The sequence below is a fragment of the Acomys minous genome, assembly GCF_964271855.1.
Source record: "Acomys minous genome assembly, chromosome: 5".
NCBI lineage: Eukaryota > Metazoa > Chordata > Mammalia > Rodentia > Muridae > Acomys > Acomys minous.
The window spans coordinates 44,721,561-44,793,649 of record NC_140494.1 but is presented as its reverse complement, the minus strand read 5'-3'; the positions used below and the strand labels follow the sequence as shown (position 1 = coordinate 44,793,649).

General features: G+C 39.3%; 1 long non-coding RNA gene across 1 annotated transcript; it reads left to right on the top strand.

Annotated features, from left to right (window-relative positions):
- Positions 1 to 33,577: 33,577 nt before the first annotated feature.
- On the top strand, positions 33,578 to 54,858 carry LOC311598554. Its single transcript, XR_014779568.1, has 3 exons — positions 33,578 to 33,756; positions 47,237 to 47,308; positions 54,657 to 54,858. It is a non-coding gene; the product is annotated as an uncharacterized lncRNA (long non-coding RNA).
- The last annotated feature ends 17,231 nt before the right edge of the window (positions 54,859 to 72,089 follow it).

Genomic DNA, 72,089 nt, shown 5'->3' with positions numbered 1-72,089 from the left:
CTGGCACAAAAGTGAATTTTGAATAATATGTTCTTTTAGACACGGGGGGTGTGTGTAGGAAAGTTCCATAACTACACTTGAAAACCATTCAATTTCTTCACCTCTCCTGTTCAGTCTTGAGTTCTGTCCACTTCCATGCTTACTAGCACTTCTTGTTGAACAAAGAACCTCTCAAGTCCAGAGCAGCAGAGAACACCGGTCACCATGCCATCAATGGTCTTGATACTGTACTCTGAGAATGCTCACATGAGGGTATGCTTCCATTACCCAAACATCATGCATGACACCTACTAGCTTTTATTTCTGTGAATTTATTTCCCTCTGGGTGCAATTGTCTGATGAACGCTATCTCAAAATACAGCTAATTGTTTGTTTCATTTACCTTGTTTATACACAAAGGCCACATTCAGAAATGGATCAGCAGTGTCTTCCTATGTTGCTCACCTAGGATGCCCTTTATTTCCGTTCACTGGGTATTTCCACAAGGCATACACGTGACATGAGTCTATGTGTGCCCAGGTAATGCACACAGGCTGTTAGCCTACATTTTCAGGCTACTGATAGAGAGGAATGAGGCAGGGTGATAGAATGTTTCACCACTGTTCAAAAACATCTTTTCACTACATAGCCCATTTGCCTGGCACAGAGAACCTGTACTTGACAGAAATATGTGAGATACTCTAACTCAAAGTCTTACATAATTTTTCATGTTATGAAATAAAAAGACTTTAATTCTCTAAGTTTTAAATTCTCAATATTTTCTTTTGAACTTTATCTCTGTCTGTCTTTCTGTCCTTCCTCCTTCCTTCACCCCCTCTCTCTCCATCCTTCCCTTGCTCTGTCCCGTCATGCCTTTCTCTCCTTTGTTTGTGTGTGTGTGTGTGTGTGTGTGTGTGTGTGTGTGTGTGTGTGTGTGTACACAGTGTGCATGTACATCTGCACATATGTTCGCCCATGGGTGCTCACATGAATACCAGGTGGTGATATTGAATGTCTTCTCCTGTTACTTCCTGCTTTTTTTTTTTTCAAGAAAAGGTCTCTTATTGATAGCTCATCATTTTGGCTACAGTGACAGGCCAGTGGTCTGGGATCCACTTGTCTCTGCTCTGGCCTGCAGTGCTGGGTTTCCAGGCTATTTTTAGGTGGGTTCTAGTGATCTACACCAGGGTCTCATGTTTCCACAACTATTTTAGCCACTGAGACATCTCCAGCTCAGGAACCTGGACTTTATACACATGTTGCCTTTGTACATCTCCTCCTATTATTAAGTTTTGAAGATCTCACTGCATAGATTATAGTTTCGTGTCCTTATTACTTCTTCCTTGGCTGCTGCCATATCTGACTGCTGTTCCTATTTGAAAGACATCATTTTTCTTGCAGACACTTATTTTTTCTGTATTTGTCTGTGCTCTCTTTCCTTTCTCAAAAGTCTTATGCAACCTAATGGATCTAAACTGAGAGCAGAAATAATTACCTCCACTCCTCGGTAGACAGTGGAGCACTTTCAGGACGCTAGCCACCAATGAAAAAAATAGATGTCCTTCTATCAGCAATCCAATAATGATCGACATGTAGTGGCAGACTCACAAAAATTTTCAATTAAGAGAAATTATGGGGCAGTAGTTTACACACAGAAGGTAAAATAGCACCAGAGTTTGGGGGACAAGGAGACATGATTACCTTCCAGTTGATCCATATGGAGAATGTCTTAACAGGCCGCTATACTTTAAAAACCCCAAACCAAATGTGTATCTTTCCCTGTTTATCAGGAAAGCACTGCCTAGTGCACCTGAGCCAGGGCCAATTGGTGTGAAACCCTGGCGGACTCCCAGGCCTCGATTTGCCTCTCTTGCCCAGGTGAGAGACGTGCCACTAATTTAATTTAACTTCTTCAAATGCCTACTTCTACAAAGAGATAGTTTATGAATGTTCCAGAAACTGACCTTTCTGGTCACTATTTTGTTTGTACTTAAAATTCTCTTGATAAGAGTGAAATTGTCTTGATAAGAGTGTTTGTGGGAAAGTGACTCAAAAGCAAGCAACATAGTCCATGTCAGGGACGGCTCCTGCTCCACTTGCTTGGAAGAGGATGAGCTTAGTCCTGGTGTGACTTGATGTGACAGTGTGGGTTGCTGCGGAGTGCCTCTTTTCTGAGGAGCAGAGGAAGGGGAAAGGGAGAAGAAGGTGGGAGGGTAGAAGTGGAAGCAGAGGAGGGAGGGGGCTTCAATAGGGATGTAAAATGAATAAATAAATAAAATTTTAAAAAGAGTATGTGTGGGAGGTGTATCTAGAAAGGCAGAGATAAAAGGAGAAGAAACATTTTTAGATACTTTTAGGTATATTAAATTCACCCAACTGACAATAAATTTTAGTGACATAAGACTGTGTCCAGCTAGGTATTGCATAAGATCCTCTCTAATCAGGTACCATGTCTATGGTACAGCTCTGAATTCAAAGAGTAAGCTGGTATTCTTTTACATTTCTTCTTTTTTTAAAAAAAGCATTGTTTAAAATTTTAAGACAACTGTGAGCCTTCTAACCAAATAACAAGACATTTAAATGAAAGAATTAGAAAAAGCACTTGCTCACACCGCCCCCTTCACAAATGTGCAGGTATCTCATCTTACACACACACACACACACACACACACACACACACACACATGCTCACATGTTTATGTATCACTGACTGGACACCAGCAAAGCAGAGTCATGTTGCCAGGAGTGTCTGGAAGGAACTGGGGGAGGGAAGAGGAAGAGAATGTGGTCAAAATGTGTTGTAAATTTTTTGTTTAAAGATACACATAATAACACACACACACACACACACACACATATATACACATGTATACATACATATAAAGCATGCTTCCATGTGAGCAATTTTGTGTATTTTAAAACATCTTCCAGGGACCTCCACAGTACAGAATAACTTATGTGAAGAAATATGGAGAGGAATCATGCATGGAAGTCAACATTGCACTGGACTAAATTTTTTTATCACAAAATTCCTCAGGACTTTTCATCTTCGAGGTGAAATGAGGAGAACAGTCTCCTGAGCTGGGAAGACGCCCCATGTGTTTTGAGCCGCCAGGAAAGAAGCCGGTATGATGGCCATCAGTTGGTGGATCAGGCCTGTCCTCGCTTTGTGGAAGATGGGCTTACGTCCGCCTGTGCCTCCAGGATTCACTCAGAAACCTTTCTCTGTGGTAGGGAGGGAAGCACTAAGGATGTTAATGCGTACAGACTGCTCTCTCTCTACCGGGTGTCTTGACATAGCTTATTCCATTTTAACTCACGTCAAAAAACTAGGCTGTAGAGATTTGCAACTTCATTCCATAGTCAAGGAAACTGAGGATAAAGAAAGTTTAAACAAACTTGTCTAAGATGATGTAACGAGTAAGTGATGGAAGTGACATTTCAATTGAGCTTGTCTGTCTCCAGATTCCATGTTATGTCTAGTAACCATTAATGCTATCTCTGCTGAATAAGAAGTTGCCTCCTTTGGTAATATTCTCATCAGTAATTGAACAAGGCTGAGCCAGCCTTGGCATGAATGTCTGTGTGGGTCATCCGAGGTAATCAATGAACAGGAGATGGTTTTTCCCTTCACCCCTCTCCCTTTTCTGCTTCTCTTTGGTTTCCCTGCATTGAAGGCTATTGGTGACATTCATAGTTGACATCAAGCTTAGGGCACAAAAATGTAAAACTCAGAGAAGGCTTAGATTCTCCCTTTGATCTTCACTGTACCACACCTGGTTACTATGTGACTTACGGTGTCCCCTGATGACGGGCTAGACAAATCGTGTCCAGGGCTGAGTGAGAGTCAATGAATAACTTCCTGCTCTGAGTCTCATCTTGTAATTTTCACTTGTAGAGTTTAAAAATTATAAATTTTAAAAAGGATAAAGAGGGAAGGAAGGGAGGTAGGGAGAGATGAAGGAAGAAAGGAAAGAAGTAGGGAGGGAGGCTGGGAGGGAGGGATGAAGGTTGGAAGGAAGGAAGGAAAGAAGGAAGGAAGGGCAAGACTTACCCTCTTTAGTGTTTTACTTTACTTCTTGATATGTGTGGAGAGAACCAGATTCTGTGTCCTGTGTGCTAGCTTAGTGGCTGAGGAAGACAACAGTCGACGATGCCAACAAAGCACCGAGGAAGCTGCAGTTCATACCAACTTACTGATTTATTTGTCTCCTAATCTCCTTTCCTCAGGAAGGACGGGCCACACAGGAGCAGGCCGCCCAGGGGCACCAGCTAAGTAAGCTGAGAGCCTCAGCGCTGTATGGGACAGTAGTAGCTGTGTCATTCCTTGTATCTAAAACAAGCCTTGGAGCCGTGAGTAGCAGTGTGTGAGAGAAGCAGCCTAGCTTCTCCTACAGGAGTTGAATTGCCACCCAGTCTCCCTACAGATGTTCCCTCAGACAGCGATAGAAGCCTTCATTGTTGCTCAGCTGCTGCCAAGCTTATCTTGTGTTTCCACAGCATCAGGTGTTCTCTCAGCATTGGCATCCTGGGCTTTGCCTCAATAAAACCAACGCTTTCAATTTTCATAGCATCCCCACTGAGAAATCCCGCCTGTTCAGTCCATCACGTGAGCTTGTTTTGTTCCTCTTAAACAAGCTTCAAGCTATTTTCCTTTGGGAATAGTTGCTCAACTTTTACTGAAACCATTGTAGGTTTTTCTTTTCTGATAAAGAAAAACAACATAGTAACCATGATTTTCTCAGGGGTTGCATTGTGGCTAATTGAAGCAACACTGTACAGGCTAGAAAATTTAAGGAGATTCTTGATGTGTGTGTGTGTGTGTATGTGTGTGTGTGTGTGTGTGTGTGTGTGTGTGTGTGTGTGTGTGTGTGTGTTTGTACTTGTCAAAGTGTTTTGCAAACGCATACTGCTGTTTCTGTGGGTATCATTATGGTGATTCACCACTCTTTCCATACATGGAGGAGGCTGCAATTGGCGAAATGTGAAGAGATTGTAACTCTTACAGGTCAGTTTTAGCTGACTAACCCTGAAGGAAAATAAGTATTCTTTCTATGTTCAAAGAGGTGGGAGTTATACTCCTTAAAATGACAGATACCTGCACAGACTGAACAGCTTACGAGAGGTGCTCTCAGAACCTAAAGGAGGGGATAATTAACAGTTAGAATGCCTGGTTAGCTACAGGTTAGCATTAGCAATAAACTTGTTTAGGGAAGGTTTCATACATACATACATACATACATACATACATACATACATACATGGGAACATATGAGAGTAAGGGAAGAATAGATATGCTGTTGTAAAATCCTACTTTCCCCAACGGTGGCTGACTCTATTTCTTTGAATTGCAGAAACAAGCAGAATTGAGATAAAAATTTTGGCCTGAAGGGATGTTAGCAATACTTATTTTCTGTAGATGGAGTCCTTTATTTCTCTGGGAAAGCTATTGTGATCATTTACATAATTACATAATGATTTTAAATTTTTTAATTAATTCACATTACATCCTGATTTTTATCCCCTCACTTGTACCTTCCTATTCCCACCCTCTCTCCCTCTCTTTCCACCCTGTTCCTTTCTCCTAGACCTCTGACAGTGGGGTCCTCCTCTCCTACCATATGACCACAGCCTATCAGATTTGATCCGATAGCCTGCTTCCTCTTCCTCTGTGTGCTACTTGGCCTCCCCACCAAGGGGAAACGGTCAAATTGGGGGCACCAGAGTTCATGTCAGAGGCAGTCCTCACTCTCCCCACGACTGTGGAGAATGAGCTGTCCATTGGCTAGATCTGAACTTGGGGGGACATCTATGTTTACTGCAGGCATTGTCCTTGGCTGGTGCAACAGTTTGTACAGGCACCCCTGGGTTCAGATCCACTGGCGTTGATGGTCTCCTTATGGGACTCCTGAACCCTTTGGATCCTTCCATCCCTTTAATGATCTCAGGAAAAGAAAAGTATGACCCAGTAAGAATTCATCTTCCACTTGCAAAGGAAAAAGACTGGACAGGAAATATACTAAAGGTATTTCCTACTTCAAAAGAAAATTGCCCAGAAAAGCATTTCCTCAGGGTCAGCATACAGTAAGTAACGCAGCTGTGATCCAAGGAAGTTGAACTCCATTTTGAGCTGAACTTAGTAGTATAGTACATATGGTCCTGGTTTTCTAAGCATGAAAGGTACAAGCTTAAGGAAGTCATAAAGTCTTGTATGTATTCTAGAGAGCCACTGAGGACAAGCATGTGTGGTAGGGTCAGAATTCCTGCGATGGGGCCTTGAGAGATCATTTTGTAAAGTTCTGGAGGTGGAGTACACTTCAGTGGGGACTTCAGACAGTGGCCATGCTTTCAAGATTGTGGTCTCTTATCCTCAGGGCACATTTATTAATGTTTTACCTGTATGCTCCTTTCCCACAGTTTTAAACTTGATCACATGCCTTTCTTCATATTTGCCAAACTTCATATTTTTCACAATCTTTCCCATTGCTCACTGTAGTTCTGCCTAAGATAAGGAGTAGTTTTACTGCAGCCTGAATGCTACCCTGTATTGAAATTACTCCATCAAACAAGCTAATCTTTTATTTTTTTATTCAGCCTCATTCAAGTTCCCAGGATATGAGTAGCACAGAGCCAGATTTTTAACCAGATAGGTTCCTTGTTTCTCTCTCAAACCTCATGGGCTGGACCTCCACTATCTACACTTTCCTCTGCAATGTGGTTTTTCAAATCCCCACCACTATGACTCTCTCAGATATGCTTATAGCACAGAATTCTAAGTCCATATCTCCCTCACAGCATTGGGACCTCGTTTTTTGTAGGGTCTGTGAATACTACCACAGTCTCTTTGAGTTCATATGTTTATCACCCCTGTTGTGTCTGAAAAACACACCATTCCTTGGTGTCACCTATTTCCTCTGACTCTTACAATATTTCTGCTCCTCTTCCTCATAGTTTCCTGAGTCCTGAGCAGAGGACTTGGGGACGACATCCCCTTCAAGACTGAGCGTTCTGAGATCTCTCTCTCTCTGCAAATTATCTAGTTGTAGGTCTCCTTATTAGTTTTCATTCACTGCAGAAGGAAGCATCACTAATGATGGCTGAACAAGAAACTGACTGATCTATGGATATAACAGAATCTTGGTAGAATAATTTCTTGTTGTATTTCTTCAGTAGAACAATAGTATCTTGTTTTCCCCTAAGGCCATAGCCTATCTAGTCTCAACTTCTTGATCACATAAGTAGTGTAAGACCTACACTATCATCTCATGGAATGGTCCAGAAACACAACCAGATAGCAGTTGGTTACTCCCACATCTTTGTGCCACTGTTGTACCAAGATATCATACAGACAGGTCACCAATGTAGACTGAGGGACTTGTAGTTGAGATGGTGATTACCTTTTCCTGTACTATGACAGTAGTCAGTAGGAGTGAAGTCTCTAGTTAGGCACCAGATCAACTTCTCTGTGTTCACTGAGATATATAAGTATTGTCTTCAGCAATAGGGACTTAACCATCAGTTTGTTTAGACCAATCTGTAGCCTTGGCTAGGACGAGTTGTCTGGAGCTTTTCCCATGGCTTCCTTGGCCAACAACTCAATTAGATGCACTATAGATGCAATCTACATTTCTATAAGTGGAAGTTTCACTCATTGGCAAAATGTGTATAGTGTAGCTTTGCCTCCTCCATTATTTGGTGATTTCATTCAGTTGTCTTTTATAAATTTATATATTTTAAGAAGCATCTACAGTCCTGGGTTTCCATATGACTCCCTTAAATTGTCCTTAGTAATAGTTGTACCCCCTATCACTTCCTTTACTACCCTCTTCCCTCACTCTCTCCATTTAATTCTCCATTACAGTCTTCCCCTGCCTCTCCATAATTATATATTCTATTTCTCCTTCCTTGAGGGACCTATAGCTAACTTTTGTGGTTATAGAGATTATAGTATACATATCAAAGGTTTAAAAGATAGCATCCACACATAAGAGAATACACATCATATTTGTCTTTTGGGGTCTGGGTTACCTCACTTAGGAAGATCTATTCACCTTGGAGTTTACTGATACTTTTAAACAGCTAGATAATATTTCATTGTATAACCACCACGTTTTCATTACCTATCCATGTGCTGATGGACATCTTAGGATACTTCCAACTTTAAGCTATTATGAATAAAGAAGCAGTGAACATGGGTAAATAAGTATCTCTGTCATAGGAGGAATATCCTTTGGTATATGACCAAGATTGGTAGAGCTGGATCTTGAGGTAGATCTATTCCTAGCTTCCTGAGTATCTTAGTTTGGGTTTCTATTACTATGAAGAGACACCATGTCCATGACAACTCTTATAAAGGAAAACATTTCATTGGAGCTGGCTTACAGTTCAGAGGTTTAGTCCATTGTCATCATGGTGGCACAAAGAAAGACACAGTGCAGGGTTCAGGAGGAGATGAGAGTTCTACATTTTGATCCACAGGCAGCAGAAGTGACTGAAGCACACTTCCTGCAACAAGGCTACACCTTTTCCAATGAGGCCACACTTCCTAATAGGGACACACCTCATGGGCCACCTATGATACTATTCTTTTATTTATTTATTTATTTATTTATTTATTTATTTAATCACTTTCCAGCATGATCCCAGCCCCCTCTCTCCTCTCCTCCCAGCCTTACCCTCAGGTACCCTTCTCCCATTTCCCCATCTCCTTCTAGAGACGGAGAGGCACGAGGGGCATTTTTTCATTCAAGGCACCATAATAAGGAACCATCACATTGATATTCACAGTGGCCCTAGCTGTTTGAAGTTCCACCAGCATTTAATGCTCATAGTTCTAAGCTCTTCCCTACACCTCCCACAAAACCTTACTCAGAACTGTAAGGTTGGATTTATTACAGCAATGGTTACATTTCTCAGTATCAATTCTCTGTAGTAGTCATTTTTTGTTGTTGTTGCAAAAACAGTACCTATAAAGGCAATGCAAGGAAGAAAGTTTATTTTGGGTCTCAGTGTAAGGGCCATAATAGCAAGAAAGTCATGGAGAAAGGAGCAGTTCATATGTCATCAGTAGTTATGAAGGAGAAAGCAATGCATTCATGTGATCAGCTAGATTTATACTTTTTATTCAGTTTAGAACCCCATCCCTTAGAATGGTGCCATCCATATTTAAAGTGGATCACCCTACCTCAACATACCCTCTCTAGAAAATTCCTTTTATATATGCCCAAAGGATTGTCTCTTGGGTAGTTCTAGATTCTTTCAAGATGATAATCAGTAGTAACCACCTCAATCCCCTGCTTTTTTACATCACCAACTCAGAAATTGGACATGTTCATTTTTCTGACCAGTGTTTGGTGACATGCCCACACATGTTCTTTAAGAGAGGGTAAGATACACAGTGGAATTTGGGTATATGTAGAGTTGGATAGAAGAGAGAAATAAAGAGACAGAGAAATGTGTAGAAACAGAGAGAGAAACAAAGAGCAAGAAAGACAGACAGACAGAGATATAGATAGACAGACACAGAGAGAGTAAGAGCAACACAGAGGGACAGACACATTGCAAAAGAAGGAAAATAAACAATATTTTCTTACCTGCAAAACAAACAGGTTGGATTAAATGATCATGGGATTGTTTTGACTTTTCAGAATGTTGAGATTTGCCAGCAGCAATACCTAGAGGTCTATGAATAGTTATAAATCTTTTCTTGTCGTTTGGAAAAGATGGGAGGAATCAACACATCTACCATCTGCTTTCCGAGCTCCGTGTATCTGGCAAGTTGCTTTAAGCTGGCTGTCTTGATGGCAAATGGGTCTCATCATGCATACTAACTCTATTGTTTGGTTTCATTTCCCAAAATGGTTATGCAAAATCGTAACTCAAACAACAACCCTTACTTATCAGGAAAAGAGTTAGCAATTCTTTTTGAAAGTTTGATAAAAAGTGAGGGATCAGACCAAGGTAGACCTGTTCATAGAATATGTTTTGCTTATCCATAGTGAGCCCTCAATTAACATTTCCACACAGGGACAAGAGTGATGTGAACTGCACTGTGTGGCTGGTTGCTATGGTTTGAGAAAATGTCTCCTAAGTACCTTGGATTGAAGACTTGCTCCTTAGCTTGTGACGCTGTTGACATATAATGGAATTGGGCCCAGTGGAAGGAAGTTAAGCTCTACCCTTCATTCAATCCTGCCTAGATTGTTCACTTTGCCTGAGGCTCCAAATGAGAAATCCAGGTGACCAGATCTTAGACATTCAAAATTGTGAGGCTAAATAATCCTTTCCTCTTTTAATGTTCATTATCCTATATTTTGCTACAGGAACAGAAACCTGACTAACACATCTATCTACAAATTCTAGACTAAATTAGAAGTATTGGTAGCCAAAGCCTCTTATGAGGGCGTTCTTCACCAAGAGAGTTACAATAAGAGTAGGGGTGTAGGTTGAAAGCAGCTGGAAAAATCCCAGTGGAGACTTTGGGCCAAATGATGACCAAGACATATACGTAACTGATGGGCAGTTTGGTATTCATGTGGGTCCCCTAGCACGTGGAGTGGAGGCTGTCTCTGGCATGGACTCAGGTGCCTGCTTTTGGATCACTTGTCCCTCGCCGGGCTGCCTTGTCTGGCCTCTGTGGAAGAAGATGTGCTCAGTCCTGATTTGACTGGATGTGTTTGGGTGGATTGGTAAGGGAGGAGGGCTCCCCTTTTCTGAGTAGAAAATGAGGGGGAAAGACAGAAAAGAATGGACCTGGAGGAGATAAGGGAGTGGGTGTATTCAGGGTGTAAAGCAAAGAAATAAATACGTAAAAAAAAGAGTGGGTGTTCTGGCATAATTCAGCAAGGTTAGAGACCAAAGACTTTTTATGGCACCAGTCACCATTGTGGAGACTAAGGAGTACAGCAGTCCCGTGGCCGTAAGTGGCTTTACAAGTCTAGAGAACCGTGGCATAACATTTAAAGATAACTTTGCATGAGTCTAGAACATTGTTTATACAGAGCATAGGCTGAGTCCACATATTCTCCAAATTCATAGAGGAATAGTGAAGGACAGAGGCATGGAAATGGTGAAATTTTGGGTTCATAAAAACCTGAAGGCTGACTACAACAACCCTTTGCTATTGGCGAATTCTGTGTCCCCTGCCAATCTGTGTGCCCAACTCAGGTCTATGTTGACCTTTCTGGCTAGCAAACTTTGTTCACTGGCATTATTGGCATACAGAATTGAATAGTATAATCATTTTCTTACTTTAAATGCACAGATTCCACATTGGGATTTATCCAAATACCCAGTAGGTGTGTGAACTTTGTTATATTTTTCTCGGAAATGTGCTGTTTCTTACAAAGAAAGCAGAGATTGTAATCACTTGCACTCCTTATTTGGCATGCCTCCTATTAATCAACAGTGAGGCATAAAATAACCTATATATTAAGGTAGATTTTTAAAATTAACATTAAGTAGACTACCTGTGACAAAATCATGAAGAATATAGAGATATGAAATTGTGAAAGTCTAAAAATAGTTGAGAAGAGGTAATTCTACAGGAAGCTAGATTCCTAATCCTGTTTTTTAAATAAAAGATATATTTCAAAGATACTTTTTACTATTAATTGTTTCGCACTCAGAGAAAGGACTGAAACAAAGATAATGCTATGTAGGAAATAAAAAACTAGTTACAATGCAGTCACAGTTAAGACTGTACAGTAGACATGAAGAAATTTTATTTTTTAAAATAATTTTAATAAAATTTCTAATAAATTTTATAATTATTTTATAATTTTACTTTTATAAATTCATATTATCTAGAACCTATGAATTCCAAGCCCAGTGCAAATGTATGAGGCAAATGCAATCATTTTTTTGCTATTTAGTTTACTTTTCCTTTCTGTCTTCAATACAGAGCTGTGTGTATACCACCTTCAGTGAAGGGCTTCTAAGTGACACAGTACTATAGAGAGTTTGCCAATGGGAGTGTCATTGGATTGGGGCATGGGGGCAAGTGTTTAGGATGGGAACTTTGAAGAAAAAACTGTGATCTGATTGCACCAAAATTGAATTGGAGGAAATGTTAATTACATAATTTTACAGTTAGGCCTCTTCTCACATCTTCATGGGAGGATTTTCTAGCATTTTCCATGGTAAGATTTGGAATTCTTGTTGCATGAACACTAGTCTTTATGTCAACCTTACATGCCTATCTCTGTCATTCTGCTTTACATATTTTTCCCATAATTAGGATACTAGCTACTTCCTGAACTTCAACTATGAAGTGTTCATGAGGCGGGCATCATATTTTATAAGATAGGCACTAACATCCCTTCTGTTTCTCTCCATTTGTATGCAGTTGGAGTGAGCATATATCCATGGGATTATTGCCGATTGATAGCAACTGGTTTACTGAGCTCAGAGGCTTCCCACAATATCATAGATTTGGGCATGAGAAGAGCTGAGATTCCTACCCACTGAGATTCTGAGACCCTTAATTACTGCTGTCAGATCATCACAAGATATTTTAGCTTCTCAGAAACAAGAGCTTACTTATTTCCCTGCACATAGCAATTAACAGAACTCTCAGAGATACAGAGAAGGAATCTAGAATAACTCACTATGCCTGAACTCCTCCAGGTCTTTGAAGCCTTAAAGATATGAGAATATCAGCCTAGTGCTGCTCACAGGATATACATCCCATGTCCACCATGACTTTTCATCTTCACATGCTTTACTAGCTTCATTTCCTTGGGAGTAGATAGTTTGGGCTCCTTTGCATTGGTTGCTAGGTGACTTGGCTCCATCAGTTGGAATTACAGATGTATGGCAGACTATAAGAAGAATGTTTAAAAATAGTTTTCCACTTAAAAGTCATACATGACCCATCTTTCCCACATCCATCAGCCCCTACCATAATAATATATGACACCGTCAACCAAAAGAACATAGAAATTCATATTTAACTATAAAGTCACAAACATGTGCTCTGTATAAGCCCTTGGTTTTATTTCCTACAAGAGTTACAGTCTCCTCCATTAAATGCAACTATAATATACATTTCCAAATTGCTGAGAGAAAAAACTCTTTTTTTAAAAATTTTTTTCCTTTATTAATTTATTCTTGTTACATCTCAATGGTTATCCCATCCCTTGTATCCTCCCATTCTTCCCTCCCTCCCATTTTCCCCTTATTCCCCTCCCCTATGACTGTTCCTGAGGGGGATTACCTCCCCCTGTATATGCTCACAGGATATCAAGTCTCTTCTTGGTAACCTGCTGTCCTTCCTCTGAGTGCCACCAAGTCTCCCCCTCCAGGGAACATGGTCAAAGGTGAGGCACCAGAGTATGTGAGAAAGTAATATCCCACTCTCCACTCTACTGTAGAGAATGTTCTGTCCATTGTCTAGATCTGGGTAGGGGTTTAAGGTTTACCACCTGTATTGTCCTTGGCTGGTGCCTTAGTTTGAGCGGGACCCCTGGGCCCAAATCTGCCTATCATAATGTTCTACTTGTAGGTTTCTAGGACCCTCTGGATCCTTCTACTTTGCCATTCTCCCATGCTGAGCTTACTTATTTCCCTGCACAAAAAACTCTTAAACTGCAAACTAGACAGTGGTCTACAGCCGAGTGAACCTCAAATTAACAGCAAATTTATAATACTAAATGTACTCCCTTCCACCACCTTAGAATTCCTATTTCTCTCTCTCTCTCTCTCTCTCTCTCTCTCTCTCTCTCTCTCTCTCTCTCTCTCTCTCTTTTTTTTTTTGTTAGAAACTTGGGAAAATTTACAGTCTTAATCCCATAATCCCACCCCGCACCTTAGTTTCAGATTTAAACTGTGTTTTCAAGGAATCACTTGGAGAGACTTTGCAGACCTGAAATCTCACTTAAGCCTTGCCGGTGGCTATTTGTCTCAGAAAAGGTTTTCTATCAATCTTCACAACTCCAATCATTCTAATTAGATTTCTGCTATGACAATGGATGCTTTTCTATTTTGTTCAAGTGGAGAAGTTTAGAATACTACAACAATTTTTTCACTGCTCTGTAGTGAAGAGATTGGCCATGACCAAACAATAGGCAGAGGGACCTCCTCCCTCTCTGGACTTGGCTGTGTCTTAACATGTAACAAATTGCTGCAAAGCTATTGGTTTGAAAGAAATTTTAACTAATATCTCACAATTTCAAAGGACATATGCTAGATCCTCTGTTTTAAGACCTACAAGGCCTAAATTTGTGCAGCTTAATTTGTATGTAGATTCTAAGAATAAATCCATGTCTGTCCTTACTTAGAGTGTTGGTTGGATTCAGCTTATTTCTAACTTTAAGATGGGGACCTCTATCCCTCTAGCTTTTCACTGTGGGGCTAGCTTTGCATATATGGGCTATATTTCATCCTTGCTTTTCATTCAGTCTCTTACAGGAATAGGCCATTTGCAAGTGTGTGTGTGTGTAAATTCCATTAATATTTTACATGTGAATCCTCTTGTGCTTTCTCTCTATATGAAAGTGGCATAAACATTCTGTGTTTTTTTCATGCATGAGATTAGATAGTTCCACTTAGATGTCACTGTATAATCTATTTACTCTAAGTTTCATGATATTAATTATATTACAAGAAGTCCAAATATATGGCACTACAATTAAAAATCAGCAATAGAATGGATTCATTGATAAAGTAAATACCAAGTTACACAAAAGGAACATTGTGCTAAAATTAAGCAATCAAAAAAATAAGTCAGATGTATTATGGCAAGGATAACATTTTATTAATTTTATAGCAATTTATAAGCTAAGATCACCCTCCTTTTCCTCTTCCCCTTCTTGCTCCGCCTTCTCCTTCTCCTGTTCCCATAGAGTATGAGCTGCTTTTACATAGCTCCTCTCTTCTTTTCTCCTAACTTGTCAACCCATCCATTGAGTTATTATAAAAAGTAACCTCTCTTGCATCCTACTTTCACATTACCTTTAGTATTTTTTTAAACCTTTTAGGTCTGACTTGAAGAAAGACAGCTAGCTGAATTTGTCTCCATCAAAGTGTATGAGGAATACCTTCTCTGAAATGTTCAGCTGTGTGGGGGAGGAAGCATTTGACCTCAGGAAGACCTAAATTCACTAAGTGCTTCAGGTAAGTAGAGGAGCTTTATAGTTGAAAGTGATTATCTATTTTAAAATCTATTTAAAATTGTATTACTTATTTTCCTCAATAATAAAAGTGCACATTGATGTACCAAATCTCACCAACATACATGCGTTACATGTGACTTCAAATAAAACATTATAATGGTAGTGATCTGACTATATTTGTTGCCATATTCATTAAAAAATCTAACTATGCAAATTTCCATCAGAATGACAGCATTGCTAAATGTTTGTGGTCCTCAATAGCTGTCTTAATCGAGACATGGCCATTAGTGACAGAAGAGCCTACTGCACAGTGATGCCCTTCATGCTCACTGAGGCCTGCAGGTTGCTTTCTTGCCTCTTTTTCTCTTGCTTTTGCTTCGTTTCATTCTTCTGGACCAGAAAACATTTTATTTTTCTTTCCCTTTTGTTGTTGTTGTTGTTGTTGTTTTATTTTTGTTATATTGCTCCATAAAGTAAAAGCAAATGCTAGATGTGCTGACTTTGACCTGTTTGGGAACAATTCACTGGGATGCCAGTGGACAGACTATATCAAAACTTGCCTCAAGGACACATCAAGCCTGTCTAAGAACTGCCAGGAGGGTTTCTGAGCTGTGATAAAATTCCTCCCTCTAAATCCAACATAGACAATGCACATGGAAGCCTGTTTGTACAGCCTGGAAAAGGGTTACTAATCTAAGGGCCAGAACTCACTCAGGAGCCACACACACATAGTCACACACACACATATTCAGGTTGTCTCAACGTATCTCTCACCTTGAAGAGATTCCATATAGAATGAACAATCCAAAGGTAACAGATACTACTGTAATGCATGCAGGGACACATCCAAAATTGTTGGATTTACAGCCATAGTTTGCTAATGGACAAGTCACTTTATGACCATAGAAGATCCCATTGGGAAATATGCTGTGGTCTTGTTTTTTCACTTGTCATTTGGCAGAATATAATATGCAACGTTTGGTCCAAAAGTCTAGAAAAGATATGAATATTCTAGAAATAGAAGGTGATGTCTTCTGGCTAAGAGGCACTCTAGGGAAGCATAACAATGGAAATTATTTCTTAACACTGTGGCACAGGACACATGGTAGCAAGGACACAAAGAGGAAGAGTCAGCATATAGAGGACTAGGTAAAGAAACAAAACATTCAAAAGAGAAGGGCTCAGAGAAAGCATGAAAAATAAATAAGTATTTATAATGGGTATTTAGAGAAATCCTAGATTCTTATTGTCTCATTTTTTCCCTGAAGCTCAATGGCCAGTTTTCTTAGTAGGTCAAGAATTAAGGTCCTTAGCTGGCCTCCTATAGCCCTGCTCCATACTGCAGTTCTGTTACTTTTGTTGTTGTTGGTTTGATGGTTATTTGTTTGCTTCTTTGGAAACAGGGTCTCACTTTGTAGATAAGGCTGACTTAGAACTCACTATATAGTCCACATTGGGCTCAAACTCTTGGTAATCTTCTTGCCTCAGCCTTCCAAATGGTGAGATTATTGGTATGCAAAACCATGCCCACTTTACATCCTATTTCTGAAGGTCAGAAAAATAAATTTCTTCATCTTCCCAAGGACATAAAATGTCCAACAATTAGCTTGGGTGTCAATGTGTATAATATTAAAGTTCAAAGATTCCTAATTCCCTCTTGGATTGTGATTTTTTGCTTTTATGTTTATTTTTCTTAACTACTCAAGACTTCATGTTAAAGTGATGCTGGAATCAGATAAGCCAAACCAGATAATCAAAAGTGCCAACAGTAGTCTGGGCCTCCTCTTCCTCCTCCCCTCCTCCTTCTCCTCCTCCTTCTTCTTCTCCTTCTTTGTCATCATCATCATCATCATCATCACCACCAGGGTTTGCCTGTGTACCCTTGGCTGTCCTGGAATTACTTTGTGGACCAGGATGGCCTTGAACTTAGACAGATCCATCTGCCTCTGCCTCCCTGAGTGATGGTATTACAGGTGTATGCCACCACACCTGGGACCCATCTCTTCTTTTTTTAAAGTAAATATTTTTTATTTTTTACATATATATATTTAACATATATGTAATACATAGTCCATTAAATATAATTACACACACACACACACACACACACACACACACACACACACACACACTAAATTTCCTATAGCAAAAAGAACCATGATACAATCAGGAATTATATAAATGTTACATTCTTAGTGTTTTATCTATTTGTATTTGACAGCCTTGAAGAAAACATCTTTCCTATCTTGATGAGTCTAAAGTGTGAATGTAAATAAATCTGCATCACATCTTGTCATTATCAACTTAAAACATCCATCTAGACCTAAAAACATCTTAACCCCTAAACAATTAAGCTTCATTGTAAGACTAAGCTGCCTGGTCTTCAACTCCATCAGAGACCTGAGAAGGAATAAACTTGATTACCTGGGCATGACAGGAGTGCAGGTTAGTAGCTTTTCAAATGAGAAGATGACAGAGACATTTTACTCCCTGAATAGTGACCCCAACCTCTTTATAATGCTGGAGTATCATCTTGAGCCTTCTAGCCCAATGTATCTGAGAGACATATTTGTAAGGCAGGAACTATTGAGGCATTGATTAGTCTGACTTGGCAGAATTTGGCAATCGACTCTGCCTGCATCCAAGCTTGTCCTTTTTAAGGCAGAATTCTGTCTGTGGTAGAAATGGAAACATTTTTCCCAGTGACTTGTTTGCCACATTTGAAACCATCTCCATAAGGAGGTTCTTTGATGCTCACCATCTTCTTTGAGGTAGGCTGGGTGTTTCCAGGAGTTAACTTGTCTCATTGTCAGTGAATCTTTAAAATAATAAAAAAATAAAAAATTTTAAATGCCATATTCTATATCTCTCTGAGGGTTTTGAGGATGTTATATAATTATGTTACCTTATCTTTCTATAGAATCATATCTATCTGTTGCATCTAAGATGTATTTTCTTGTGATAAAAATAGACTAGAATTGATAGGATCATGATTTGATCAATAACAATTAACTTGTATAAAGTATTAATCCTAAATAGCCTGCAATAGCACTTTCAAACTATTGGAAGTAAACCTTGTACTACAATTGAGTTATGTGGGGGAGAGTTGATGTGTGATTTAAGCTTTAGTAATGTTTCTTTTACGAATGTGGGTACTCTTGTATTTGCAGCATAGCTATTCAGAATTGAGATATCATCTTGGTGTATTTTTCCTTTGGTGAGGATGAAGTGACTTTCCCCATCTCTTTTGATTAGTTTTGGTTGAAAGTCTATTTTATCAGATAATCAACTGACTACTCCAGCTTGCTTCTTGGGTCCATTTGCTTGGAATACAGTTTTCCGACCCTTTACTCTGAGGTAATGTTTATCATTATTGTTGAGGAGTGTGTTTCTTGTATGCAGAAGAATGATGGATACTGTTTTGGAATCATTCTGTCAGCCTGTGTCTTTTTACTAGGGAGTTAAAGCCATTGATGATTAGAGATATTAATGACCAGTGGTTGTTAGTGTGTGTGTTTCTGTGTTTTGGATTTGTGGATGTGGAGTTATTTATTTGCCTTCTTGAATTGGAGTTTTCCTTCTGGTACCTTCTGTAGGGCTAGATTTGTGGTTAGATATTGATTAAACTTGTTTTTGTCATGGAATGTCTTGTTTTCTCCATCTACGGTGATTGAAAGTTTTGCTGGGTATAGTAGTCTGGGTTGGCATCTGTGGTCTCAATGTTTGCACAACTTCCATCCAGGCCCTTCTAGCTTTCATAGCCTCTGTTGAGAAGTCAGGTGTAATTCTTTTGGTTTCGCCCTTATTTGTGACTTGGCCTTTTTCTCTTGCAGCTTTTAATATTATTTCTCTGTTCTGTGTATTTAATGTTTTGATTATTATGTGGCAGGAGGATTTTCTTTTCTGGTTCAATCTATTTGGAATTCTGTAGGCTTTTTGCATGTTATGAGCATTTCTTTCTGTAGGTTGGGGAAGTTTTCTTCTATGATTTTGTTGAAAATGTTTTCTGAGCCTTGGAGTTTAGAGTCTTCTCCTTCTTCTATTCCTATTATTCTTAGATTTGCCATTTTTATAGTGTCCCAGGTTTATTTGGTGTTTTGTGTCAGGAACTTTTTAGTTTTAACATTTTCTTTGATTGATGTATCGATAACTTCAGTCGTTTCTTCCACACTTGAGATTCTGTCTTCCATCTCTTGTATTCGCTTGGTGTGGCTTGTGTCCATGGTTTCTGTTCTCTCCTCTGTGTTTTACAACTCTAAGATTGCCTCAGCTTATGTTTTCTTTGTTGCTTCTAATTCCCTCTTTAGGTCTTGAATAGTCTTATTCATTCCTTTCTCCTGTTTGATAGAATTTTCTTGTAACTCTTTGTAGGATTTATTCAATTCCTTCATCTCTTTGGATGCATTTTCTTGTAATTCTTTATAGGATTTATTCAATTCTTTCATCTGTCTGAATGTATTTTCTTGTGTTTCTTTGAGTGATTCATTTTCTGCTTTAAAAGCTTCTATCATTTCCATCAGTTTAGATATAAAGTCTTCTCTCTGCTCTTCATGGGCATCCATATCTCCAGGGATTGATGTGTTAGGATCATTGGTTTCTGGTGTTATATGGCTCTGAGTTTTTTTGTTAGTCTTCTAGGCATCTGGTTGTCTCTGGTGTTAGCAGGCCTAGAGGTTCTCCAATGAGGTGTCTGTCTGTGTCCTATGTTGGCCAGGCAGGCTGGAAACAAGTAAAGAGAGCTCCAAAACAAAGGTTGTTTGGTATGGTTCCCCAGATGCCTCCTCAGTGTGTTAGACAGTGGGTGTTAGAGCCTGCATCAAGCTCAGCTAAGCTGGGTTCCCTGACTGTATCCCAGTTGGGTCAGGCAGGAGAGGAGTTGGCTGATAGATTTCCAAGCCCAAAATTGCTCAGGTACCCTACAGTCATTTTTTAGATGGCAGGGTTCTGTCTATCTGCTCTGTGTTCCAGATGGGCTAGGCAAGTAAGCAGGTGGGGGGCTATGAGAGATTCAAGCTTGGATCTGTTGGGGTGCCCCACAGACCTTTTTGAAATGGCAGGAAATGTGAGTCTCGGTCTGTGCCAGACTCAGCTCTGTTTATCTGCTCTGTATCCCAGATGGGCCAGGCTGGTAAGCAGCTGAGGGGTGTTGGGGACCAGAGCCCAAAGTTGCTTGGGTGGTCCATAGGCCTTGAGATGACAGGACTCTGCTTATCTGTTCTGTGCTCCACTTGGGCTAGGCTGGTAAGTCGCTGGCCAGCCGGTGGAGAGATATTAGAGCTCAAATAGCAGCTAATGTGGGGCATGAGCTGCACAGGTCTCTGCTCTAGTTGTCTGCTTTGTGACCTAGATGGATCAGACCAATAAGCTGCAGGTGGGTAGGGTGAGATCAGAGACAGAACCTGCTAGCAGGATGGCAGCTAATGTGGAGCACAGGTCTCTGCTCAGCCTGTTTGCTTTGTGTCTTAGCTATGTAAGAGCAGTATACTTCGGTTGGGTGGGGAGAGGGGGGGGGAGAGGGAGAGGGAGAGAGAGAGAGAGAGAGACAGGCCCAAAGCTGCTCACAGGATGGCAGCAGATTGTGGATGGCTCCTGGACTCAGCTCTGCCTGTATACACTGCATCACAGATGGGCCCTGCTGGCAAGCGCCTGAGGGGCTGTGAGAAATCAGAGCTCCAAGCCACTCGGAAGCTCCACAGGCCTTCTTCAGATGACAGGGCTCTGCCCCTCCACTCAGTGACCCCGCTAGGTTAGGCTGGCAAGAAGCCGGGGCACTGAGAGAGATCAGAGCCCAAAGGTACTTAGGAGGCAGAAAATTTGGATTATGTCCAGTGCTAGGACTCAGCTCTGCCCGTCTGTTCCATGTCCTGGATCCAGCAAGCAGTGAGAGCCCGAAGCTGCACAGATATGCCACAGTCCTTCTCAAGATGGCGGCTAATGTGGGCTGTCCCCTGGAATTTTTCTGTGGATTAGCTGGGTGTTCAGGGGTCAGAACCACCTGTGTTTCACACAGTGTGGATCCCTCTCACCTGGGAATCAGCAGCACTGGTGTTTTGTAGATATCAGTTTGGTCTTTAGGTCTCTGTGCAGTCCTGGTTGTCCTGCTAATCAGGCACAGTGTGCTATCAGCACAGCCATCTTGGATCTCCCAACCCATCTCTTCTTAATGAGCATCTTGCCAGTCCTGGATGGATATCACTTCATTCTGTCTTTGTCTTCTACTGAACATATTAGGTCAGTGGTTCTTAACTTTCCTAATGCTACAACCCTTTAATATAGTTCCTCATGTTGTGGTGACCCCTAACCATAAAATTATTTGGTTGCTACTTCATAACTGTAATTTTGATACTGTAAATACCTGATATGTGAACGATATGTGGGTTTGGGATTAGATACTTAAGAAATGTTTGTGGCATGCTTTAAAATCCTTTGTTCATTCACTATATTCAAAGTCTCCTTAGCACTGAAGTTTTTAGACCAGATATATAAGGCATGACAAGCTTCATGGCCTGCTATCCAGCCTTAGCCTTATTAGGAGGAAATATAGATATAATGTTAAAAATGTACATGTGTTTGTATATAGCAAGTAAAAAATTGGGCAGGAAGGGAGAAAATATTTCTTGGTTGTGCCAGGTGTATGTTCTGAAAAACAATCACTAGAAAATTACACAGGTGACACTGGTTAATAGCAAGAAACATCACACAACTGTCTCAGGGGCTGCCTAAGTGCAGAAGGGAGAGTGGACATGAGGAAATGCCTTGACATGGATTGATCTGCACTTAGGATGCCTAATGGCTCAGAGCCTCCCAAGGCAGGGAGGGTATAGCATAAGCCAAGCTAGGGCTTTTAAGTTTCATGACCAAGGGACTTATGTTCATAGACCTGCCATCTCTAATTGCAACATAACCTAGGAGTCAGGTGTCACAGAGCACATTTATGGCCCACACATGTAAATTAGAAGGAGGGGCCTGTATTGGCAGATACAGCCCAGTCCAGGGGCACACAAGCTGTCATTTGGGAAATAGCTGTGCTTTTAGTCCCTATGAACCTCTCTGGCAGCCACACTTGCAGCATAGCTCAACTTTAACACTTGAATGGGATGGTCTTAAAGTGGGGCTGAAGTTCCCTGAGAACCTAAGAGGATGGAGAACACTGAGGATAACTTCCTGTTTTCTGGATCTCTTAGTTTTGCTATTTTCCTGAGTACAGGAGACAATTTGGAGCCAGACTTCTTTATAACTTCTATGAGTCTCAGAAAATGTAGGAAGCACCATGAACACGTGAAAACAGAGACTGTTCTCTAAAATGACACCTTATACTTTACCAAAGTCTCCAAGGATATTTAACCTCAAGAGTTTAAAGTTATGGCTTAAGTGTCCATTGTCGCTCGAAGATCAAATCAATATAAACATAATGGGGAAGGAAAAAGAGCCTGACAAGGACTCACTCTTTATTTCACTTTAGGTTTCCTAGTCCAGTGGGCACAGAATAAATATGAACACCTTTGTGAACAGCTGCCCATTCTAAGAACCTGCTATTTCCTGGTTCATGTAGCTTGGACCACATCTGCTGTATACTCTAGTAAACAGGTTATTAAACCAGATCTGAAAGTCTTCCAGACAAATTTTGAAAATGCTCCTTCATGGGAGAATGGGGAAATAGAAGGATCCAGAGGGTCCTAGAAACCTAAAAGAAGAACATTATGATGAGCGGATCTGGGCCCTGGGGGTCCTGCTCAAACTTGGCACCAGCCAAGGACAATACATGCAGTAAACTTTGAACCCCTACCCAGATCTAGCCAATGGACAGGACATTCTTCACAGTTGAGTGGAGAGTGGGATCTGACTTTCACATGAACTCTAGTCCCCCATATTTGACCACGTCTCCTTGATGGGGAGGCCTGGTTGCACTCAGAGGAAGGATAGCAGGCTACCAAGAAGACTTGATACCCTATGAGCATATACAGGGGGAAGAAGTCCCCCTCAGTCACAGTCATAGGGGAAGGGAGTAAGGGGAAAATGGGAGGGAGGGAGGAATGGGAGGATACAAGGGATGGGATATGAATAAGTTAGTAAAATATATTTAAATATATTTAAAAAAATAAAAAATAAAATGCTCCTTCAACGAAAGACCCTTGAAAGTTTCACTAACAACCCTGTATCCTGGTTCCTGTTTGGAATCAGGTTTAATTCTTGCTTACACTGTTAAATAACTTGAGGTTGCAAGACTTGGACAACATAGGAAAATTTTCATATGCAAAATGTAATTAAGAAAAAAACGTGCCTACCAGTCAGGTTTGTTTTACAAATGTAGTGGTATATGATAAGTCCTCCCTACAGTTCTTAAAAGACAGGACAGAGTCTATTCATATTAACTCTTTTTTGTTTTTATTTTTATTATTGGAATAATTGACCTATCAGAACCAGATGGTATGAGGACTGAACACTTTTGGTGACATTTTCCCTTTCCTTTTGCTCTTTCCCCAGGAAGTTTTGTTTTTTGGGTTTGTTGTTGTTTGTTGCTTGGTTTTCTTTTAATGCCCATATTCTTAAGGTGCAAGATATATTTTCCCTTTTTACAGCTTTGAGATCTGTCAAAGTAAATACAATATTAGGAAATCTAGCAGCATTAACAGTGCACAATGAAAGGGATTTGAAAGAGTGGACTGGCATAAAATGTGGCTTAATAGTATATGGGTGAGTCAACAGAAGTGCATTCTGAGTGGGGAGGTTAGAAGCAATTTCATTTCTTTTGAATTTGTGTTTTGCTTAATCTCAAACCCTTTCAGCTCTGGGGACTCCTTTAATTTAGTAACTTAGGCTCCCTGTTTAGATCTAGCTAAGGGGCAGCTCATTCTCCATGGTTGTGGGGGAGAGTGGGGACTGCCTCTGACCTGAACTCTGGTGCCTTCAATTTGATCACTTCTCCTTGGTGGTGGTGGTGGCGGGGGCTTGGAGGCACATAGAGGAAGGGGAAGCAGGCTATCTGGATGAGACCTGATAGGTTGTGGTCATATGATAAGGGAAGAGGACCCTTTCTGTCAGAGTTCCAGGGAAGGAGAATAGGGTGCAAGAGGGAGGAAAGGTGGGAATGGGAAGATACAATCGAAGGAATAACAATTGGGATGTAATCTGAATGAATTATAATAATAATAATAAAACAGAGAAAAGAAATGAAAGGCCAATACATTGAGGACTAAACGTTTGAAGAGCACCAAGGCCTGCTTAATCCTTACACTCCCTTCAGTCATCTGCAGATTCCCTTGGTAGATAGCTCATTTTCAGTAGGCAAGGGGACTCTTAAATCTGTTTTTTATAACCTTTTTCTCACTTATAGTAAGTAAGTGACTGAGCCCTGCAAATATTTGACATGATTTTTGGTTATAAGTTAGCTAAACTGGAAGGGGCAGGTCAGAATTTAAAATAACAAACAACCAAAGGAGACCAGACAGTAACAACAGTATTCTTCATTGAGGCTACTCATCACAACCAGTGGCACATATTCATTGCTGTTCAAACAGACACTCATAGGCTGGACCCACGGCAAGTCTGTGAAGTAAGTCAAGGGTGGAGGCCAAAACATTTCCAAAAGAAAGAGAAAAAAATATTATTGTACTAGGATAATATGTTAAAAATAAACCTTTCTACCTTTTGAAGAAAACCCAATAAACATGAATTTACACAGCTGGATGTAACAAACTTCAAGTCTTTAAGGAAACAGGGATGGGATCAGCTCTACTCTGCATAGGAAGGACTCAAGACTGGAGTATGGAGATGAAAGGGACACTGAAGAAGAGAAACAGGAATACAAGAGAAACAGAAGGACTTGGCCTCTATAGCTATTCAGTGCTGTTTCTACACCGTTACCTCACATATTTTCGGGAATTTTTTCCTTGACTTAATGTATGAACTAAATGGGAAATAACTGTCATATCTCACTGCTCAGAGATAATGGTGGTTTGTTTCTCCAGTGACGTTCACTTGCAGAAAACTAAATTTTAATTGGCAAGTGGTTACCATTTGTTAGGATATAGCTTCTGTGTAAGTGGAGCTTCCCACCCCAGAACTGAGCCATGTCAGGCCACAGTGACTTATTCAGAGCTGTGTGGTCCAGTACGTATCCAGCACTAAGGATAGCAGATAGGTGGGACTTGTACTGGACCAGTGCCAAAGACCAGTGAGAGTTAGTTTTAGGATTTTCTGCAAACAAGAGATAAAAAAGCACATTCATTTCTTCATAGATATCAAGGATAGAGAGAAGAGCTTGACAATTTTGTTTCTTGGGAAGTAGATACAGACTTGGCATAAGTCACCAGAGTTTTGGAAAAGCTTCCAGGGGGACACCATTATTACTGTTCAGGAAGTTGTCTCCTGTGCCTATGTGTTCCAGGCTCTTCCCCCACTTTTTCCTCTAACTGAATTAATGTCTCTGGTTTTAAGTTGAGGTCTTTAATCGACTTGGACTGGAGTTCTGTGCATGGTGACAAATAGGGGTCTAATTGCATTTTTCTACATGTAGACATCCAGTTAGACCAGCACCATTTGTTGAAGATGCTATCATTTTTCCATTGAATAGATTTGGCTTCTTTGTCAAAAATCAAGTGAGCAAATGTGTTTTGGAAAAGCTTCCAGGGAGACACCGTTAACAAAGGGAAGGGAAGAGTGCTGGACCAAGTACGCATTGGGCAGCTTGGGGCGCGGAGTGACAGCTGCTCTTCATGCTTCAGTTACTCAAGCTCTGAGCTGTGCTGAGATTCTGCAGTGCATTCTGTGATGGAAAGGTTTTGGAACTAAAAGACATGTCTTCTTCAACATCTACCCATCTCATTGAACATGATGAGGCTGAGCTGGTGCTTTCCTAGAGCTTTCATCCCTCTAGACTAATGTTCATGGTACTGGGAGCTGTTCTGTGTACTACCAAAAGAGAAAGGTCAATGCCAACACAGCTACAAACCCTTCAATCTACAATCGAGAGCAGCCTGCAAGATACACTAGTGCAATGATGGCACAAAACTGGTAGGAGAACCAACCAATATTAGATTGGCTCTGAAAGCCCCCTCCATGGTATGGAGCCCCTACCTGACACTGCTTTGGTAGACAAGAACCTGAGAGTAGATAGTGCAGGGATCTAGGGCAAAATTGAATGCTACTTATCTGATAAAGAAACATAGAAATAAAAGGACTCGTAATGACATTCTGCTATACTCATAGATTAGCGCTTTGGTCAGCCATTATCAGAGAAGCATCCTCCTGCAGCAGATAGGAACAAACACAAAGACCCACACCTAGACAATGTGTGAAGGGTGATAGATCTTGGGACATGAAATCCTAACTGGAAAGTTTCTATCAAGTCTGTCCCTTAAAAGTTCAGGGAACCCCATGGAAGAATGATTGGAAAGACTTTAAGGCCAAGAGATGAGGGAGGACATCAAAGAAATACAGCTTTCTAAACACACTATGGCCAAAACACATATGAACTCACAGAGACTTTTGGCAGCTAGCATGGGACCTGCATGGGTCTGCACCAAATGGGGTCTAAGAGTTGAGAAAGAAAAAGTAGACACACATCCCCATCCCTTACACGGAAGCTAGTCTAACCAATAATAATCACCTGAAAATGAAAATTTAGTTTTCTACAAGTGAGTGTCATTGGGGAAACAAACTACTCTTGAGTGGGAACCCTAAGACTCCATGTCCAGGGGCAGATAGCCAACACAAACCAAACTCACTGGCATCTTCTGGGGTTCTTTGTTTCTTAATGTTCTGCCTGGGAATTTTTCCTTTTAACCATACAGGTCCTGTGTGTGTACACACACACACACACACACACACACACACACATATGATGATTTTCAGTTTTGTGTTTTTATGGGATTCCTGGGCATGTGTACATGGTACATGTGTTTCTCTGTATACATATGTGATTCTTATGCATTTTTGGATATATTTCCTCTTTCTATTTGTTTTGCCCTATTCCATCGTATTTGCTATTCCTTCATTTTATTTTATTATTGTTCCTTGAAAGCACACAAGAGAGTTGTTTTCTAATGAGAGACAAAAAGGGGATGGATCTGGGTGGGAGCAGAGATGTGGAGGAACTGGGAGGAGTTGGGGGAGGAGCTCCTGTTTAGAATATATTGTATGAAAAAATCTACTTTCAATAAAATAAAATACATGTCTCTCTAGATGCCCCAAAATATTGTCTTAAAGAATTTTCTGCACTGATAAAAGGGTCACTCACCTCAAGTTCATGATAACTCTCCAAGGCAGCCAAGTTAGTAAATTGTCAGTTTAACAGTAAAGGTGTGGTTTCTTAGCGAGGCATAGACAAGAGATCCTTGTTGACCTATCTTACATAAGGATTCTAACAGAGAAAATAAGACAAAGTATAAAACATAAAAAGATAAAGAAAGATGTCTGTTACTAGAGGTGGTTGCAGGGAGTTTGGATGAAGAAATGTGAGTCAAAGGACACAAACTCACAGACCTGGAAGATGAATCAATGTAAATAAAGGTATATAATATGAAGAGTACGATTAATAACATACTGTACTCAGGACTGCTGGCTAAATGAACTGTGAGATGATGAATATGTTACTTTGACAAAAGCAGCATTTCACTTTGTCTGCACATGTCAGAGCATCATCCTATACCCTATGCAGCCTTATGGTACAGTTTAACGCTTAAGTTACAATGTCTCTCACCCCCATGTGAGTATACAGTATGAAAGTAGCCGAAAAGAGAGATTGTAATGCAGCCACAACTTTGATCTTGGATTTTTCCTTTCTTTAGAATTATGAGAAAATAAGTGCTTGTTTAAGTCAAAAACAAAAATTCAGGATCCCCAAGAGGTTCTGACCAGCTTTTCTTCCAATATGATTTCCCCAACACACACGCGTGCGCGCGACACACACACACACACACACACACACACACACACACACACACACACACACACAGAGAGAGAGAGAGAGAGAGAGAGAGAGAGAGAGAGAGAGAGAGAGAGAGAGACACTACTCCTTCAGTTTTTAGTCTATGAAGAAGGAGAGCTTAATTTCAGAGTATAAAGTTTTTAAAAAATCATTTAAAGAAGTAGTTATAATGCTTTGGAGAACTTTGATAGCTTAGGAATAGGGTTTGATGGGAGTAGCAGATGTTTTAGAACAGGCTGGGAGAACTGAATGAAGACAGGGCTCTATGTGGTTGACCAATACTTACAACCCAAATTCTGAGTACGTACCCCAGCCACACAAGGAGACTGAGTGGAGTCAAGATTGCATTCGCACAGAAATAGAACATTTAAGAAGACCTCAATGAGGCTAACACACTGAAGGCAAAGAGCTTCCTAAATTCATTGGAAAAGAATGATCCTAGAGTAACTCATGACTTGAATATATAGAATATTTATGCTGTGTGTTGAGCAACAGTGAGCTCACTCTCTGTACAGTTATTTTCTTTCAGTTCTATTTGTCATTGTAAGTACTGATACCCTGTTGTATGTAGGTTGTGGCTGAAATACAAGATGCATGGGGAAATGAAAATGAAACTTGGGCTGTTCTGCTTTCTTGGCTCAGACTATGGCCTTCCAAGGACCAGCGGTAATAATAGCTTTGATTTATGGGTTTCTTGTGAAGTTCCAGGCACTGCACTAAGTACTTTGTGTGAGTTAATTCATGTAATATTCACAGAAGTTCCTTCAGAGTAGATGCTCATTAATATCCTCATTTTACATATGATAAAAATTCAGCTTAAGAGGCCACATGTCCTGTTCCAAGGGGGCAGGGACAAAGTTCAGATAAAACTAATGTTCCAGACTGCTTTGTAGAAAGCATTTTAAATGAAAGTAATAAATCATGCCCCATGATCTTTGGGAGGGGCTGAGAAGGTACAGAATGGTGCTACCCGGGATGGAACAGAGCACACACATGGGTGGCAAAGGAAGAGTGAAGCGAGGGATGAGTGTAACAGGTCATCACCTCTGCGGTGACAGATAGACAAAGGGCTGTGACAACTCATTTGAAGGGTTCCTCTATCCATCTGGTGTACCCAGAGGGTGCCTTTTCTCTGCAGTCTTCACGGCACCATTCTAATTTACTCCCAAGTGCAATGTACTCTAAAGGTTTGAAAGGAAAAATAGAACAGATCAATGAAGGAATGAGTGAATGCATCAGCCTTTAGGAGGGGGAATGTTTTCAATCTTCAACAAGACAGATAAAGTATATTTTAAAAGCCAGCAGCTAGTGTGATTAACGTCTGTCTTAGGGACAATTCCTGCAAAGACTTAGATGATTTGGGGTGCTGGGTTCCACTGCCCTATTTGTCTGCAGGTTAGTTTTGATATAAAGTCAGGGGCTGGGATTTCATTAGGCTATACAACCCATCCCAGTGAACCTAGTCTTATGTGAGGCTTACCACCCATGCTTAAAACATACATGTTTGTATGTATTATTTTAAGAACTCAGTAAGTTTTGTTGAATACTGAACACTTGAATGACATGAAAGGATAAATGTTTAAAGTTTGTTTTTAATATACTAATATTAATTTTTCCTTACAGTATAGTAATTGTCACAAAACAACAATGGTCTCCTTTCAATGGATTCAGTGTCCCTTCTTTACAAAAGCCTTGCTTATCTTGAGAACCCAGATAGAATCCTTTCTGTTATTTTTGCTCAAGGTGATCACATTTTGTCTCTTTACTTATCATGGGTTATTACTAGTATCTACTGGTGTGAGCACATTTAGATGGGTTTCTAGCAGCAAAGGCTAGATCCTCTTACTCTTTATTGTACCTCCAACATCCAGTGGCCAGCCCATAGGAGCTGCCTGGGTAAATTTTATTGAATTCAAATATGAATGAAAGGAAATAACACTCTCATTTACAGTATGATGAGAACCACTGGGATGCGACTGTCCTTCAGGAGCTCAGACATTAACTGCCCATGGGCAAAGAATAGTGCACTGAGAAGAGGTGAACCAACTCATTATCAGAGTTATGTACTATTAAATTAAACTAAGAAATATACTTAAGGGCTTATTGAGCAAAGTCTCAAGACAAAACAGTTACTGGTGATGAGAGCCATCATACTTCCTCCAAATACTGTGTGGATTGTCTCTTTCTGAGGATGTGCAAATTCGTACACACATACAAACACCCAGTCACATATTCACAAAGCAATACACTGCACACATACACACATGCACACACACATAGGAACACATACACATCCAATCTGCCTTTGTATAGCCTATGGCCAAGGTTGACAATTCCAAGTGCAAACATCCGATCAAACTGTAGAATACGTTGTTTTCAGTAGTTAAATCTGCCCCAGGATTGTGTGTAGCAGGACAAATAGCTCCTTGGAAGCTTCTGGTAACAGCTGCTTTAACCTGGCTGGCCTGGTGTGATGACCTTTGGCTTTTCTGACTCCAAAATTCTACTAGAAAGCACAATTACAAACTTGTTACTTCCTAGAACTTCAGTCATCTGTTCCTTCCTGGAAAAAAATGCTGAGCAGAACTGCTAGCTTTCCTCTTTGAAGTGCATGGTTTTTATTCAGTGAAACGGCAATGCTTTATAAACTCCTAACAAATAGGGTATGATTTAATAAACTCCACTCTTTCAAAAGAACATGAGAAATCTGAGCAATTGGCCCAAACTGCATAACTGCTAACCTTGATTTATTGGTAACAAAAGCAATTACATATTCATGGCGCTATAACCACTATCTAGACACAGTATCAATATTTATTAAAGCATTTTCCAGGGAGAAGTGAGCTATTTTTCTAGCAAATCACAATCCTACATCATTTTGATTAACAAATAGCATTTTATAGAGACTATATGTGTATAACTCAGTCTTTGAATTCTCATCAAACTTTTTTAATTCTTGACTGAATTGTTGTGAACTGGTCTAGGAACACATGCAATCCTGGCTGGTTGTCTTGGTTCATTGCTGCTTACTGTGCTTTTGGAATAGAATGATAGTTTGAAAATGTTGGAAAGTCTGACCATGAAATGAATATAGTGTTTCAGTATTCTATTCTATTTATATGTCTATTTTTCTTCATCTTATTTTCCTAAAGCCATCTTCTCAAGTAGGACTCAGAAAGAGAACAGCCCAATATTTTCCCCAGGTAATGGTGTTTATACATGTGGGCTGTATTCAGTCATACCTCACATTTACAAAGCATATTATTTTAATATTCACTGCCCAGCAAATCCATTTGACCCAAAGCAATGATCGCAGATCTGCTAGACTTTGTAACGGGGACATATCCATTCCACAGTACATAAAAACACTCTGGGTTCAGCAATGACTTTTGCTTCTCAATTATAATTAATATTGCACAAGTTCTGTTGCCAGTTTTTCCTCAGCTCATTTTTTCCTTTATAATTTCTTTTAAATCTTATTTCTTTCCCACAAATTATGAGGCAAACTGGCTGCACTGAGGCAATCTTCAGTACCAAATAAATCAAGTGTTTCATAAAACTGTACAGTTTCTTGCTGATGGCATTTCAAGAAGAAAGTTATTAAATCATCACTCACTTAGTATGAGTTTTAGGATAGTCAATTACATCTTACTATACACTTGTCTATTCGGGCCAGAGTGTAGAAGTTTAGACATTGTATAGAAGATCTAGGCTGGATGATAATGACCTTCAAGGTGGAATTGTCTGCTGTTGCTAATGATTAAATCGTTGAGTAGATAACATCCAGGAATGCCTAGTTTCCTTAGCTGCACGTTCCCAGAGCTTGGTGCCATGACAGTAAAGGGAAGATTCTCGGCACTCAGAGAAGACAGGTAGAGTAGCCTCACTTAAAATATCATGGAGTAGAACTCCTTTTCCCATTTCTGCCTTCTCACAGCTCACATTATAGAAACAGGAGGCTGCAACATGCTGTAGGTTCAATGAGGTAGAGCAATGCTTCCTCATTGGAGAGGAGAAAAGAGGCACCCTATGTAACTGAAAAAAAAAAAAAGATGGCCCTTTTCTGAGGCAAACGGGCTGATCCTTTGCTTTCTTGTAAGTGGCATGGTTGGGTGGAGTTCCTATACTGGGGTGTCACAGGCTGTGACACTAGAACACTGATTCCTTCCCAAGGAGCAGGACCCGGTTCATAAAAGTACAGAAGTTGAGTATGTGAAACTGAATGTTCTGCCAAGTATGGTGACGCACACCTTTAAACCAAGCACTCAGGAAGCAGAGGTGGGAGGATTTCTGTGAGCATGAAACCAGCCTGGTCTACATAGCAAACTCCAGGACAGACAGCTTAAAGAGGTCCTGTCTAAAAACACAAGCAAACAAACAAACAACAAAAAAGTTAAAAGACAGAAGAAATTGGCTATGGTTTTTTTTCTCTGAATTTCAGCTATATCGCCAAATGTGATTATGGAGAGAAATCAACCCTCTCAGAATCAAACCTTCAGGCTATTTATCTTCCAGAACCCTAATGAGCAGAGCACTGCCTGCACCGAGTGGTGGCTTGCTGAATGGCATGTGTTATGTGGGAAGGCCGAGAAAGATAAAAAATTTCTCAGTATCATGTCATATGGTTATCATGAACATCTGCATAATTATGTTGTAAATCACAAGCTTAAACACTACATATTACAATCTACATAAACATCCAGGACAATAGGTCCAGCTTATTGGAAGACTACAAGCAAAGCATGCGGACCCCAAGTAGTGGTCTTACTTAGGAGCTAGTAACTAAAATTCTCCCATCAGAAATTGATTTTGCATTAATTATTGTCCTCTTCTTCTATATATTTATTTTTATGAATACAGACAGATATATAAAAATCATTAACAAATGAGGGTAAAATTTTCAGCTATCTCTGGATGGGGAGACCTGGTGGCACTCAGAGGAAGGATAGCAGGCTACCAAGAAGAGACTTGATACCCTATGATCATATACAGGGGGAGGAAGTCCTCCACAGGTACAGTCATAGGGGAGGGGAGTAAGGGGAAAATGGGAGGGAGGGAGGGAGGAATGGGAAGATACAAGGGATGAGATAACAATTGAGATGTAATATGAATAAGTTAATAAAATATATTATTAAAAATATAAAAATTTCAACTATCAGAACAATTAAGGGAGATATGAAATTTAGAAGTTGTGCAGAAGAATGAGAAGATTTCAAACAAATGACTTTATTTAAAAAAAAAAAAACCTTGGATCATGGCATCACAGCTCATCTTAGCATTACCACTTTTTGTTTCTAAGCAGAGTTTCTTACTTTATCATTTGCATGGAGAACTCTCGAAGGCACTGCCTTGTGTGCAGTAGCACATCTCCAAACATGCTTACTGAGGACTCCTGCTGTAGTGTTCCTTACAGACTTGCGGGGTAGAAAGCTGTATAATCAATTTCTCCCATAGATGGCGCTCTTGTTCAAGAACACGCTTCCCTGAAAGGGTAGAGGTGCCCAGAGCTAACTGAAAGGAATCAGAGCTGCTAGCTCAACAGTCCCTAAATCAACTGCAAACCACCCAGTGCTTCTGTTCCTTTCTGAGTCATTAGGAGCTGAACAGCACTGGGGAGCTCTGCTTGGAGATGTTGCCTTGACGTTCTATAGGTTGGCTAGACAAGGTGATATCGAGTGGTAGACGTTCTGGCTTCCAGGACAGCTCGCATCCACAGAGGATACCAGAAGACCCGGGGTGAGCACCCACGTTTGCAGAGCATCCGCCCATGCAGCAGACAACTCGCATGCTTTCAGTATTGCAATAGTGCTCCTTGTTACCCTCTGCATTTTGTTTTAAAATTTGTTCTCATTGTTTTATGCGGTTTGTGATACACACCTCATTTCTCTCTGCTTGTAGCCATAATGTTGCCGTTGTTTAGCTTATTTAACAGACGTTTCTTGTATTTTTTTAGGTCAAGGAGTCAACATTAACTTAGGAAGTAGAGTTGGGGATCCTCCACATAGCCCTTGAATAAGAGGTATATCTACCTCCAATAAAATAAATGCCTTAATATCTTTTTTATTTTATTTTTGTTTTCTTTTTTCTTTCTTATTAATTTATTCAGATGACATCTCAGTTTTTATCTCCTTGCTAGTCCCTTCCCATTCCTCCCTCTCTCCTTCTTTCACCCTATTCCCCTCCCCCTACATATTGTCACAGCCCATTAAGTCCTTATTCTTTCTCTGAGTGCTACCAGGCCTCCTCTCCAGGGGGAAGTGGTCAAATATGGGGCACCAGAGTTCATGTCAGAGTCAGTCCCTGTTTTCCACACAACTATGGATAATGTCCTGTCCCTTGGCTAGATCTGAGTAGCAGTTCAATATTTACTACATGTATTATCCTTTTGGTTGTTGCAGTAGTTTGAGCAGACCCCCCTGGGTCCAGATCTGCCCATCATTATGCTCTTCTTGTAGGATTCTAGGACCCTCTGGATCTTTCTATTTCTGCATTCTCCCATACTCCTCTCACCTAGCTCCAAATAGGAGATCCCCACATCCAAGCCAATCCCCTGTAAGTGAAGATATTCAGAGAACATCCCTATTGGGCTAATATCCAATTATAAGTGAGTATATACCATGTGAGTCTTTCTGAGTCTGGGTTAATTCACTCAGGATGATCATTTCTAGTTCCACCCATTTGCCCATATATTTCAGGATTTCCTTGTTTTTAATAGCTGAGTAGTATTCCACAGTGTAAATGTAGGACAATTTCTTTATCCATTCTTCAACTGAGGGACATTTAGGTTGTTTCCAGGTTTTGGCTATTATGAATAAGGCTGCTATTAACATGGTTGAGCATATGTCCTTGTTGTGTGGTGGAACAACTTTTGGGTATAGTCCAGGGAGTGGAATAGCTGGGCCTTGAGGAAGCCCTATTCCCAGTTTTCTGAGAAAGTGCCAGATAGATTTCAAAAGTAGTTGTACAAGTTTGCACCCCCACCAGCGATGAAAGAGTGTTCCTCTTTCTCCACATCCTCACCAGCATGTGGTGTCACTTGAATTTTTGATCTTGGACATTCTGATGGGTATAAGATGGAATCTCAGAGTCATTTATGATTTGAATTTATCTGATGACTAAGGATGTTGAACATTTCTTTAAGTATTTCTCAGCCATTTGATATTCCTCTGTTGAGAATTCTCTGTTTAGTTCTAAGCCCCATTTCTCAATTGGGTTATTTGGTTTGGTGGTGATTAATTTCTTGAGCTCTTCATATATTTTGGATATTAGACCTTTGTCAGATGAAGGGTTGGTGATGATCTTTTCCCAGTCTGTAGGCTGTCACTTTGTTCTGTTGACAGTGTCTCCTGCCTTACAGAAGCTTCTCAGCCTCATGAGGTCCCATTTATTAATTGTTGACCTTAAGGCCTGGGCTGTTGGTGTTCTGTTCAGGAAGTTGTCTCCTACGCCAATGAGTCCCAGGCTCTTCCCTACTTTTTCTTCTAATGGCTTTAGTGTCTCTGGTTTTATGTTGAGGTCTTTAATCCACTTGGGCTTGAGTTTTATGCCTGGTGATAAATATGGGCCCACTTGCATTTCTCCACATGTAGACATCCAGTTAGACCAGCACCATTTGTTGAAGATGCAATCCTTTTTCCATTGAATAGATTTGACTTCTTTGTCAAAAATCAAGTGTCCATATTGTGTGGATTTATTTCTGGGTCTTTGATTCAATTCCATTGATCAACCAGTCTATTGCTATGCCAGTACCATGCTGTTTTAATTACTGTTATTCTATAGGGAACTGCAGCTGTGCTGTTACTGACCATTACTTGTTTTTCTCTGCAGTTGAAACATTGCTTGTTTTTCTCTGCAGTTGAAACATTGTGCTCCACTGGTTGCCTTCATTTTCCTTGTTTTGAGTCTCATTATTTGGCCCTTGGTTTGCTCCCTCTTGGGGAATTTCCACAGTGCTGCTTGATTACTGGTTCCTCCCCTATATAACCAGCCCTGTTACTCCCAATAAATGGCATTCTCTTAGCAAGAATGAACCACTGTTGTGTCTTTTCAATCCGCAGACCCTCGCCATAGCCTAGACTGGCAGCGGGGGCTCTGCATTGCTCCATAGTACAGCTTGAGATCAGGTATGGAGATTCCCTGGGAGGATCTTTTATTGTACAGGATTGTTTTAGTTATTCTGGGTTTTTTGTTTTTCCATATGAAGTTGAGAATTGATCTTTCAATATCTTTAAAACCTTGTGTAGGTATTTTGATAGGGATTGCATTGAATCCGTAAATTGCTTTAGGTAAGGTGGTCCTTTTTACTATGCTAATTCTACTGATCCACGAACAAGGGACATCTTTCCATCTTCTGATCTCATCTTCAATCTCATTTTTCAGAGATTTGAACATCTTTTTTCCAAAAAAAGTCTTTCACTTTCTTGATTAGAGTTACTCCTAGATATTTTATATTGCTTGTGGCTATTGTGAAGGGTGTAGTTCCCTTAATTTCTTCTGTTGTACTATTGTCATTTGTATATCGGAAGGCCTCTGACTTTTCTGAGTTAATTTTGTATCCAGCCATTTTGCTGAAGTTGCTTATCAGCTGTAGGAGTTCTCTGGTGGAATTTGGGCGGTCATTTATGTACACATATCATCTGCAAATAGGGATAATTTGACTTCCTCTTTTCCCATTTGGATCCCTGTGATTTCCTTTTTTTTTTTTTTTTTTTTTGTCTTATTCCTCTAGTTAGAACTTCTAGAACTATATGGAAGAGATATGGATAAAGTAGGCAGCCATGCCTAGTCCCTGATTTTAGAGGAATTTCTTTGAGTATCTCTCAATTTAATTTTATTTTGGCTATTGGCTTGCTGTATATAGCCTTTATTAGGTTTAGGTATGTGCTTTGTATCCCCGATCTCTCCAAAACTTTAAACATGAATGGGTGTAGGATTTTATCAAATGCTTTTTCTGCATCTAAGGAGATGATCATGTGGTTTTTGTCTTTCACATTGTTTATATTGCGGATTGCATTGATGGATTTCTATATATTAAACCATCCTTGCAAGGCTGGAATGAAGCCTACCTAGTCTTGGTGAATGATATCTTTGATGTATTCTTATATTCTGTTTGCGAGTATTTTATTGAGTATTTTTGCGTCAATGTTCATAAGAGAAATTGGTCTGAAATTCTAATTTTTTTCTTGGGTCTTTGTGAGGTTTAGGTATAAAAGTGACTGTGGCCTTGTAGAATGAATTCAATAATGTTCCATCCATTTCTATCTTTTGAAGTAATTTGAAGAGTATTGGTATTAACTTTTCTTTGAAGGTCTTGTAGAATTCTGTGCTAAAACCGTCTGGCCCTGGGCTTTTTTTGGTTGGGAGACTATTAATGACTACTTCTATTTCTCTAGGGGAAATAGGACTATCTACTTTGTTTATCCAATCTTGATTCAATTTTGGCAAGTGTAATCAATCCAGAAAATTTTCCCTTTCCCTTAGATTTTCAAATTTTGTGGCATATATGCTTTTGAAGTAGAGCCTTATGATTCTTTGTATTTCTTCAGTGTCTGTTGTTATGTCTTCCTTTTCATTTCTGATTTTATTGATTTGGATATGGTCTCTCTGCCTTTTAGTTAGCTTGGCTAATGGTTTGCTTATATTGTTGGTTTTCTCAAAGAACCAGCTCCTGGTTTTGTTGATTTGTTGAATTGTTCTCTTTGTTTCTAATTTATTGATTTCAGCCTTGAGTTTGATTATTTCCAGACATCTACTCCTCTTGGGTGTTTTTGCTTCATTTTTTTCTAGGGCTTCCAGGTGTGTCATTCAGTTGCTTATATGGGATGTTTCCAATTTCTTTATAAAGGCACTTAATGCTATGAATTTTCTTCTTAGCACTGCTTTCAATGTGTCCCACAAACTAAGGTATGTTGTTTCTTCATTTTCATTAAATTTCAGGAAGTCTTTAATTTCTTTCTTTATTTCTTCCTTGACCCAGGTGTCATTAAGTACAGAGCTGTTTAGTTTCCATGGGTGTGTAGGCTTTTTGTTATTTCTGTTGTTGACCATGGTGATCTGATAAGATACAAGGTATTATTTCAATCTTCTTGTATCTGTTGAGGTATGCTTTGTGACCTACTATGTAATCAATTTTGGAGAAGGTTTCATGGGGTACTAAGAAGTGTTTGGGTGAAAAGTTCTGTAAATATCTCTTAGAGCCATTTGGTTTATGGGGTTCGATAGTGTCATTATTTCTTGGTTTAGTTTCTGTTTCAATGACCTATCCTTCGGTGAAAATTAGGTGTTGAAGTCTCGCACTATTTATTTATTTTTATTTTTTTAAGTCTCCCACTATTAATGTGTGGGGAATTGATGTGTGGTTTAAACTTTGTTAATAGTTCTTTTACAAATGTGGGTGGCCTTGTATTGGAATCATAGATATTCAGAATTGTGATGTCATCTTGGTGGACTTTACCTTTGATGAGTATGAAGTGTCCTTCCTTGTCCCTTTTGATTAATTTTGGTTGAAAGTCTATTTTATTGGATATTAATATGGCTACACCAGCTTGCTTCTTGTGCTGGTTTGCTTGGAATATCTTTTTCCAGCCTTTTACCCTGAAGTAATGTTTATCCTTGTGGCTGAGATGTGTTTCTTGAATGCAAAAGAGTGTTGGATCATGTTTATGCATCCGTTCAGTCAGTCTGTGTCTTTTTATTGGAGAATTTAGTCCATTGATGTTGAGAGATATTAATTACCACTGACTGTTAAGTCCCTTGATTTTGATGTTGGTTGTAGTAGAGAGTTTGTGTGGTTGCATTTTTACGATGGTGTAGTAACATATTTCCCATGTAATTTTGGTTGTAGCTTCTCTGTTTAGGGTGGAGTTTTCCTTCTAGTAACTTCTGTAAAGCCGTATTTGCAGATAGGTTGTTGTTGAATTTGCTTTTGTCATGAAATATCATGTTTTCTCCCTTAATGGTTCTTGATAGTTTCTCTGGGTATAGTAATCTGGCCAGGCAACTGTGTTCTCTTAGGGTTTGCAGGACCTCTACCTAGGCCTTTCTGGCTTTTATAGTTGAGAATTCGGGTGTAATTCTGATAGGTTTGCCATTATATGTTATGGCCCTTTTCCCTTGCTGCTTTTAATATTCTTTGTTCTGTATATTTTGTGTTTTGATTATTATCTGGTAGAAGTTTTTCTTTTCTGGTCTATTCTATTTGGTGTTCTGTAGGCCTCTTGTATATTTACAAACATCTTCTTTAACTTGGTGAAATTTTCGTCTATGATTTTGTTGAAAATATTTTCTGGGCCTTGGAGGTGGGTGTCTTCTCTTTCCTCAATGCCTATTATCCTCAGGTTTTATCTTTTCATGGTGTCCTTGATTTCTTGAATGTTTTGTGGTAGGAATTTTTCAGATTTAGCCCTTTCTTTGATGGTTGCTTCAAGATCTATGATTGTATATTCTAGTCCCAAGATTCATTCCTCCATCTCTTAGATTCTGTTAGAAAAGCTCACCTCTGTGTTACTTCTTTCATCTCTAAGCGCTCTGATTATCAGTTTTCTTCTGTCTGTGCCTTTATCATTGTTTCCATTTTCCTCTTCAGATCTTGAACTGTTTTATTGATTTACTTAATCTGATTGTTTGTATATTCCTGAGTCTCTTCCAGTGCCTCTTTATAGGACAGCAGCAGGCAGAAGTGAGTTTAGTGCACCGAAGAGCCTGCTTGAGGTCAAGGGTGCTATTTGGAGTCATACTTTTATATCCTTGAGTGACTTTTTGCATTCTAAGGTCTCCTGAAACCACTGTTCTGGGATAGAGGTTCTCAATCTAGGTCATGCTTGTCACTGTCACTTGAGAGAGCTTAACAATAGTGAGGAAGGAGGCTGGACATTTAACTTAACATTTAAGCATGCTTGCTTCTCTTGCAGAGGATCTGGTATTGGCTTCCAGTACCCACATGGTGGCTTACTACCATGTCTAACTCCAGTCTCACAGGCTCCAATACCTTTCTCTGACAGGCACCAGGTACACATACAGCATGCTCATATAAAATGCAAGTAAGAAAGAGATGTTCACCAACAAAGGAATGGATAGAAAATATGTGAACACAAAGGGGTGTTTTTTTAGTGTTAAAAAGAGTGAAGTTGTAGTATTTGTAGAAAAAAGCACCTTTAGATAATTACTTTAAGCTAATTAAGCCAGTTTCAGAAAGACAAATATCACATTTTCTCCATTTTATGGACCTCACCTTTTATGTTGTTACATAGATTAATGTATGCATACATTGCATGAAAGTGGAAGCAAAATGTCTAGGGAAACTAAAGGGATTCACTGAGGGTAGTGGGGGTGAGAAGGGTAGATATAAGATCATATGGAAAGAATATACTCAAAGCACCTTATATACTTTTATGAAAAATATCCTTATTGACCCCTGTCATATGCACAATGAATATACACCAGCTACAATATGAAAATGAATGTAGAGGAAATAATGCTGCTGATCCTTTCCCTAGAGAGTCAGATTTTATTCGAAGTAGAATCTTTCCTGTGGACATGTATTCAATTATTCATCTGTGTTTCTCAATTCTTCCTATATGTTGAAATAATCTGTGGACTCAGTATCTTGATGCCTGAGCCCCATCTCAGACCACAAACCTCTGCAGTAGTTCTGACAGCTCCCCTATTTGAAAGTTTCTCAGGGTCCGAACATAAGCAAGCATATGTGGCCCACTGGTGGGAACAGTCAACACCAGCAGTCACAAAGAGACTAAGAAAAATAAACTCAGCATCTCAAACATCTCCTAACATCTCCTGTTTGCCAGTGTTGTCTGAGAAAATGGGATGAGTAAATATCCAGTCTTTTTCATCATTCAGAATCTTGCAGTTTTAAGAGGATAGATTGCTTTAACAGGACTAGCATGTTGAACAAATTAATACTGAGAAGCAAGAGACACAGGTTTTGGTTCATGTATCCAAATTTATAACTTGCATGACCTTGGAAACAGTTTATTCCTTTCAACAGGTTCTTACCAGTTGAAGGTGGATTGGAGACATTGTCCTCATGTAGTCTTTGTCCCTTATAATTTCTTTATCCTTGGAATAGCTTTGTAGTGTCCATTATATATATTCTGTATTCGTTCCTATTCTGCCATCTGGATCTATTGATAAACCCATTCCCATATTTCATAAAGGTCTCCCCGCAGCATATGCCCTGTTCTCTACTATGCCTTCTAGAGTCTTCAGAGACAATTGATGTGTCAAAAAACCTTAGAAGGGACAGGCCAGTGACAAAATATTATAAAATAACCTTCCCTTTCCATAGTGAATTATTGTGAGGAAAAATATACAGAAAGTCTATTTTCACATAGAAACTGGAAAGCTGGTGGGACTTCTCTGAGGTGACTTTCAACTCACCCCCAAAGTGAGCAGCTGCTTGATCTGCATGGGATCTGCCTCATCTAGTGGCTACCTTTCTACTTCAGAGAAAGAATGAAGCCTCTTTCTTTAGCCTGGGAGCTTTTTGCATTGAAAGGCATAAAAAAGTTAAAATTCCAAGATTTTACTCCTTTAAACACAGTAATTAATTTTCACAGAATTAAAAAAAAATAAGTAAATAGGCTCCAAGATGTTCTGTGAAGATAACGTTTTCATACCCCCCACCTTATATACAGCTAACTGTAGTGACTTTCTTCTAAACTAATGGAAAACAGGCCAGCATGCTCATCTAAGTGTGTACATAACATCCTGGTTCATGTAGAGACACAGGAAAATATCATGGACGTTTTCCAAAATGTTAAAATACAAACTCCACATGATCCAGCATCCCACCTCTGAGAGCATGTGCAAAGGAAATGAAATCAGAAGATCAAAGGGATCTCCGAACTTCGATGCTTATTGGGATATTATTCATTCTATCCAAGATATGCGAACAACCAAAGTCACCTTTGATGAGGTTAAAGAAATCTCTTTTCTGTCTCTTCCTCTTTCTGACCCATCTCTTTCTCATACATACTCTCACATACATAGAGGGGTCATATTTCTCAAAGATGGAAATCTTTCTGTTGTGACCACACATATGAAAAGGGGAAGAACATATGCAATGTGAAATAACCCAGATACACACAGACAAGTGCTGCAGAATATCATGCATATTTGGAATCTAAAGTAGTCAAGCTCACAGAATCAGGGTAGCATTAGAGTTAGCTATATCTGAGGTGGGGGATAAAGTTCAAGGAGTATGAAGTGCTTATTACACTAGATAAAGAACAGTCTGAATCTTGTGTTAAGCTACTATATAAATAAAATTAATTTGTATACCTGAAATGTGATAAGAGGACAGATTGTAAGTGCCTTCACACACACACACACACACACACACACACACACACACACACACACCTCTAAGGAAAAGAGGGGCACATGCAATGATTGTTATTTCAGTTGAGTTTACTATGGTGATATTTTACAATGTATATGTATTTAAATATGTTAAGTAGTACGTCACACACACACACACACACACACACACACACACACACACAATGATGCTGGAGATGCAAACATTCTAATATTGACCTACACTCCAATCCACAATTATAATGTGTTAATTATAACCTAATAAAGACAGGCAGGGACTGGTGATGGGAGCATCTGGATCTCTAAATTGCAGTGAAAGGGAGTGTAGTTCACACAAAGATGTCTGAGGGCACCAAAGCATTTAGTAATTATAACACTAGTTATAATTACACCATGGCTATCACTAAGGCACCCTCTGTGCAATGGATTGTACCTTTTGTTCTACACAGATGTGCTTTTATCCTCATAAATACAAGCATGAAGATTGGTCAGGCCAGATTCATAATATTAGGATTATTTTAGATGCTGAGACAACTATGAAGCGACAGGAGATAAATTCCCATCCCCCTCTTTTTCTTATTTTATATTTTGCAACCTATGAGGTTTTGCACATAAGAGAATGGTGTATATGCACAGATATGTGCATGGTATGCACACACCTGTACACAGAAGCCAGAGGAGAGGAGGCATTAGGTGTCCTGCTCTATCCCTTTGTTCTTTATTCTTTTGAGACAAGGTCTCTTCCTGAACCTGAGGCTTGCCATTTTGTCTTGGATAGCCAGCAATCAACTTGTCTGTTCACCTCCCTAAGCCATCAGTACTGGAATTGCAGACTCACCCATGCCTGGCTTTTTTTTTAAGATCATAATAAAATACATTATTTTCTTCTCCCTTTTCTCACCTCAATCCTCCTGCCCCATGTAGGCCTTTTGTTCTCATAGCTTCTTTTCCCAAAATGCATAGTATCTCAACACACGGATGTATGCATGTGTGTGTGCACACACACACACACACACACACACACACACACACACACACACACACATCCTGCTCAGTCTGTCCAATATTATTCATATGTAGAGCTGGCAATTTGGTATTGAAAAACCCATTGGTATGCTCTTCCTTGGCTTTTTATATCAGAGCTAAAAATCTGAATTCCATTTCTTGTGCTTGCACACTGCTCTATTGCACTAAGCCATTTCTCCAGATGCAAACATACATGAGATTTTAAGAAGAAAGACAAGATAAACCAAACATCAGGGGGGAAAAAAAGTAAGAAGAAAGGAAGGAAGGAAGGAAGGAAGGAAGGAAGGAAGGAAGAGAAAATGAAAAAAAAAAAGAAGCCCTGGAAACAGAGGGATATGCAACAAGGAGAAAGAAAGGTAAGTAAAGGAGACCTGGTAGCACTCAGAGGAAGGACAGCAGGTTACCAAGAAGAGACTTGATACCCTATGAGCATATACAAGGGGAGGAAATCCCCCTCAGGAATAGTCATAGGGGAGGGGAATAAGGGGAAAATGGGAGGAAGGGAAGAATGGGAGGATACAAGGGATGGGATAACCATTGAGATGTAACAAGAATAAATTAATAAAAAAATAAATTAAAAAATCCTCAAAAAGAAAAACACCTACAAAATTTGAACTGTCAGAGACATAAATATCTTTTTGAAGCAAGTACAGTGGGGAATGTATTTAAGTTAATAAATTTGTTAATAATTACAAAATCATAAATTATTTCCTTAAATCAGCAAGTTGTATGCAACTGTGACTTTGGTCAGGAAGTTGCACTCTATCAAAGTCCTCAATTCCTCATGAGATAACATGAAGTTTAAATGTCCTATTTATGGAAAAGACACTGAGTAGGTCTTTTTTCCATATGTAAGTTCATTTTTGATGAGCATATTTGCATTTTTGTGAGGTACAATGTTTTGTTTCAGTTTATGTGTTTTTTTGGGTCATGGTCAATTTGTTATAATATCCTTTAATTTGAATCATTTCTCTTTGATAAGTATACTCAAACTCTTTTCTTCTCACTATGGTCAAAATGTCAATTACACCCACTTTGCTGTTCAGAGGGTTCCAGATATTATCCTCTTAATCAATGGCATGTGGCCATGAGTAACCTCTTCCCACTGCAGCTTGTATTCTCTCTCATCTCTGCCAACCACTATGGCACTCTACTCCTATGAGGTCCACTGGTTTTGATTCCACTCAGGAGGTCTACCCTGCCATGTTTGTCCTCATATACCTGACTTCATGTCATCTAGTGTCATTCAGTTCTACACAGATTGTTGGGAATGACAGCATTCTATGTTTTCTATGGCTAAATAGCATTCCACTGTACCTAAATGTAACATTTTATTTATCCAATTGTCTGTTGATGGATATATCCTGGCCATTGTGAATGATGATGCATTAAACATGAAATCATAATGAAACAATTTCATTTATTTGGGATATATACCCAACAGTGAGGTTTCTGGGTCATATGGAATTTCAGTTTGCAGTTCTTTGGGAAACCCCACACTATTCTCCAGAACAGAATAACTGATATACATTCTTCAATAGTCAAAAGTCATCCTGAGAAAAACAGCAAATCTTATCTACATAAAAATATATGACAAATCTAAAGTCGTCAATTCTGCCATTTTCAAAACACACGCAGAACAAAAGAAGACAATAGAGAACCCAGAGGCAGCCCTGTATACTTAAAGTTGACAAGCATTTTAGCTAAAGGATCTAAGAAGAAAATGAAGAAAGGACAATCTTCTGCAAATAATACTGGGAAGCTTCATATGCAGACACATGACCTAGACCCCTTCATCTTTTATGAGTTATAACAATAATTGAGTCTCATATCCCAAACCATGGGACTTCTAGAAGAAAATGTAGAAGATAAGCTTCAGAGCATTGTATTCAGAGCACTGGTCCAATGACCCAGAATGATTGAAATACAAAATAACAATAGAATTCTTAGAACTATATTTAACTCAAAAAGATTTTGAAATCAAAGGAAATAACTGAGCAAAGAAGCCAGGTAATAAGAGGGCACATTTGTAAATTATACATATGACAAGAGGAAAAAAATAGAAAAAAATAAGGGATTAAAAATAATCAAATAACTAAAATTTAAAACACAAGGTCTGAATAGACATTTTCTTTTTTTTTTTCATTACGATAAGATTTATTATTGACATCTATAGTAGTATTTACTCTATCGGACATTTTTAAAGCAAGTGAAAATTTGTGGTCAGGTGAGCCAATCATGTAGTAGCATTTCAATGCTGATGTCATTATTATGTTTACAAACTAATTTTAAAAATAAAATCCACACTAAAATATGTAGATATTCACGTTAATCTGAAACAGATATGATTATTTCTCTTATCTCCTTAGTGTGGCTTTAGGTGAGTCAGCTTTCCTCGGGTTCTAATTTTCCAATATTACATTTTCAAATAATTTCAGGGTTACCTACAGAAAAGATATAAGAACAGTGAAAAGACATCCAGTAACTCTCATATTGCCAGAATTTGCTTTACTCTTTCTTATGAATAGACATTTTCAAAAGAAGATATACACATGGTTTCTGATCAATGGAAAAAGATAAATAATGATAAGAAGTAAGGAAATGTGAGTCAAAACCACAGTGGTGCACTCTGGTGAGAATGGTTAGTGTCAAAAGAAAAAAAATCTTAACAACTGCTAGAGAGTATTTGGAGAAGGAACACATTGTACTGTTGCTGGGACTGTAAAGTTCTCCTGATGGTCAGCTGACCACATGTTCCATAGATCACATCCTTGAGATCACATCCTTGTCTACCAGTACTTCAAGTAGCTATCTGAGGGCGGACAATTAACAACAGAGTCCAGGGCAGGCCAAGCCATACAAAGCAGTGCGAAATGCTAGTGACTGCACATTGCTGTAGCCCAGGTTAACTCATGGTGAGAAGATGTTAGGGACCTATAGAAGGAAACTTTGAGATCCCCGTTGGCCCTTCAATTAAAAGAGTGCCAGGGCCGTACTTCTCTTTAGTTACTCCTTAGCAGTATTCTATAGCCTTATTGGAGAAGTTAAAATACAAATATGATGATATGTATGAATTTCATGTTATTATCAGTCTGCCTCTTGGCATCAATCTAAGTGTTGCTCTTTGGCTCTATCCACCCAAGAGAGCGAAGGACTGAATGAAAAGGCAAAATGGCAGACAAGAAACTAATTGCTACATTTCCTCCTTGCAAAAGCTCTAGGCCATCCCCTTGCTTACTTTGGTTCAAAGGATGTTGGAAGAAAAATTTAGAAATATTTAAGAGTTAAATTTGGATCTGGGCCTGTACCTTAGCATTATCTTGTCTAATGGATTCTCTCACATCCAGTGATATATGAGAGCCTTACTAATGTTCCCAAAGGTCACCATGATTTATAGTAGCCCAATGAAGATATCTAACTGTGATGCTCCAATGATTGTGTGAGATAAAATTCATTCAAAATTCTATATATATTCAAACAGACTAAGGTCAAATCTTCTCTAAGTCTGTGGCTTCATTTCCATGAGAAATTTATTAAATCAATATTATGACTTTTTAAAAAAGGTTTACATATGCCCCATATCCACAGATATCTCAGTCTTATAGTCATAGTGTGTAGGGGACTGCTTGAAGCAGACATTATTTAACTTTGACATTTTAAGGCATGGAAAATTTAAATTTTATACTCAAGTTTTTTAAACTGATGAACAATATTTAATTTATTTTCTTGTACATAAATTACATATAATTTTGAGCTATTATGTGATATTCCCATGTAATGGTTATATAAGAGTCAAATATTGGACTAAACATATCGATCTACTCCAACATTTATCACTTCTTTCTTATAACAGGTCAGGAAGAGGACACTTCCTTGGAGCCCAATCTACAGGCACTTTCATATTGGCCTTCCTGTCTCCTGGATTGTGAGTATTAACTGTTTGCTATTTTGTTATACTATTCTAAGTTATGGTAATGTTATCACCCATTTAAGAGAATATTGTACTTCATAAATACAGAGGCCCACAGCCAGACATTGGGTACACACAGAGAAACCTCCAACAGCTCTAATAGGATGTCTCCAGAGAATCTCTCCCTGATAGTTCAGGGAGAGGCAGGAGGAGTGTAGGAGACAAAGGGGATGGAGGGGATCAGAAGAACAAAGCCCTTTAAATCACCTAGCAAAACTCACAATGCACTCACAGAGACTGAAGGGGCAAGCACAGGGCCTGCGTGCAATCTGCACTGTGTCCTCTGTGTATATATTATAGCTTCTAGTTTTGTATTTTTATGAGACCCCTGAGTGTCTGGATGAGTGGGTTTCTGATGTTTTTTTTTTCTCTTAGGGCTCTTTTTGTTCTGTTGGTTTGTGTTGTCCAACTTTGATGTAACGTTTTTGTATCTTATATTTTATTTTGCTAAGTTTTTAAAAGGAATTTCTGAAGTTAAAAAAGTAAACTTGGTAATATACTAAAGTTCAAATAAAAAAGACAATATTGTTTCACATAATTTATTTATTTAAACAATATTGTCACTATTTCTCATTTCATTATGGATTTACTTTTTCGGTGCTACATTTTGTCCTATAGAAATATCCATTTATTTGATCATTTCTTATTATTTTCACTTTTACCTTGTTACTTTTTTTCCCCTTATTATAAACAATGGTATGTCTAACATCCTCAAATGCTCATACACCTTCAGAGAGCTGTTCACCTATTCTCAGAAGGGGATTCCTACATTAAATATATAAATACTTTAGGGCTCTCACCAATGAATCTCTTCCAGGAGACTTGTGTCGCCTGTCCTTCTGGGCCCTGCCCTTCTGTCTCATGCCCTTCTTCTGCCTCTTCTTCTACTCTAAGTTGTTTGCTCTCAGATTCACAATTACAGAATCAAAATAAAAAAGAGTTCATTCTGTTTTGCTGTTAGTAAGCATTTTCTAATTAGTTGTTAATTATCACTCAATATAATAATAATGATAATTTGCATTTTTACTGTGTTGAATATCATCTAGTGTGGTCTAATGCTGGAAGCTATTGGATGACAGAAGAGGGGAGCACTGCCTGTGTCTTATCCTTCACAAGGACCCCAAATCACGCAACATTGTTGTCTGTCTTATGTTTGGTTCTTTTTTCTTTTTTCTATTAATTTATTCATGTTACATCTCAATGTTTATCCTTTGTATCCTCCCATTCTCCCTTCCTCCCATTTTCCCCTTACTCCCCTCCCCTATGACTGTGACTGAGGGGGACTTCCTCTCCCTGTATATGTTTGGTTCTTTATGCTCTTTTATACTTTTTTTTCTTGCCATCCTGGCCACTATAACTGAATATAATTTAAGTGTGCTTCTCCCAGTACCACAACCAAAAGAAGGAAAAGAAAAGGTTCATGTATTAGAGGCTGGAGTAACAATGGGAACTAAGAGATCATTTAAGAAAAATTTAATTAAATATTGAGTCAATGACTACGTAAAAATGCTCAGCATCCCTGGCCATTAAGGAAATGAAAGTTAAACCTATGTTGAGAGTCTATCTTATCCCAGTCACAGTGGCTTTCATCAAGACAGAGGACAACAGATGTTGTAATGCATCTAGGAGAAGAGACGCCCTCATTCATTGCTGGTGGGAGTGAGAGCTAGGACAGCCATCATGGAAAGCAGTGTGGAGGTTTCTCAGAAATAAAGAAAAACAAAAGGAAACGAGACATTCAATACATTCCATGGTGCTTCTCAGCCTACCACAAAGGAAACGAGAGTAAGGAAAGTGAGGGACTAAAACCCTGAGTATCTGGCAAAGTGAGTAAGTGTCTCTTTACCAATGATTGTCTTACATAAGAATAATTTAAGCTTTTTAATAGAAAAGAAGATCTGCAGAATGAACTTTTAAAAATAATCCAAGTATGTTTCATCTATAAGAAATCCACTCCCCCACTAAAAAGATAAAAATTGAAAAGGAAAGGAGAAGACAGTATTAAGACCAAATAAGCAAACAGGAGAGGGTAAAAATAGTCATTAAATTTTCAAAGTTTACAGGACACAAAAGATATTATACTAGCTGGTCACAGTGGCACACACCTGTAATCCTAGCACTCTGGGAGGCAGCAGCAATCAGACCTCTGAGTTTGAGACCAGTGTGGTCTACAAAGAGTCCAGGACAGCCAAGGCTACAAAGAGAAACTTGTCTGAAAAAAAAAACCAAAATAAAAAGATTTAAATGTTAACAAACATCAATAAAACAAGAAGATAAAATACTTAAAGCCTTTATATACATTGATGAGAGACTTTCACAACATATTAATCATAAACTAATAAAATCAAGAGAAATAGATAATTCTATAATAACAGCTGGAGGAATTAATATCCAACTGTTACTTACAGAGCAACCAGACAGGAAAGGACTGGGGAAAAAAGAAGAGATCAAATTCACCATAAAACATCTAAGAGAGAGAGAGAGAGAGAGAGAGAGAACCTTTACAACAGTAAGAACATACTTATTCTCAAATGTACTTCGACTATTTCTTAAGAAACTTGAACCATGTAGATTGTGGATGGGAACGGTAAGTGGTATAGCTGCTGCGGAAAGCAGGATGATGGATAGTAAAAAAATAAATAAATAAAATGAAATTTACTATGGGGTCCAACAATTTCACTGCTGAAAAAAAAAAACCAGACAGAACTGAAAGTAGAGTCTTAATGAGATCTGTACACGCCCATGTTTATAGCAGCATTATCCATAATAGCTAAAACATGGAAGCAACCCAAATGTCCATCAATGCGTGAATGAACAACCAAACTGTAGCATATATCTACAATGGAGTATTATTCAGCCTTATGATGGAATACAATGCTTAGCTGTGCTATACCATGGAACAACTTTAAGGAATCTATGATATGTGAAACAAGCCAGCTACAAAATGACAAATACTATATAATTTCTTTTATATGAGGTACTTAGAGTAGTCAAAAATCATAAACCTAGAAAGTAGAATGGTGGCTGCCAGGGTCTGGAAAGAGGGGAAATGGAGAGCTATTGTTTAATGGGTATAGAATTTCAGCTTTGCGAGATGGAATGAGTTCTGCAGATGGATGGTGGTGCGGCTTTCACAGGAATACGGATGAACTTAATGCCGCAGAACCGTACACTTAAAGATCACCAGGATGGTAAATTTTATACTATGTGTATTTCAGCACATTTTTATTATAAAACAAAATCAGTAGTAAATTATCCACTAGTGGCCTTCCTTCAAAAGATAATCCTATCCTTTTTTAGTGTCTATACCAAGGTAACCAAGAGCTGAAACCACAGAGCATATTGTGTACCACATCACAGCCCAGTTTACTTAATCAGAAAAATGTCCACAGAGCCATCAGTGGGAATACACTCTTCTAGAAGTGAAATGTGTCATTTGAGCCTTCTCTTGGGTCTTCTCTTCAGTCTGTTCTGAGCCATTCTTGTCTTGCATAGCTAATTTCCAAGCTACAACAGAGGCCTAATTACACTCTCCCAACTGGGCAACTTCTGTGGAATTGGATGAAGTTGAGAAAAGAATGTCAGCGAACACATTAATTCTTGAAAATCTCCAAAACTAAATGAGCTGTAAAAGACCACATGCATGTCTTCCTTGGTTTCCAAACCACAAGAGATGCACTGGGAATGATTATTCTAAGCTTCTGCAATACATGAAATCTAAGGTATTTCCAAGGAATAATGAATTCATGGTGAAAAAATAATCCCACATATTTGCTGACTTATCCTAGGTGGGTATGTTTTTCCATCTCCAAAAATCAGAATGTCATGGACATTCATAGTAAGAAAGGAAACACAGGAGGTGTGTTTACAGTATTGGCAAATACAAATGTTACAGCTCTGAGAGCAGGGAGTATTTTGACAGTATCTCAGTTTGGGCATAGGGTTTGTTATTAAAGGCATTAGACACAAAGACTAACCTTCTCTTATGAATCCCCTACTAGTCTACCACATGGGGATTTTTTTCCCTTTCTCTTTTTCTCTTAGTCTATCTACTGTTGACAAGAGAGAGACAAAAATCAAATTAAAGTTGGGTGGTGGTGGCACATGCCTTTAATCCCAGCACTTGGGAGGCAGAGGCACACAGATCTCTACAAATTCAAGGCAGCCTGGTCTACAGAGTAAGTTCCAGGACACCCAGCGTTACACACAGAGAAACCATGTATTGAAAACACAAAACAAACAAATAAACAAAAATCAAATTTAAAAAGACTATGTGAAAAGCTGTCTACCCAAAAGTTAGGTTGTGTAATATTATGTTCTATTATATTAATTAATTTTATTTATTGGGGGAGAATGTGCATTCCACAAGGTATGTATGGAGGTCAGAAAACAATTTGTCAAACTCAGTTTTCTTCTTCTTCCATGTGTCCAGGGACCCTTGTGTCACTAAGCTTGGTGGCAGGCTCCTTTGCTCACCGGGCTATCTTATTGAACCTCACTATGGTCCAATTTTCGATTCAAAGAATCTATTTCTGAAATCAGATTCCTTGACTAGGATTTTCGTGTACTGGTTTCAATTTCCTATAAAAAGCAGGATGTTTTAGGCAATTAGGAGAGTGTATTTGTTTGTGCCGATGAAACAAATACGTGTGATAAATCAATTTAGGAAGGACTAGGAATTATTTTGTCTCAGAGCTTTGGTGATAAGACTGTAGTTGTTTGTCGCTATCACTCTGGGCCCATGGCAGAGAAGGACAGTATGGGAGAAGACAGGGTAGAACTGGTCTGTTTGTTTCATGACACTCTGTGCAGAAAAAAAAATTGTAGGAAACTATGCCACTTTATCCCTTAAAAAGCATGCTCCCAGTGACCTGGCTTCCTTCCATCAGGCCCACCCACCTAAGGGACCAGCATTTATAGTAGCTAATTATAATTTCCCTACCAAGGTTGCTAAAGAAGTATTTAACACACAAAACTTTGAGGGACATTTAAGAGCCAAACATGAGTGGATTGCCTGAGCAAAAGCCACCATAGAGAGAAGAACAAAGTAGGAGCCTAAAAGATTCAGTAGCACTGAGGTCAGTTTGCAATGGACTCACCCACAGCTTCAGTGAAACTCTGGGAAGCATTCATTGGATCATCCAGTGGATGATAACAAACTGACAACCTGAGCGATCTTAAAGTAAAAGACAAAGAAGGCTTGAACCAAGACTCATGTTATAGAATCATGATAATATAAAGCCACACAATAAAGACAGCAAGACATTGATGAAAACACAAAAGTCAATGGGGTTCAGAATCAATGACGTCCTGGTAAATAAAGAAAACAACTCACAGCCCAGTTATCTGTATCTAAAAACTGCTTTCCAAGAAAAGAAAGCAAATCCCCTAATATTACAGAAGTAGTCGACATGAAGGCAAGAACAGGCAACCTACGATGAGCCTGGAGCAGCCTGCAGTCTAGAAAGTGAGAAGGGATGAAACAAACGTGAGAGCCCTTCAAAGCTCGTGAGTCAGTGGGCTTCTAACATCCAAATCATGGGAAAGTTCATGATACTGCATTATATATAATAACTGGGAGAAATAACAATAGGATCAATGAGTTAATGGCATAGAAGTAATCAAGTAGATAAAAGACAGAGAGAGGGAGAGAGAGAGAGAGACAGACAGAGAGGGGGCAGAGAGATAGATAGATAGATAGAGATAGAGATAGAGAGAGAGAGAGAGAGAGAGAGAGAGAGAGAGAGAGAGAGAGAGAAGCTCTTAAAATTCATGAATATTGAGAAGATAACTTTCCCCAACGAAAGGGAGAGCTACACTTTTATGTGGATATAAAGACAATACTTGCAATGTAGCTATGGACACCATTACAAAAAAACCGTAAGTGATGACAATGCAGAGTTGTGGAGCCCAGTCTCAAAGGATATATCTACAAAACAACTGCTGTGCCCGAGCCTATATATATATGCAATTAAAGAAAAAGAAGGCCATGAGCTTGAAAAAGTTCAAGGTAGAGAGTATATAGGGTGGTTTGGAGAGAGGACATGGAAGAGAATGATATATTATAATCTGAAAAAAAACAAAAAATATTTAAGCAAATGAATTTAACTTAAAAACAAAACAAAAATTCATGACTATAAGAAACACAATAGAAATACAAATTCACCATTAGGATATCACAGCAGTATCTCTATTGCAGGAAAAATTTACTAATGAATATACACTTAAACACGCAAAAGTTGGAAGAGAAACCCAACATTTACAAAGTGAAAACATCTCCCTTAAAATAGCTATTGAAAGGAAAACAGCACCTTCTACATAGAAAGACCTGGGAAAAGTAGTCTGGTTTGCTTGCTTGTTTGTGAACAGGATTTCTCTGTGTGGCCCTGGCTGTTCTGGAACTCACTTTGTAGACCACACTGCCCTCAAACTCACAGAGATCTGTCTACCTCCGTCTCCTAAGTGCTGGATTAAAATCATGCACCACCACTGCCCGAATGCAGTATGTTTTTAATTTCTAATTTTTGAGATTATATTATCATCACATTATGTGTACCTTCCATTTTCTCCTGCCAGACCCTCATATGTACTCGATCCACCACCTTGCTTTCTTTCAGATTAATGGCCTCTTTTTTCATTAATTGTTCCATGCATATGTGTGTGTATATATATATATATATGTATACATATATATATACACACACACACACATACACACACACATATGTATGTATGTATTCCTAAATACATAAGTACAGTGTGCCGAATCTATAATGTGAGTTTATACATGTTTTCAGGTCTTACTGTTGGATGCTGGATAATCAATCAGTGTGATCAGCCCTTGAGAAGACTATTTGTCCCACGTTCAGCGTTCCTTAGTTGCCTGTAGGCCTTTCTATAGGGTTGATATCCCATGGGTTTTCCCTCATCCATTTTAGCAGCATAAACTCTAACTACATTCTAAATAATTGTCCTATACTCATAGATTAGTGTAATCCTCACCCCTCAGGTGTGATATCTCACACTAAGGTCCTCCTGAAGCCTGCCATGTGAAGGCCTTAACTATGTCATTCACATGCCAAACGTGCAACTATTAAGTCTCCTGGTTAAAAAAAAAAGCATTAGGAAAATCCAAATTGTAGAATAGACTTCAAAATAGTTATCCAGTGTTCTTCCAAAGTGTCAGTTCCTGGTAGATAAGGGCAGACTGAGGAGATCTGCTGAGTCTGAGGTGCAGGTAAATAAGAACAGTACACATAATAATGATGGTGGCTTCCTTGCTAAATTCCCTTCTGCTCTGTAGAACTGATGAAAGGAGAAGTTCCATGGAGGATGCTGTGACCACTCATCAGTTTTAGGATGTATTAAGATGTGTGAACAGATGTGAACAAATTAATACTACAGAAGCTGCTAACTCACAATGCAACCCCGACAGCCAGTACCACATCGGCCTTTCTATACATGCTCATGCATAGAAATCTGCCTCCTGTTTCATACAAATCTGTGGTGCTTATTCTTACAGGTATGTTTTCTCTCCTTTCCCCCTCACTCTTATGCCTCTGCATTATGTTCATATATCATACAAAATTGAAGTATATTTTTAAAAGGAATATTTGTCTTTTACTTTTCAATATTCATTTGTGTGTGCGCATGTGTGTGCAAGTGTGTTTGTGTGTGTGCGTGTGTGTGCAAGTGCTTGAAAGTATGTTTGTGTGGCTCAATACCATGGTGCATGTGGAGAAGCCAGAGTTCAACTTGCAGGAATTGGTTCTCTCCTTTCAATATGTGGGTCCTGGAGACTAAAGTCAGGTTGCCAAGCTTTGAGACAAGCCCCTGTGCCAGCCCAAGTTTCTGTCTCTTAAAATAAAAAGCTAAAGCTGCATGGGACAATTTTAAGTCTTTAATTGATGTAGCATGTGTGTGTGGGACCGGCTCTCAGTAGAAGGCTCTTTCCTCTTTCTGAAATACCTTAGAAGTTCATCCAGCATGATGCTGTCAAACTGCATTTTCATAAGATCCGTTAAAATAGAAATTAAAAATCAGCAGCCCAAAGAGAGCATACTCTTTACCATTACATCCCGACACAGTATTATCATCCTGCACTGAAAACAACACAGGTGGCCAGCCAAAATACAAGCAATTTCAAACGTCACTGTTAGAATAAAATAAAGTCTCTTTGCTAAAGAGAGTTAAACAGATTCTGTCACGTTTTCTTCAGTTGCTTCTCCTTTTTCAATTTAATAAGCTGTGTTGAGTGCTGAGGTAGCCCATGCTAGAAACGGTTGTGGGGTTTCCCTGGCTGGCCACCTGATAATTTTCACCAACGTACTCTGAAATCAAGCTGAAGCTGGCTGTCATCCTAAGGCCGCCACATCGGCATGGAAAATTTCTCCCCAGTTCCCTACTACCACCTTCCTAAGTTGAATTTCCTGTAACATAGGTCTGAGAGTCTGAGCAGAAAAGACCTCGGAGATAAAGAGCGGAGTCTATGTTCAATAAGCGAAATCCGATAAAGCACTTCCCGCAGACTTCGCTTAGCTCCTTTAAATCCATCCTCGCTTAGCTCTCCAGTCTGCTGACATCTGGCCCCGGCTGGGAGTAAATGCCAAAGGCAGGCAAAGTGAACAGACTCCAGGCATATGTGCCGGAGTGAACTGAAAGCAATTGTTCTCTCTGAGCTGCAGAAGCAGCATCCAGAGAAGGGAGCAATGACTAGGAACTACAGAGTAGAGGCCATGGTCCAGTGAGGAGGCTACACAGTAACACCTACAGGCGATCAAGGAAGGCCAGTGATTTCCCAAAAGAAATGCCGTGTGTTGCGGCTATGCAATTGTGTGAAAATGTCTCTTACATTCCAAGAGACTGGAAGTCTTCCCGGACCTCACAGCCAGAGTTAGTAACACACCTTGAGGACACTCAAGACTTTGGACTGAGGACCAGTTGTGTACTCACACTCTGTGTGACCTGCCCTTAGGCAAGCCTTACTTGCCTTGGATTGCCCAGGTAATCAATTTGTACAACTTCAGCAAATGCGTAGCTGCGATCCTAATTGTGTCCACTTCCTTGCTGCTGATCCATGTGGTGCATGTATATCATTTGCTGGAAGTTGTAAACATGCAAAACAAATTTCTAAGATCTCCCATAAAGGTTGAGAGCAACTATGTATGGATACCGTTTGATAAACAGTGGTATTTGTTATCAGCGCCAGCTGGGATCAATTGGAGGCAATGACTTTAAGGAGACAGGAAGACAGGAAGGAAGGAGGGAAGGAAAGAAGGAAGGAAGGAAGGAAGGAAGGAAGGAAGATAATAATTTACTGAAAAGCACATGAAGTATTAGATTAACTATGGCATCTTCAGGTAAGATTTGCTTCAAGTGATCCCCTCTGTGTTGGCTCCATGGCCTCTGCTCTCTTACCCTCACCCCAGCCTCCTTGTCACATGTGTCTTTTTATCCCTTCCACAATGTCTCCTTTTTTTAAATTAATTTATTCTTGTTACATCTCAATGGTTATCCCATCCCTTGTATCCTCCCATTCTTCCTTCCCTCCCATTTTCCCCTTATTCCCCTCCCCATGACTGTTCCTGAGGGGGATTACCTCCCTCTGTATATGCTCATAGGGTATCAAGTCTCTCACAGTGTCTCCTTTTACCCTCCCTGCTCATTTCTACTTTTCTGAGGCTTTACCCACATTTACCTCCATTTATATGCATTAACATATACATTACAAATTAGGCTTTGCATAGGAAAAAGAAATGAGGTTTTTTTTTTCTAATTTTGGGTCACCTCACCCAATATAATACTTTTCAGTGTTTTTTTTCCCCCTTTTTCTTGTCTGTTTTTTGTTTGTTTGTTTGGTTTGGCTTTTTGAGACAGGGTTTCTCTGGGTAGCCTTGGCTGTCATGGACTCAATTTGTAAACTAGGCTGGCCTGGAACTCAGAGCAATCCTCCTGCCTCAAGTAGTGGGATTATAGGTGTGTGCCACCATGCCCAACACTTTCCAGTTTGTGTGTGTGTGTGTGTGTGTGTGTGTGTGTGTGTGTGTGTGTGTGTGTGTGTGTGTGTGATGCTAATTTCATTCTTCTTTACATACAAGTGATGTTCCATTGTTTACTTACACAATTTCATGGTTTGTTCATCTGTTGATGGGCATCTATGCTGGCTTCATTTCCTTGCTATTATGAGTGTGCAACAATATATGGATGTGTTTCTGTAGCAATATAGGGAGAACTTGGGGCATACATCCAGGAGTGGGATTTCTGGGTCCAGCTTCTTGCTGCTTCTCATGGGGAGATTGCGTTGGCATCTTAATTAAGACTAAAATTATGGCAGTCTAGTTTATACTGTTCAATAACAGATGGAAAGCTCTTTTGGGACTGTCCACATCCCTTTACATCATTAATATCACAAACCATATCTTTATACAATGTATAGAAAAAACATAACTTTACCCAATGTTTATGGATTAGTCATCTTAGTTACATAATAGCAAAATGAGTAGTTACTAAGCAAATGTATAAAAGTACCACATGTTAGGTTAATAATTTTAAAACAGTATTGCTCTATACAGTATAGAAAAGTTTGTACAGGAATGTTGAAAACAGGCCCCAATTGTGTGTGTAATCTTTTGAGTTTGACATTTGCATTTTAGGATCCTATGATTACAGTTTAAAAATAAACTTTATTTCTAAACTTTATGTTTTCATACAAGTTATTTTTCTATCAAATGGCACCTAGTGTGTGCTCTGGGCTTTGTTCTGTCTTGAGCAGATGATGTGGCTCTTGAGTCCACAGTCCGTGTCCTCAAGGGGCAGTGCCCTAGCATGTGCAGTAGGAAGTACACAGATGTTGTGGGAGATGCCGGGAGTGTCATGTCTCTAGGAAAACTCAGTGTTGAGGAATGACCTCCAACATAGGCTCTCTAGTAAAGGTTTCTAAAGCAAGCACATATGTACCTACAAAAGTAACAGTTACCTTCAACATGCAGACCCGTGAAAAGTGAATCCATGAATAGTGAATACTGAAATTGTCTCATGAATCTTCACCTGTTTATGCTAAAACAAGGAGAAGGAAAGGACCACAGTGTAATCCATTAAATATGTGAGGTTGGGTTTATTCTGCATTCTAATATTTTATGTTGGAATCTGCTTTCACTAATAAATACATGCACTCAGCTATATATCTACATAGAGATAGCATGTTAAAATTGGTGAATCTGGATAAATTACACATGGAAGTCCTTCATATTACACTTGTAAATTTCTAGAGACCTGATTTCAAAACAAACAGCTAAGGGACTAGAGAGACAGCTCAGTGGTTAAGAGTATGTACTGCTAATATAGAAGACTTGAGTTTAGTTCCTAGTGCCCAAATTGGGTGGCCCACAAGCATATATTTACACACATAGCTCCCACCCCATACATACTTAAAAATACAATAAATATAAAAGCACAAAAGTAATGGTAAAATCTCCTTTTTAAATGAAAACTCTGGAATGCATTATAATTACTTTATTATAAAAATGAGTGGAGAAAGTATTATCTATTGATTTTTAAATTTTATTGTCTATGCACTCTTGAAGGAGGACACAAGTTTCTCTGATGCTGTAATAAATTACTATGAAGCTAAGTGTGCATTTTAACCTAAGGCTTTTAGAAGGCCAGAGCCCAAAATGAATCTCAGTGTTTAAAATAGAGCAGAATCTGATTTTTTTTCTTCTGGCATTCCAGTGAAGAAACCCATTCCTCCTTTTCAAGGATTATTGACGTATAGCTGGTTAGGTGAGCATAGGCTAGGCAGTTAGGAAGGGCAGATCACACACTGGCTGGGGTTCCCTGGGCCAGGGCCATTCTGTTGCCCACTGATGAACAATCGGAGGCATGATGCCAGGCAAAAGGGACAACTCTAGGCTCTGCTGCCATCTCAGGTCCCTGAGCTCACAGAAACCTAAAGGATTTCAGGTGATCAAGTCACACCTGGTCCAAGGGTAGACTGCTTTTCAACTACCATAAGTCAACTGATTAAGGTCTTTAATTGCACCTGAAAAGTCCCTTTCAACAGAACCTTTTAGGCTAAACACTTGGGAGAAGTATGTGGACCACCAGTTGCCTGCTTCCTTTCTTCCTTCCTCTAACTCTCATAGAAGAATTTCTCACCCAGACACATTATAGGGAGAGAATTCCAGACGCCATGTTAGCTAGCCAAGTTAGTTGACACATCATAAAGCTAGCTATAACAGGAAGGGAGGAGTGGTGGAAATAATGGTGTGAAGTTTCCTGGTTGGAGACATTGGAATAAACTCTGGGGAGACAGGCAAGGGGTGAGACACAGAGCTACACAGTGGAAGGACCTTCGTTATTTTACACCCTTTGCTGCCATGACGATCCTAAGTAGAAGGGATGGTTGTTAGAGGATAAGAACACGGAAAGATTAATCAGCCTCTTTCTGGGCATCTCCTCTGTTTAACTCTGTGGTCAATGGGTTGCATCTCTTCAGGAGTCATGATGAGGCACACTGACCACAGGGAACTGGCAGATGACACCAAGGCTCGCCATTTTCTGGTTTGATTTTATCACTTGGTAGCAACAGTCACATTTCGGGGCCTCTTGGCTTCTCTGTAAAAAGGGAGTCTGTACATCTCTCTAGGGTATGCACACAGGAAACTGAGTGTATGTGGGATAGAAGGGGGTTGGGTGGGGCAGATGAAAAGCCACTGCCCCACTTCACTATAAGGGCTACTTATAGACCTTCTAAGGCAGCTAGCTCTGCCTCGTGCTGTTCACTTATACATGTGTCATCACTGGAAATTTAGAAAAGTATCTACCCTGAGCATCCATTGCTTCCTGGAATGCTTACAACTTAACTACCTTGCAGGTAGAGGGAAAGTTTGACCCATGATGAATTTTAAATCCTTTGCTTCAAGTTTTTTAAAAACAGTGCTTTGTCTGCATGTACATCTGCAGGCCAGAAGAGGGCATCAGAACACATCATAGATGGTTATGAGCCACCATGTGGTTGCTGGGAATTCAAGTCAGGACCTTTGGAAGAGCAGTCAGTGCACTGAACCTCTGAGCCATCTCTCCAGCCCTTTGTGTGTACTTGTGGCATAAGCATGTGTGTGTGTGTGTGTGTGTGTGTGTGTGTGTGTGTGTGTGTGTGTGCAGATGTGTATGAACACCAGAGGTTGACAGTGGAATGTTTATTTCTACTGATGTCCACTTCACACTTTGAGATGAGGTAACTCGCTCTGGACCTGGATCTTGCCACTTCAGTTAGACTGTTTGGCCACTGAGTTCCAATATCTAGCACTAGGGTTACAGGGTTAGGCCACCAAAGCCAGCAATTTTACATGGATGCCGGGGACACAAACTATGATCCTTATGCTTGCACAGGAAGTACTTAAATGCTGAGCCATCTCTTCATCTTTAGTTTAATGACTGTTAAAATCAGTTTCTTGGATGTGAAATTTAGAACATAAAAAGACTAAAGCTACCGTGTATTGAAAAATGAATTCTATACAGCTTTTACATTCATTTCTTTTCTCTACAGTCATTCCTAGAAATGAAGTATCCACTCTTTGCAAATGAGAATTTGCTAGTCTGGCTTTTAGGGACAGAATGTCAGAGTCAGACTTTGAATGTTTGGTTTGCCGTGAAATAAATAAGCCTTTACTTGAACCTTGATGGTTGTACCTCAGTCAGGTAGCAGCTATTCATACCAATGATGTTCTGTTACAAACTGACAGGAATAGTGCAGTCTTCAAATACTCCATTGCTGAAAATTGGGATCAAACAAAGGAGAACCACAAACTCAGAGGGAAAACATAAATGGCTAGGGCAATGATGAAACTGTCCAGCAATGGAAAGGCCCTAGCATCTGTTATTTGATTGATTTAGACAATTTGAGCTATACACACATGATGATGAAACCATGAATGTCATAGAAACTCTGAGTGTGGCAGTAGATATAGCATAGATTGTCACAACATATGACAATTTATCAAGAAAAAAATGGATAAAGCTTGGTAAGTCAGGAAGCAGAGGTTCAAAGAACTTGCAACAATTTCCAATATAGAAGACACGATCACCTTCTTTCTCTTGCATTAGAGAATTTCCACACTTGGAAGTTCAGTCATTCTGCGTCTGAGCTTGTTAAGATGTGTCTGAGAGTTCACACAGTCACACTGATGACCAGAGATTCAGTGGAAGTAAGTGAAATCTCATCACGGCCTTACAAAGCGGGGCACCTTCACGTGGCATTCTACATTTTAAAATGACACATAACAGTCCATGCTTCTCATCCTGTCATTTCAAACATCATTTCCTTGTGGAAAGAATATTCAGATTACCTTTTCAACCTATTTTGAGATATATAATCTATTAGGATTTACAGTAGTCATCGTGATATGCAGCAGGACACTGGAATTTATGTTTTATACCTAAGCATTTCAATTATTCAACCAGTCTCTAGTCTTTTTCCTTCCTGACTTTCTTAGCCTCTGGTGACCACTGTTGCACTATGTATGTCTATTAAGCCAACATTTTTAGTTAGTATTGTGGGTTCATAAAGTATTTATCTTTCTGTGCCTGGATAATGTCATTTCAAATAGGTTGCTTGCTTATAAATTTTGTAAATCATCTAATCCACGTTATGGTTTGAAATTTGAATACATTTTTTCTTTTGCCTTTGTACTGGCATTTAAATGATTGTCCCACTACCACCCTTTACTTTCTTAGAATAGAGACCCTGAGACATAAGCAGAGACAATGAGACAGCTACAGTGAAGGATGGAACGCACAGCAATGTGCCCTGCAGATGATGGAAATGGTCTTCAACAAATAAGCTGAGATAGGATGAAATGCTACTTTTCTTTTTATAGGAAGTGGGGTATGCCACTGAAGCACTTTTCTCCAGAACACCACAGTGCTACTTGAAAAGCCCATGTGAATTGATGGTGGCAAAAGATGCAGAGAAAAGGGAAAGTATGTGTTCACAGGTCAGAAGGAAAACATTATGGTATGTGCTGTGTTGATGTGGCCAGGTAAAAGTTGTTTCCCAAACACTTAACGTAAAAGGAATTGCTATGTGCATCAGAAGGCAGTAGTGGAAGAACAGCAAGGCTGCTTTGAGGCTGCCATGGTCCCAGGAGCTTACCATGACTTTCCCTGTCTTACTTTGAAGCCAGTCACACGAGTCTCCATAGACTGATTGACTGGCGAGTCCCTTAGCTGACTTTTCACGTATACCATTACTTCTCAGCTTCTTTTGTGAATTCGGAATCCCGTGATTAAAATGTTTAACCTCTTGGTTGGGTCCTGACACACACAGGATGTGAACAGTGGACTAGATGTTTCATAGCAAATCTCCATCTTGAGAAATATTCATCCAACATTATTTAGAGCTTGACCTGGTAGTACCAATCTGTAGTCTCAGCCTTTGATAGTAAACACAGGAGGATTGTGAGGGTGGGAGTGTCTGGCTTGTATAATGAGAGCCAGACTATACAAATTGGAAAACTAAAATGAATTCTTGTTAAGAAAAATATTTTGATTAGTGTTTATAAAAAAATGAGAATTTAAAACCTGAATTCCTAGGAGGTAGGTAGAGGGAGATTGTTATTCATTAATCAATTTATTTAATCCTTGTATAGAGAGCTCTGAAAATGCACCAAGAGACCTGTGCTGTGAAGACACAATTAGGCTGAGCTAGATTCACCAGCAAGTCATTGTTTTAAGCAGATAGGTCTGAGAATGCAAGGGGGAAATAGTAAGAAGCATGCAAGTAGATTGTAAAGACATACTAGAAGAACCAGGATGCACCTAAGTGAATCTTGGTTCTGGTCCTCCACCCTTCTGGTGCTTACAGCCATTCGAAAGACAGATAATTAAAAAATAATGTCATAAATAAGTGTGAACTAACTGGGATAAAAAACGGCTGAGAAGATTGAGTCCGTAGATCTCAGAGGACACATTGTAGGACAATTGGCCCATACAAAGTTGTGAAATATTTGTCTTCCTCTCCCTCTTTCCCCTCCCTTCACCTTCACTCTCTCCCTCCTCTCTTCCCCCATCTCTCGCCCCTCCCCTCCCTCTCTCCCTTTCTCTCCATACTCATCTCTTTCACAGAACCTTCTTTTTTTTCTCATTTATTAATTTATTCTTGTTACATCTCAATGGTTATCCCATCCCTTGTATCCTCCCATTCTTCCCTCCCTCCCATTTTCCCCTTATTCCCCTCCCCTATGACTGTTCCTGAGGGGGATTACCTCCCACAGAACCTTCTTATGATTGTTGTCACTGTCATAATCATCACTACCATCATTATCACCACCACCATCATCATCTCCATCTCTTCTTCATCCTATCCTCTTCTACCTCTCACTCTGTGTCTGTATTCCATAGGTTCTTTAGTGACTATTACAGCAATGTTGGTAGAGAAGGAGCCAGCTAGGGTTCCTTACATAGGAATGAGCAGGCAGAACATCATTTTAAAGTGTCACAAGATGAAGCTCATGACTTGGGTGCATCTGTTTTGCAAAATGGCGCTTACCCTTGAGAGCCACTTGAACTGGATAGGAGTGAGCATCATCTCTTGTTGTTTTTTTTTCTCTTTCCACCTGTTTCTTTTTGGTTTGGAATCAGAAATTTTATCCTTAACATTGACCTACCCTTTCACTGGCTGATGGACATGTTATTTACTCCCAATTACTTTCTTTCAGCCTTGATTCTCACGTGTAAGATGGCTGTCATCATCTTAGTCCAGCTCACCTCATGAGGCTGTTTCCAAAGTAAAATAAGGGTAAGACTATAAAAGTTTAGACAGTCCTGAACACGTCATATCCCTCACATAAAAGTTACCTCTTGTAACTGTTGTTATTATGAGTATGATTTTTATTATTATTGGGTCATAAACCTTGTCTGCGAAGTATGTGGGCTATTCTTTCATCTAGTTCTCAGTGCAAAGCACAAGTGCATCATTGTTAAATTGCTTCCAAGCTTTCTTCTTACATGGTCTTATAAATCTGAAGCACGATTACTGTCAACAGGTCTAAATATTGTAAAAAAAAATACTTTATTTCTCTATCTAATAGATAAGTACTACTTACATGTTGGTGTATATTTTTCCATGTTTTACTATGGTTTTATGTAGTTCTGTTAAAGTGTGTAACATATGTTATATGCTTGATTTTTTAACATTAGATTTTCTTATGATTTGAAATGTACGTGTTCAAATAAATTAAATAAATTGTGTGTGTTCATTATAGGACATGTAGAAATATTCATAAAATTTATCTCTAAGCATTAAGAATATGCAGCTCTTAATAATTTGTGTGCTTTAGTAAAAGTTATTTCCATGAATTCAAAGAAAAGTGGTTCAAATGATACAGCATACAATAACTTAATCTTGTTCCTATATGAAAAATTATAAATAATTATTTACTGAGAGATAATTTCAACCTCTGAGTACATTTATTAACTTTTTTGGTTAATAAAAATTGTTAGTCAAATAACTTGAGGTGCAACCTGACATTACATTCTGGATATACCATTGCTTTTATAAATGAAGGACATTTCCAGCATGCTGCTGACTCAGTCTCACACATACTCAAGAGTAGACATTTGTAAGACATTAGTTACATTTCTTATTTCGGTGACCAAATACCAGAAAATAAGCAACACGAGGGAAGAAGCCTTGATTTTTGCTTATGGCTTGAGGTGAATCTTCACTCATAGCAAGGGAGGCAAGGCAATGAGTCAGCTGGCCACGCTGTGTGTGACGTGATGTAAGGAAGCAGAGCATGATGGATGTACTCCATTTGATTTATCCTTCCCCCCTCCTTTATATTTGGTCTAATATCCTAGCCCATGGTATACTCTCATGCACATTCATTGTGGATTTTCCTTCTCCAACTAAGTCTCCATGGAAACATCATGCCAAATATACCCAGAGCTAAGTCTCTTAGGTGATTCTTAATCCAGACAATGAAGAGTAATTATTACAAGCCCACTTCTTGCCAACTTGATACTTGCCGGTTTTATTCTTGCACTTGCCACCCAAACATATCACTTTTAAATCATAACATTTCACTATGGCCTGTTAAGTTTTATGTCAATCTCACATGGTGAATGATTTAATCAATTCCTCCAATTCTTCAAAAGTTGTAAAAGTTCTAATATTGTCCAAACCTGCATTCAGAGTGTTTATGGAAACTCAGTAATCTCTTAACTACCATAGGAGGACCATTTTTAATCCAGACATGTCGGATGAGGATGCATATAATAGTTGTTTCTTTAGTTATGCTAAAATACATAACAAAACAACTTAGGGAAGTAAGGCTTATTTGGGCCCACATTTTGAGATTCCTGTCTACACTGATGGGGAAAACACAATGGCAGGAGCATGAGGCTGATCCCATTGCATCCACAGTGGGACCTGGAAAAGTTGGATGGTTGTGCACACCTTGTTTTGTCATTTTTATGACGCCTGGGACCCCAGCCCAAATCGAATGATGCCATCCATTTTCAGAGCAGGCACTCCAACATCAGTTAATCTATTCTGACGACTCCTTCAGAGATAGGTACCAAAGCTTGCTCCCAAGGGGAGTCTAGATAATTTCAAGTTGATGACCCACATTTAAGTATCAAACTTAAGTATCAACAGAATGGAAAACCAACCAAACACCAATCCAGAACAAGAGTAACACTCAACATAGAAAATACCCAAACCTGCAGCTCCCCATGTAAAAACTGGTGCTTACTATGAAGTGATCTGGGCTTCAATCGCCTGAGGTGAATTCGTGCCTCAAGCTCTGACACCTATAGAACATCAAGTCTCTACTATGAGTGGGTTTCATATTGTGCTGGTAGCTTTCCTTCCTGGATATACCATGGTCCTGGCATCTCTAAATTCCCAAGGTCTCCATTATAGCTTAGGCTTCACTTCCGTGGCTTCAACATGACCTTTCAGTAGAACCTTAAAGGGTAACTGATTGTGCTTCGCCTTGCATAAGAACAGTCTTTCTGGCTTGTTGCAAACCTCCACAACCCATAACTCACATTTTGCATGCCTGTCAAATTAGCACATGAATGATGCTCTTATCTTCTCTGGTCAGATGTATCCTGGTCTCTTATCACAGCTGCAACAAACTCTGTGTGTCTTGGTGACTAAACCTGAGAAAACATTTTCTTAGGCTGTTGTTTCAGAGCAGTGGTTCTCAACCTGTGGATCACAACCCTTCAGTTCCTGCATATCACATACTTACATTGTAATTCAGAACAGTAGCAAAATTACAGTTATGAAGTAGCAACAAGATAATTTTATGCCTGGGGGAGGTGTCCACTACAACATGAGGAACTGTATTAAGCATTAAGGATTGAAAGCACTGTTTTAGAGCTAGAATAAGTTTTAAAGTAAGTAGCATTCTCACTCTGTTCAGTTTGAAATGAATTTGGTGCCTCAGGGAAATCCTTCCTATTGTCCAAGTGCAGAGGGAGAATATTATCCAATAAACCTTTATCTCTGTAGTCTCTATAGCAACTACAGCTGTGTCCTTCATACCTACCTTGACTGCAACTTTGAAAATTTCTATATTCCTTTCTTTGCCAAATTGTACACTTAAATGTATTTCTGTGCTCTTTGTGTCTTTGTGTCTTTGTGTCTCTGTGTCTCTGTGTCTGTGTTTGTCTGTCTGTCTCTCTCTCTCTGTCTCTCTGTCTCTGTCTCTCTGTCTCTCTGTCTCTCTCTCTGTCTCTCTCTCTGTCTCTCTCTCTGTCTCTCTCTTCTGTCTCTCTGTCTCTCTCTGTCTCTCTCTGTCTCTCTCTCTCTCTCTCTCTCTCTCTCTCTCTCTCTCTCTCTCTCTCTCTCTCATTACAGCCTGAATATTCTTCTATCCTGGATTTCCTTCACTGAGCAACTTAGTACAATTCTTTTTTAGGCAAAGTGTTAATTTATCATCTATCAATCTAACATTTATCTATCAATCATTCATCTATCTATCATCTATCAATCTATCTACCATCTATTATATATCTTAAATGTAACAAAAATAACCTTTATCCTAGTTCTTGGTAGAGCACAGTGTCCTCTTCTGAAGCCTCATAAGTATCTTTCCTATCTTTATATTTGCACTAAGGTCTCCCACATTCTGTTTATGGTATTCTTGGACTATTCTATCCCATCGTTCCTAACTCTTCTTCATTTCTCTGAAAAATCCAGTTTCAAAAGCCTACAACTGACACAGTCAGATTTATCTCAAAGCTAACCCCACAGCACTAATCCCAGTGGTGGTACCTCTATCTTAGTTAATTGTTTTTGCCACTGTGAAAAAATACCTGACAATAAGCAGTGTGAGAGAAGGTTTTATTTTGGTTCACAGTTTGAGAGTCATAGTCCACTATGGGAGGAAAGGCACAGTAACAGGAGTTTGAGGAACCAGGTCACATTGCCTTTACCAATGTGGCCAGTGGGCTGCAGAGGATGAGCTCAAATAATGAGCCACACAGGTGTACAGGGACATCCTTATAGGCGAACTTTATGTTAGATGTAAGCTAATCCAAGTGCATGTATAATTTTCTGAGCAGGTGGATTTTACAGTCTTTTCCTTGAAAACTTGACCTTATAAACTGCATATTTATCTTTTCATGTGAAGCCAAGGTTCTCTTGTACTTAGAGTTACAGAGGAGAAAACTATTAAGAGTTGCCAAGGACAAATTTTACTAAAACTATCCTAGAGGCCTATAAAGTTATCCTTATCTTTGAAAATTCCAAGCATCTGGAGAGAATGGGTGGATTTTGTCTGATCCCCACCACCCCTGGAATATAGTAACCTTTTAAGGTATTCGTACCCTCGCATTTTAAGGCTCAAGGTCATCAAAGTTTATAAACACAGAAGTGTATTCCTCAAACACAGCTTTGATTATTGCTTCTGAGAGGAGCTCCTTCCGGTTTCTTCTCCATAGCACTTCATCTTTGTACTTGATCAATTCTGATGTTTATTTCCTTAGCAGAAAGTTGAGTTTTTAAACTGATTATATTGCTCACCTCCTCCTACTTACTACGTATTCCACTCATTTGCTATGCATGCCATTGGTTCTGTTTTTACTTTGTTGTTTTTTGTTTTTTGTTTTGTCTTCTCTGTCATTCCTTCTATTTCATATTTCCTATTAATGTCATATGTTCTGTAACTATAACAGTGAGTAATTTTAAAGGACCCTTGCTGTTGTTCTGAGATTGTAGGATGGTGCTTAACTTACTTAGTCATAACTTCAACACTTGTGAGCCATAACGAGGCTGCTGGGGAAGGCCTTGATGATTGTTCTTCTTTTTCCATATGAAGTTCCCAGGACTCTTTTTTTTAAAAAAAAGATTTATAGTGAGTGTTTTCCTACATGTATATATATGGACCTCATGTGTGTCTGGTACTGGCAAAGTTCAGAAGAGGAAGTCAGATTCCCTGGAGCTAGAGGTAGGGATGCTTGTAAACCCTCTCATATAGGTGCTGAGAACCAAACCCAGGTCCTCTTCAAGAGCAACAAGTAACACTTAATCAAGTCATCTCTCTAATTCCCAAGGTTGGATTTATTTTTAAGTTTTGGGGGCTAGCTCTCATACAATCCTGGACAGCCTGGAACTTACTGTTTAGACCAGATTGGCCTCAGGCTCACAAAGATCTACCCATCTTTACCTCCTAAGTGCTGTAATTAAAGGTGTGTGCCACTATGCCCAGCCTCTCGGGAATCCTCTTGCTTTTGGGTTTCTGGAGGCTAAGATCACAGAAATGTCTACTTAGAGATTACTTGCATAGCCAGGGGGGAACATCTGAACAACAGAGCTGCTTGTGTGGATCTGCCAGTAGTTTCCAGAGAGGCAGAATCAACAGGCGTCTTAGTTAGAGTTCCTATTGCTGTGATAAGCCACCAGTACCAAAATCACCTTGGAGAGAAAAGGGCTTATTTCATCTTACAGGTCCTGATCACAGCTCATCACTGAGGGGGGTAAAGGACGGGAATCTGAAGGCAGGAGCTGATGCAGAGGACATGGAGAGGCGCTGGTTACTGGATGCCTTCTCATGGTTTACTTAGCTTGCTTTCCTATGTACCCCATGACCATCTGCCCAGGGTGACACTACCCCCTGTGAGATCCACCCTCCCATTATCAATCACCACAGGCTTTTCCATTGGCCAATCTGGGTGGAAACCTTTTATCAATTGAGAGTCTTTTTTTTTTTTTCGTTTTAACCAAAATGACTCTATCTTGTGTCAAATTGAGGGAAAAAAAACTACTTAGGACAATAAAAATATACCTGGCATGGAAAAGGAGTTCATTATAAAACTTGTTCCCATCATACTAGAGGCCCAAAAGTCCAGGAGACCTTTTATGCAAGCAGGAGGACCAGAAAGGATGACGATAGAATTCTGCCTGAACTGGAAGCCATGAAAACCAAGAAAACTAAGAGGAAAGGTAGAGGCCTGAGAAGCAGAGGTGAGAGTATTGGAGCCTCAAAACCCAAAAGGAACTCTGTGTCCATTGGCAGAGAAGATGTCCTACCCACCCTGCCAAGTTCTCTTAGTTTTACTCCCTATACCAGCCAAAGGCTAAAGTCCTTATGCAAACACACCCAAAGATAATGCCTTCCTAGCCATCAGGACATCTTAGGGATCAGTCCAGGTGACACAAAATTAACCATCACTTAATGCAAACTGGACATGTTGACTATGTTTAAACTGATCTCTTCTATGCTTCAGTATTCACAGCATATTCTTTAACACTTACTCTCAATGTACTTCAAGTATACTGAAAACAGAAAGATTTTTTGGGTATCCAGTGAATTTAAGTGTGGATGCAACCAAATCTCCAAAGTGTATTTAGTGGCTCAGTTGACATGTCCATGAGAAAGAGAAACTCTAAGCCAATATTTTGATTGATCTTTTCCCTTGTTTTCTTGGCCACAAGTAAACACTACCATTTTTATACATTTTATGCATCTCTTAATTTTTCGTCAAATTATAGAAGTATTTGAAATAAGTTCTGATATTTAGAGCTATCAGACACCTTTACTATTTGCTCATTTGATTAATTCATCAATATTTAGCCAGGATTTTACCAAAAATGAGCCAAAATTCGGGGACTTTTAAAGAGAGGTAGTCTCAGTAACTGCTAGCCAGTTGTCATCTGAAAACCAGAAGTCTGGTCCCATCGTTGTTGACAAGGGGTTGATTCAGGTCCATTTGGGTAAGTTATATCTGTCTACTAAAGCAGACACTTGATTGAATCAAAGGAGGCTTTGCTCAGACGCCTTGGAAATTGTTTCAATTCTCTAGCTAGCTCTCAGATACTGCAGAAACCGTGTTTGAAGGAGTGGGGGATGGTAGGCCTAATTGGAGAGTCTGGTTTTATAAGCAGGCTGCTTTCATCTTGTTCTTCTTTGGAAATAATGAGGTTTGTAAAAAAAAAAAAATCACCGTAAATATATGTCTGAGCATGTAGCCCTCCTCACTCTCTCTCATGATTTCATAAGCAGCTGGCGTTGCCATGGCAGCTGAACAGACATCTGTATCCACTACAGACTATCTGGCATGTCTGTGTCCCTCCTCTGTGTGTAACATGATGGAAAGCAGGCTCAGAGTTTTGGGTGCCTGCCTTGTGTTCTTCTCCATATCATGAAGTGAACGGCCACTTCCTTTCCAAGGCTCATAAATGCTACAAGGATTTTCATTTTCCATTAAGAGGACAAGATTTTCTTTCTCCCTGTGATCTCAGAAGTCCTTGCAGCTGGTATTTTGGGGAAAGTGAAGAAAAGGCCACTAGACCTGTTATCTGTCTGTGTGCTCTGCAACCTCATAATTCCCCTAAACAGTCTTAACTTTTCATTTTTGGCTTTGTAAGTAGAGACAATAGATATTAAACAAGACAACATTGATACCCAAAGTTGAAGATCAAAATTGAGTAGTACCTGCTTCTAAAGATTAAAATCAGGTCTGTGTCCTTACTTTGTTCTGCATTACAATTCTTCTTTAGTTTCCCTTCCACAGAGATCACATGCTACATCAGTCTTAAAATGTATATTTTTGCTTATAAATTCTGGTAAGTTATTTAAAATCACAGAGGCCTTTTTTTTTTTCATTTAACTTGGTCTTGTCCCATTTATAGCAAGAGTTTGCTTTACCAAAGCAAAAAAATGCAAAAAATTATTTTGTAAAGTAAAGTGAATATACTGTAACAGTGATTCTCAGTGTGTGGTCCTCAAGCAACATCAGCATTCCTTAAAAATTATTGGGGATAAGAATTATTTGGACACATCAAAACCAAAAAATATCTTGGATTGGGACCCATTTGTGTGCGCTTTAACAAGACTTCCGGGTGACACTGCTAAAACTCGAGAACATTTGTTCCCTAAAGAAAGCTAGTGGCTTAGAATCAGAGACACAATAAGCATCTGCACAGAGTGCTTCCTCAGACCTTGACACAGAGACTTTGAGGATGGGATGCTTCTCTTGAGTCATCTCATTTACCTGCCTTTGTGTAATGAATTGTTACAACAGCCCATGTGGTGAGTGCTCTTTTTTTTTTTTTGAAAATTTTTATTAATTTTCTCAATTTTATTTTATTATCAATTTTATTAATAATTTTATCAATTTTATTAATAATCTCAATGGTTATCCCATCCCTTGTATCCTCCCATTCCTCCCTCCCTCCCATTTTCCCCTTACTCCCCTCCCCTATGACTGTGACTGAGGG